The sequence below is a fragment of the Sapajus apella genome, unplaced genomic scaffold (assembly GCF_009761245.1).
Source record: "Sapajus apella isolate SASKATOON/1434 unplaced genomic scaffold, GSC_monkey_1.0 scaffold1, whole genome shotgun sequence".
Taxonomy (NCBI): Eukaryota; Metazoa; Chordata; class Mammalia; order Primates; family Cebidae; genus Sapajus; species Sapajus apella.
Genome location: NW_022436941.1, coordinates 22538988 through 22611076, shown reverse-complemented (window position 1 = coordinate 22611076; position 72089 = coordinate 22538988). Strand labels below are relative to the sequence as shown.

The window sequence follows — 72089 nt, the reverse complement described above, 5'->3', positions numbered from 1 at the left end:
AGTACTTGGTTGCTTCATATTGCTGAATTATATATTCTTGTAGGGATAGGGCATATTTTATTTTTCCATTGATCAGCTGTGTATTTGGATTGTTTCCACCTTTGTGCTATTATAAATAATGTTAGTCTAAGCATTCATGTATAAGCATTTGTGTGGGCAAATATTTTTATTTCTCTTGGATATATGTCTGGGAGTAGAATTGCTGGGTCATATGGTAACTCTATGCCTAACCTTTTGTTGAACTGACAGACTGTTTCCGAAGGTAACTTTACAATTTAACATTCTCACCAGTAGTTTCTGAAGGTTTTAATTTCTCAACATTCTCACCAAAACATGTTATCAACTTTTTTTTTTATTTTAGTCATCCTAATTGGTATGAAGCTGATGTGAAGTGCCATCTCACTGTGGATTTGATTTGTGTTTCTCTCATGGCTAGTTATATTGAGAATATATTCATGTGCCTACTGCCATTTGTGTATCTTCTTCAGAAAAAGTCTATTCAGATATTTTGTCCATTTATAATTATTTCTTTTTCTTATTGAGTTATATGAGTTCATTGTATATTTTGGATACTAGACTCGTATCAGATGGGTGACTTGAAAAACATTTTTCCCAATTTGAGGGCTGTCATTTCATTTTCTTAATGGTGACCTTTGAAGCATCAGAATTTTCCATTTAGATTATGTTCAATTTACCAATTATTTTCTTTGGTGGCATGGGCTTTTAGTGTCATATCTAAGAAACCATTACCTAATACAAGGTCATAAATATTTTTGCCCATGTTTTTTCTAAAATCTCTAGAGTTTTAAATCTTAAATTTAGGTCTTTGATTCATTTTGAATTAATTTTTTGTATATAGTATGAGGTAGGAGTCCAATTTCATTCTTTTGCATGTGAATATACCATTGTTCCAGCATCATTTGTTGAAAATATTGTTCTTCTCTATTAAATTGCTTGGTACACTGTAAAGAATTTACTGACCACAAGTATGAGGCCTTATTTTGGGACTCTTAATTATATTCCATTGATTTATATAGTCATCCTTATGTTAGAAGTGCACTGTCGATTGCTGTAGCTTTAAAATAAGTAACTAACCTTTATGAATTTACTAAATCTACTTGTTTGTTCTAGTAGCTTTTATATATTTTAAAGAATATTTTATATATTTTAAAAAATATTTTATATTTATGATTATATCATCTTCAAATAAGCAGTGTTTTACTTCCTTCTTTCCAAACTAGATGACTTTTATTTATTTTTCTTGCTTGGCTAGAATCTGTGGTACGATGTGAAGCGAAAGTGATGAGATCAGTAAGATATTTGATAAATTCCATATGGTTTGGCAACCACTCCATATACTAAGCAAGGCCGTGAATAGATCAAAGTAAGCAAAAAATTTTCATGAAGATACAGATAGATGTCAAGAAATTAAGTTGACAGTCAACTTCTCTGCATGCTTAAGAAGCATAATTCTAAAAAATCAGTCTTTAATATGTTTTTCTTTTATTGCTGTAACATATGAGGAGGTATACTCCAAAATTTTGGAATGTAGTTTCCCATAGAATCATGAACAAATGATTTTGTTCCTATAACAACACAAAAGCTCTCTGTAACTCATGGTGATGGTACAGTGCAGCATTGAAGACTGGCCTCTGGATTTAAGCCACTTGACATTCAATTTAATCTATTCCTCTTGAAAATGGTACAATATTGAACAAGTTATTTAAATTCTTATTTTATCAGTTTCCTCATTTCTGCAGTTGGGATAGTCATATATTACCTGCCTTAGAGTATTATTTTGAATGTTTAACGAGACAGTGCACATAAAGTACTTAGCACATTGCTTGGTGTTCAATACATTATAATTACCATTTTACTTTGACTCAGGTACCCCTGAAACAAAGCATTAATTATTTAGTGTGTTCATAGAATTACTGTGTTCACTAATTTAGTGAAACCTAACCAGAAAATGTTTTCATTGCTCCAAACTTTTGTATGAGTAGTCCTAAAATGACAGCATGTTAATCATTTACTACTGAAATCCCTACAATAAAAACGAAGTATTAACAAGGAGCTCTTACTGCATTATGATACATAGAAAATTCTCCATTTGTCATACCCTATCATGTGTACATCCTTGAAATCGTGCTTTATCAATTTGGTGTAATTCATAAATATATTCCATGTATGTACTTTAAACCAAGGGAAAAATAATGTCTTCATTCTAAAAAGAGTTCCTTAAAGACCTGGGACCTCATGTGTGGCTTAGTTGTAAGAGCTTTATTCTCTCTCACTTTTTTGTTTTATTTATATTTCAGTTTCCAGCAGCTACAAAACTGTATTCAAAATACTCAGAGTGTTAAATATTCTACAAAGACCAGCTGTTTACCCAACTGCAGTTTTTGAAGTTAAGCTACTTGGATTGCAGGGGAGCAAAGGAAACAAAAGTAAGGGGGTGGGAGATATTGGATGAGTACACATGAAGGTGAAAGGATTTGTTTCTCTTTTAAGAAAACTGCTAAATAGTTCAAAATACTGTGATATACAAATCTAACAATGTGTTCATATGTTATTTGTCTAAGGGTAATGGACAAAATAATATTGTCAATAACTCTATTAGTTCAGCTATACTTTTCCAAATACACTACAATTATGAGTTAACAAACATCTTTCCTGTTTAAATAACATATTTTTTCATAAAAATGTCACAAGGAAATTTTTTTAATGAAGAAGCAATAAACATCAAATAAAAACAAATAAAATTAAAAATGTCATAGGGACTAAGCTGAAATTTTTATATAGGAAAATTCAAACACGAATGGACTTGGGATATGACTGAGTCATGTATCATATAACTGAGATAAATATTAAATTTCAGCCATCAGTTTTCTAATACAAATTTCATTTCAACCTTAATTATATCTACTCTCTTGGTACCGTGATTATAAAAATTCAAGGAGAAAAATATTTAAGAATAACGTGTCATTCATGAAAGAGTTTCAGTCCCTTTGGAATGTATCATGGTTCAATATGACTAGCAGGATGATTCCTATTCATCACTTTGCCTGGTGAAATACCCTAGGCTTCTCCCCTCTCATCTCCACATTATTAAGAAAACTGTGAAGCCATATGTTTTCTCTTTTTGCCTACTCTTACTAGAGTAACTATTAATAGTGATATGCTAAAACATAATTTCTATGTTTTTAAAATATAGCACATGTTAGGAAATACATTAATAAAGATAGTTTTTGTCCAAAGTTAAAGAAATGTAATTTTTGGTTCATTAAATTTGTGTGTGTGTATGTGTGTGTGTGTGTGTGTGTGTTTATCGAGAAGTAGAAAGAAAGAGGACAGAGCTCTGAGTTAGTACACAAACATTATTGTCACACAATTAAATGTTCCACTGTCATTACCAAACAATAAATTCAAATGTGTAAAGTAACAGAGAGTAGCTGTCTGTCACAAACTCAGTGAGGAAGGCTTTATTTAGAGAGAACACTGTGATCCAGCTGTGGCCATGCCATTCTTATTCACATTTCCTAAAACCAGCAGCTTCATTCCATCACCTGAAGGACCCAAGTTTATGCACAGTTGTGATCATGGACATTCTTGCAGCCCTTGGGGAGTAGAAATTATTGAAGTTCATGCACAGCCTGCATCACCTAGATGCCTGGCAACCTCTCATATTTCTCCTATCTATTCTGCCCAGCTTCCCTACTCCAAGGGTTCCTGCCCGTTTTTTTTTTTTTTTTTTTTGTACGCAGCCCCACATCATCAAGTCAAGAAGCCCTGCTAATGCTGCTAACCCAAGTAGTTGAGTCAGAAAGTCTCATTCATCCTGGATCCTCACATAGTGAATCACCTCATATAGTGAATCACCTAAAAGACAAGCGATCATCTTTCTTCATTCTTGCATGAAAGACTGGCTTTCAGTATTGTCTGAACTGGCTCCTCCACCAACTAATGATAAGGAAGGAAGAGTGAATAAAGCAGGTTACCTCCTGCCCCTGTCATGAGTATGAGAAAGAACAAAGGAACTACAAGAAATTCAGATACCGAGAACTTCCATACTGTCATATAGATCATCAGAATCTAACTTGTGCAAAATTGGTCACTGAAAATAGAACAAACAGAAGTTGCGCAGAGCAACTCTTTGTGGTCAGAAAGCATATTTTCTGAAGTTTTCTTTTTATCACAATGAAGTATGAATCTGTGTTCAAAGCTATCTGCCATTATTTTGTTTTTACTTTGGCATTTGTAAATCTAGTATTCCCTATAATGTAAATGGCCTGAATTCCTGTAGTAATTCTCAAAATAAATAAGAAACACATTGTTATAGATCATCAGTTACATACTTTTTATCAGAATAGGAATTGATTTGAAAAGACACTGCAAAAATTGCATAGAACACTATATTTATGAATGTATGTAATTTATATATGATGGGAAGGCATTAATTAATAATAAAATTACTACCTCTTCAATAAGTGTTACCTCTTGTTTCCCACTTAACTATAATACTTATCTTATGCTTGTATGCCAACATTTTTGTGTATCCCAAGATATTTTGTTTTACAAATAATTTCAAAGTCTAAACTTTCTCTACTGACTTAATTAATTATCTATAACCCTCATACGATTAACCAATATTTTCAGGTGTGGCAAGTGTTGCATAACTCTTCAATGGTTCAGAACAACTTCTTACCAAAAGCTCTCAAAACAATTTTCATTTATAAATTTCTTTCAAGAATATTGACTTACTACAGGTTCTCTTCCACTTGAAAAACCTCCTGGGAAGCCCGGTTTGCCTTTCCAATTTTTTGCATTTTTTTCTAGGCTTCTTGTTTCACCTCATGATCAAAAACATAATTTCTAAACATAGATAATGTTATTTCTTCACTGTAAGACTTCTTAAATAATAGATAATTAATTTCAGTCCTTTCTCAATGAAGCATAAAGACTTTCTAAAACAGCATTTATCTCTTGCTAAAGTTAACCACACAATTTGAACAGAAAAGCCTTTTGTTTTTCAACTCACAAGAAAATGTTTGATGCAAAGAAAGATTTGCTGGTTTTTGAAAGAATATGATTAATAATAGATTCTATCATAGGACTGCATCAAAGATTCAGGTGGAGAAGACAGGAATGAAATTGGTAGAAGAAATGATGCTTAGATGATGCAAATTAGGCTAAAGAATCATATAAAAGGATTAGCAATCAGCGAGTCAGTTTTTAATTAAAAATAAAAATTCATGAGATCCTGTGCAAGCATTAAAGTACAGAAAGCTAATATTTGTTCATAAAACCATCTCAATGAAAGTTGAAAGCAGAATATTAAACTATTAGACTACTTATGAGATAGAGCAAAGAAGTTCATTCAATTCCTTAATAAATGGAAATGGAAAAATATACTCTGAAAGGAAAAAATGTGCAGTAAACGCCTTATTAAAGATACATTGAGCACCGAAATACAAGATTAACAAATATACTTTGTGGGATGATTTTCATTAGAATAATAGACTTTTTGTTTATAGATTTTATCCTTGTATGGATATGATTTTTTTCTTCTTACATTTCCCTAATCATTAAGCCCAGCTGGACTTTCTCCATAACTTTAAAATATGTCTCCTTTTCATTCCACAGGCAGTATCCTAATGCAGACTCTATCATTTCCTATCTGAATTCTAATTGTGGTCTCCTAGCTGATCTTTCTACTTTTAATTTTTTCTCCATGTAATTCTTTTTATCTCCCACTTCCAGAGTAAAACCTCTTTGGTAATGCACTTGCCCTTTTCTAAAATCCTTTAGTGAATCTTTGAATCCTACTAAATAAGTTATGAAAATTTAGCTTAGTACTAAAGGCCTTTAGCAAACTGATCACAGCAAAGCTTGTCTCCACTTTTCTCTAATTCCCTGTACTATAGCAGAGTTGAGCCACCTGTCAGGACCTGCACACATCTCATGTTTTCAGACTTCTTGGTTTTGCCACTGTAATTTCCTTACCATGAAATGCTATATATATATATTTTTTTTCTTAAAACAGTCTCACTCTATTGCCCAGGCTGGAGTGCAGTGGTGCCATCTGGCCTCAATACGACTTGTACCCCTTGGGTTCAAGGGTTTCTCCTGCCTCAGCCTCTGGAGTAGCTTCGATTACGGGTGCCCATCACCACACCCAGCTAATTTTTGTATTTTTAGTAGAGATGAATTTTAGCCATGTTGGCTAGGCTGGTCTCAAATTCCTGGCCTCAAGTGATCCACCTGCCTTGGTCTCCCAAAGTGCTGGGATAACAGACGTGAGACACTGCTTCCAGCCTTTGCAATGCTATTTTTATCTCCTGTGTCTCAATCTGAATTCTACTCATATTTTACAGCCTCCTCAGCTGAAATGTCGTCTCCTCCATTTTTTCATATTTCTGCAATTGAAAAATATCTTTGCCTGTAAACTACAAGCTTCATTTTGGCATCAGTAAAAAATCATAAATTATACTTGACCAAGTGCCTGCATTTGCCCAGTCCTGGCACTTTACCTATTTGTTTCATCTACTGTTTCTAGATGTCCAAAGCACCAAGTCTAGGAATGTCACATACCAGTGACACACTGAAACATTGTTGAACGAACGAGTTATGTACAAAAAACTCAGTGATATCTTCGTGACAAGTCATGTTTGCATGTGTATAACCATAGTTGTTGAGCTTACAGACTAATTATCAACAAGTATTATTTATGGCCTCCACATGTTAATGAGAAATATACCAAACATGCATATCAAATGATTAGCATAGTGCCTAGTACACATTAAGTGTTCAAAAATGTCAGTTGTTATTAGTATAAATAGTACTTGCATTAGTAGCATTTGTAAAATAGGTTGTGTGTCAGAGCTTATGTTTTGCATTTCTTAATCGGTTTTGCATGTTTTCACTCGATGGATTTAAAATGTATTTACATGAAAAAGAAAAAAGAAAAATATGAGGAAATTAGTAGAATGGATTAATGCTAGGATGCTGATAAGACACAGAAATTAGAAGTCCATCTTCTTAATGTAAAAGGGAGTTCATTTTTCATCATCTTTCCTAATATAATGGTGTAATTTCTGGCAACCTGTGAGCTACTTGATGGTTTAAACAGAAAATTCAGCAATGCTCTGCATTCTCTCTTCAATACTTCCCTTTTCTAACTTTCAACGCCTTTGAACTTGTTTCTATATTTATAGACTGGTATTTTCTGATCTGGCAACTGTACTTGATGAGTATAGTTTAAAAATTCCTTTTGTACCAAAATAGAGATGAGCTCTTTGGAAAGCCTTTCTTCTTATTCATATTTTATAAAACAAAATTTTCCTGATCTAAAGTATAGTTTCTCTCTGGATAGGCTGGTGGTTCCCTGAGCTCAAAAATCCAATGATTGAAAATTGTATAACTTCCATAAAGAAAAACTTCTTTCTCTGAAAGTTAACTGCTATAAACTATAGAATCAACAGCTGGGGAAGACCAAGATTTCGGCACTCCAGGAACAGTATAGCATTAGAAGGCAGCAGGGCGATAGATGATGATGAACCAGCTTTACTTATATTGGAGCCTGGTTGAAAGAAATTAAGTAGCAGTTATCTGGCCTAATGATGGGAAGCATGTGACCTTCCCTCTTTGAACAGCCCCTTCATATGGATTATGTCCTTCATGGAACATTGTAAAATGTTACATTTCTTTAGTTAGTTCCTATGTTTTGCAGTATTCTGATCAGCTCACACTAAAAAGAGGAAACAGATTATCCTACAAAAATTTGGATAGAAGGATGAGGCCACTTTAGATGTATATAAGGACTCAGCAATAAACAAGACCTTGGGCCAGGGTGTCTCTAACACAGGGAATTTACATCTAAATTGTCTACTTGAAACAGTGATTAATGGGGAGCTGATAATATTTACCCAGTTTAGCTTTATTTGTTCTCAAATGTTTATCTTCAGGTTCTACTTAATCTGATATCTTTGAACAATGAGGTTATCTCATAGAATGAGTGGGCAACTGGGTAAGGAATATTTCAGTCAAGGAATACAGAAAAAATAAATAACAACCTGTGTGCCAAGGCTCTACCAAGCAACATGATTTTAAAGAAAATGTCATACATGTTCCATTTTGGGAACGTTTTTTATTTAGTGCCACTTCTGTAGTACATTAGAGAATTAGAAAGCATATCTGTTATAGACTGAATGTTTGTATACCCACAAAATATATATGTTGAAGTCTCAATTTCCAATGTGATGGTATTAGGAGGGGAGAACTTTGGAATGTAAATATGTCATAGAGTGAAATCCTCAAGAATGGGATTAGTGTCCTTGTAAGGAGATAAATCAAAGTTTTTTATCTCTGCCATATGACAACACAGTCCAAAATGTACAAGGAACTCACTACGACTTCACAGTAAAATAGCAAATAACCCAATTTAAAAAATAGGCAAAGGACCTGAATAGACATTTCTCCAAAGAAGACATAAAAATGGCCATAGATACACAAAAAGTACTCACCATCACTATCATCAGGGAAATAAAAATTGAAACCAAAATGAAATACCACTTTATACCTATTAATATGGATATTATCAAAAAGTCAAAAATAGTGAATGCTGTTGAGGGTGTATAGAAAAATTAACTCTTGTAGACAGCTTGTGGGAATGTAAATTAGTACAGCCATTATAAAATATAGTATGGTGGTTCCTCAAAAAATTGAAAATAGAACTACCATATGATCTAGCAACCCCTCTTCTGGGTGTATGCCCAAAGAAGAAAGATCAGCAGCTCATAGAGATATCTGCACTCCCATGTTCATTGCACCCTTATTCACAATAACCAAGTTTTAAATGCAACCTAAGTATGTCCACAGACACACAATTATATATATATATATATACATACATATATATATATGTATAGTCTTAAGAAAGAAATCCTATTATTTGTGACAACATAGATAAACCTGGAGGACATTATACTAAGTAAAATTAAACCAGACACAGAAAAAAAAATGCATGATCTTTTTTACATGTGGAAACTGAGAAAAGAAACTGAGAAAATAAAAATATATAGAAACAGACCGTAGAATCATAGTTAACAGAGGCGGGTGGGAGGGATAGTGAAGAGGATTTGATATATGTCAAAGGGTACAAAGTTTTAGTTATGTAGGATGAATAAGTCTAATAATTTAAAATATAGCATGAGGACTATAGTTAATAATATTGTATTGCATATTGAAAAATTGTTAAGAGAATAGATTTTTGAGGTCTTAACTACACACCAAAATAAAAGCTAACACTGTAAAATGAAGGATACGTTCATTGATTTGAGTATATGAATCATTTCACTATGTGTATTTCAAAACATTACCGTATACCTTAAATATACACAATAAAAATATCAAGAAAGAAAAGAAAAATAAATTGGCGATCATTTACTCCAAAAGTATTCTCTCAAACAAGATTGGCAATTGTCCTTGCTGCCTCAATGCTCAGAGAGCTGCAGATACTGCCAAGTTGTGTCTAAATTTGAAAGCTTTCAACAGATTATTCTAATTATCTTTCTTCTAATGCCAACCAAAAATAGTTGCAATTTTATATGAAGTATTTCTGATACAAGATTTACATGATAAAAAGCAATAGCTTTCCTTTATACCGGCAATATATAACTTATATGGATCCCATTCTTAAATAAATATAACTGATTTCTTAAAAAGTATCCTAGGATAAAGCTAACAAGTACATGAAAATAATAGAAAAGAAAAATTATAAAACTTTATCAGAGGACATAAATTATCTAGAGTTACTACATTTCTGTATAGAAAGACAAAATATGTTAAATGCACATTCTTTATAAAATAATGCATGGTATTGATGTGACCCCAAAGAAAATTTTAAGAAAATTAATTGAATAGGTTAAGCTAATTTTTTGAAGATTATTTGGGGGAAAACTGTGATAGAAAAGCCAAAAATCTTTTGAAAAAGACAATTTCAGGGCACTTGAAATGCAAAATATCTACCTATATACACAAAGTTTGAGAAATTTTAAGAGTTATTTTGATATTAAAATGTATAGATATTAATGAAAAACAATGTAAAGTCAATTATCAGACCCATGAATTTACAAAATTAATTTTATAAAACATGTAACATTTCAAGGAAGTGAAGAGTTTCAATAAAGGATTTTGGAAAAATTTGAAAGAAACAAAGTTGCATGCCTATCAAACTTCATGCCCCAAAATAAGTCGAAGTGAATTATGGTCTCAAAACAATAATATAAATTTTAAACTCCAATTTAAATGTATTTAACATTAGGAGGGCATATTTATAATCTTAGTTGGAAAGTCCTTTCTATATAAGACCAAAAGAAATTAAGTCCCACTATAAAAACAAAAAAGAACCCATCAAGGAAAAGATTGATAGTTTTATCTATGTAAAAACTTTTAAGTTATTTCAAACTAAAATATACATCATAAGCAAAATAAAGAGAAAATTCTTGAAATAGAGGTTTGACACAGATTAAGGAGGGAATTGAATGCCAGACTAAGGCAGTGAATTTTCATCTGTGAGCAACTGAGAACCATAAAAGGTTTTTGACAAGGAGAGTAAAATGATCAAAGATGCCTTTTAACAAAGGAATTTGTTCAGCCACATAAAGAATGAATTAGAACTGCAGCATCGGGCCATGTGGGGAGAAGAGTGCTGTGCACACAGCTGTTCAGTTTGGAGTCAAGATCAATTATAAAGCAGTTGCAATGGTCCAGGAAAAAGAGAGCAAAGCCATTTTGGTACCTATGGGAAAGATGATACTCAGATTTAAGAATCTGGGAATCATAGAAGAGGTAGAGAACTAATATTTATTGAATGCCTATATGCACTAGAGATTATAATTTACCCATAAACATGCAAAAATATGTTGCCATATCTGATCTCTCCAATATCAATCCCATGCTTTTATTCCTCTGTATATTCCAAGTTGCCTCAAATGTAACCAAGTTGCCTCATATATTGCTTACGTATGGCCACCCTTGTTCCAGTCAAGGATAATCAGAGCCAATGCATAAGACAGACGTATCTGTGAGTGACATATGCGTAGGAAAGGGTTAATTCAGTAGGCTGAGTTGCTCAAATGCTACACATTCCAAAGAAAGGCCTGTCTTCCTGACTGGCCCTTAGCCAAAGCTTTGGAGACGACCTCTAAGCAGTTGATATATTTTGTTGGGCAAAAGTGTTTTTTGTATGCCTGAGGCATTAGGCCATCCAGTGCCAATGTGATCAAATAGTTTATGCTAAAAATGTGATGTATTATAGTAAATGCCTGTTTTTACTCAGCTCTGGAGTCTGAATAGCTATGGTCAGTAGCATCAGTGCTTCACACCCATGTGACTGTTTCCCACTAAAAATTCTAGATATCATGCCTTGAGTCAGCTTTCCTGGTTGGCAAAACTTTGCACATATATCATACATTATTGCTGGGAGAATGAAGCAAGTACCAAAAAACTCCACTGCGAGTTGACATGTGGAATACTGCACATGGTCGTACCTGGACTTTACCCTATGTGCCTCTTGCCTCTTCTCTGTGCTGAATTTACTCTGTAATTTTTTTGTGTAATAAGCTATAACTGTGACTGTATCAACTTTGTTGAGTCCTATGAGTCCTTTTAGCCAATCATCCAGACTAAGAGTAATCTTGGAGATCACTGACAAAGGGCAGTTGCCCTATGAAGGGCTACTCTCTGATGGAAAATAGTTTTATTTTCTAGTATGGCTGGTGAAGGAAGCCAACAAGGAATCTGAGAGAGACAGAAGAAACTAGTGTTCACTGTCTTGGAAAACAAGGTAGGATGGTTAGCTACCTAGGAGGGTGGGGAGAGATCTATCTATCATCTATCTATTTATCAATCAATCAATCTATCAATCTATCTATCATCTATCGAGACTGATAGATAGTCTATCTATTTATCGAGCAAGAAGAGGATATTCAAGGTGAATAAAGAATGAAATTAGGTCCTTGCAAGAGGGTATTTTAAAAGCAGTGATAATTAGGAAGAAAACAGTTTCAGTAGAATGAGGGAAAACAAATTGTAAAAGATTTTAAGAGTCAGTAATGTGTGAGACCTTAAGTGTAGACTATTGGTACAACTTAGGGGGAACAAAGGACAGAGTCCAGAGTTTGAGCACAGGAATGAGTTTTGTTGTTTTGTTTTTAATAGCATGTTAACAAGATGTGTGAGTTCAATCATATAATATAGCTTCAGTTTCAGCTCTGCCACTTATTGTGTAGGTAGCTTACACTTGTCATAAAATTTATCTGAACCCAAGTTATCTCATTTATAATGAAATGGGCTAAATCTATTAATATTTGCTCGCCCAAGGGGTTATTGTGAGATCAGATAAGTTGCTTGTGAAAGTGTTTTGAAAGTCTAAAAGACTAAACATTTATACTGCATTGTTTTACCTCCACTTGATGTGGAAACGGTTAGTTTAATTAGGGAAAATAATAAAAGGAGTCTGCATACTCTTATTCTTCTGGTCTTAGTTCAGAGATATTTAATAAGTACATGTACTAATATACAAGTAATATATCATTATGGTGTATACCTCTCTATACCATTGCTTGTAAACTCTTAGTTACTAAAGGAACATCAATGTGTTGATCTTTTTCATCTTATAATACTATATTAATAAACAGAAAATGATTTCAAGTTAGGTTGGAAATTAACCCCAAATATCACCTTCCTATGTTTGAGAAGCTACCGTATAACCATCTAGTAAGGACAATATACCATACAAGATTGTCTTTTTTTTGTTTGTTTTTCAGAGATGGCGTTTTGCCATATTGTCTAGGCTGGTATCGAACTCCTGGACTCAAGCTATCTGCCCACCTCAGCCTCCTAAAGTGCTGGGATTATAGGCATCAATCACCATGCCAGACCAAGATTAATTCTAGAGATCATTACTATATAAAAAACTGAACAGATTGCAATTTTATTTGTCTTCACTAGTATCATGGGTTTTAAGATAGAAAGAGGTAATTGTGAGTTGTGACCAATGTAATCATTGTTCTTCAACATGCTAGCAAGTCTCTAAAAGCAGCAAACTATAGACAAATGCTGTGTGTTCAATAGTGGGCAGTCGGTTTATGCTAGAACTCCGAAAACATTAAGAACCTGCCTTTTCTTTTTGAGAGCTTTCTTAGGATCATTGGGCTGAGTGAGATTCAGTCAACATTAACTGAGTAATTTTGAGTTTCTTTGAAATGAGATGATGAATATACACTTGAAAATTTAAAAAATGTATTTTTCATAAAATGTAAACCATTACTTTAAAAATAATTGTGTTGTATACAGTTTAAAAATATATAACAATCAATTTAAATATTATTTTTCATTGAAAATAGCTAAATTAGCTTATAGTTGAATTTTAACTTTTTGTTTCAAAGATTTTTCTCATAGCTGTATGATAGATGTCATCTCTGCAGTGCCCTGGTCCCATAAACATGAAATCAGTAACCTCCTGAACTATGGAGGAGAATGCTTGAGTCACCAGAACAGAGATTACTGGAATCAAAATCCACCATCTGCAGTCAAGGAAAAAACAATCTTACCAGCCAAAAGTTGGTTATAAAACAAATCAATCAATTTCAAACTGGCTCCATTTGTGGAAAGCTTTTCTTTAGTTTGTAATATACCAATGAAAATGCTATCCTACTGAAGTATCTTAAGTCTACCATGCAGTTTCTAATAAGGAAGATGGTGAGAGTGAATCTGCTAAAATGTACACAGACCAAAAAAACTAATAAACAGAGTTATACACAGATAGCACTACAATAAAACACCATGTTGTCAATCATATGGCCGTGCTTCCTTCTCTACACATTCTGATACAGTCTTAAAGCTGAGTGGCCCTTAAAAGGACAAGTGTTAAAGAGACATGGTTGTAGAGACAGGAAAGTAGAGCTGTCAACGTTTGTGGTTTGAAGAACTAGTTATAAGTCAAGAACAAATGCAAGGTCAAAACACATTTCTATTGACTGGTTTTCATAGTTTCAGCAAATGTTCTCTCTCTCAGAAAATAAACATTGAACACATTTAAATATCACTTCCTAGATCTTAAAAGATAAAGCATGCAAACATATTCAACAACACCTAGCTTTTTAAAACATATGAACTGTTGCTTATTTAACATTAATGACTGATTACTCAAAAACTGGTGCATAGATCAAATTTTGCTAGTGCTTAAGCGTCTGGTTCACAGATTTGGCCATTAGAATCAAACAGTGGTTCATTTCAGAAACAGATTTATTCATTAGAAAAAGACAAAAGATAGCCTGGCAGTCAGAGATAATTTTGGATATTAACATTTTTTAAATTTTCAAGTGTATATTCATCATCTCATTTCAAAGAAACTCAAAATTACTCAGTTAATGTTGACTGAATCTCACTCAGCCCAATGATCCTAAGAAAGCTCTCAAAAAGAAAAGGCAGGTTCTTAATGTTTTCGGAGTTCTAGCATAAACCGACTGCCCACTGTTGAACACACAGCATTTGTCTATAGTTTGCTGCTTTTAGAGAATTGGTAGCATGTTGAAGAACAATGATTACATTGGTCACAACTCACAATTATCTCTTTCTATCTTAAAACCCATGATACTAGTTTGAATCTATCTCTTCCTTTTTCCTTCACTTTCTCCTTTATTTCCTTCTTTCTCTCTCTCTCTTTTCTTCCTTCCTTAAATGGAAATGCATCAAATGAGAATATTTATGTTAGAAATCAAAGGAAAATCGACATTAAAATTGCTAACTGATACTTGGTAATATCACTTGTGTTGTTAAATAACTATTGAGCAATTGTATTATTCTATTTTACATGTAATATTGGGCCAAATAGGTTTGGTAGATCTGTCAACTAAATACATATTTGGATTATCATTTACAGGCATGTGTTTATTTAAGCATTTTCAGTAGTCCCCATGATTCCAGTCAACTAATAAATATTAGAACACTGTATAAAACATGCTTTCAAAAATGTAGGGCCCTTCTTATTTACTCCTGATAAGATACTCACTAAATCTCTAAATATTGCCTCTCAGTTTATGAATATCTCTATGTTCCTGTCAAAACAAAACCTAAATTACTGTGTGTATAAGGAGGAGAATAACAACGAGAGTACACAGAAATGATTGCATTTCGGAGTCTGCATTTTCTTTCCTCACTCCCTTCCCCACTACCCCCTACAGAGCTAATATGCTGAGAAGTACATTGTTTGCTCTTTATTTGCCACTTACGTCTGACTAGCTTTCTTTACCTCAGAACCAGTGCTTTCTAGAAAATACGAGAACTGGGTACCCATCATTTTGTCTAAGTACTGTGAAAAGAATTATTGAATAGGTCCAGATAAAATGGCCAAACTATCACAGTACGCCTCAGACAAAGCTGTGCCCAAACATCACTGATTCCAGGAAATCATTCCTTGTTTTTCTATCTTAACTGCATTGCCATTGATGCCTAAAGTGATGGAATAATAAAAAGCAAACAATCACAACTGCTACAATGAACTATTTTAGCAAACGTGGAGATCACTAAATATCTTCCAATAATTATCTGCTCTGACCTCCATAGTAATACAGTTGTTTCCGCGAAGCCACTGCCTAGACAGAGATGACAGTTCCCAGCTGCTCTGGCAGCTTGGTATAAAGATATGAACAGTTTCCACACTGGAATGGAAGCAAAAATGGCCTGCACCACTTCCAAGATGGAACCTCAATAAAAAGATGTTGTACCTCCCTCAACATGCCCTTTACTACCAGAAAGTTAATGAGAAGAGTGACCCTGGAAGAAAATCTGCTGAAGATGGCAGAACCACTTTCAGTCTAGTCCCTCAATGACTAAGGAGAGCGGTGCCACCTGTCACAACACAATGAATTATTGCACGAAAGGGAGATGAACTTTCAGTCACTGAATATTCAGGCCCTTTCTTGTTATAACAACTAGAATTGTGTTTTCTAAAGGAGCAAAAGTAAATTGTTAAAAGCAATTTTAACACCAAATGCTTGCATGGATGTGGAGCAAAAGGATCTCTCATCATTGCTGGTGGGAATGTAAAATGATATGGCCATTTTGAAAGACAAATTATTACAAAGATTAACACATTCTTACCACATGATCCAGCAAGTTCACTTATTGATATTTACAAAAGTGAACTGAAAGCTTATTTCCACACAAAAACTTGAACACAGATGATTACAGCATTTTTATTCATAATTGTCAAATTTGGAAACAACCAAATTTGCTCTCAAAATAGGACGCAAATTTGGTAGGTGAATAAATAAACTGTAGTAAATCCAATCACCTACTAAAAAACATCCTGGTTGTTCCCAGTATGTACTATAATACATCCATTCAATGAAATAGTATTCATCAATAAAAAGAAAGGAGCTATCATTTAGCTGAGAAAAAAAGTCAAGAAAGCAATCCCATTTACAGTAGCTATAAAATAAAAATAAAAATAAAAAAATATAGAAATAAATTTAGTCAAGGAAGTGAAAAACTACAAGGAAATCTACAAAACTCTGATGAAAGAAATTGAAGAGGACACAAACAAATAAAAAGACATTCCATGATCATGAATCAGAATAATTAATAGTTAAAATTACCATACTGCCCAAAGTAATTATGGATTTGATACAATAGCTACATGCAGAATGAAACTGGACTCCTGTATTTCACCATATATAAAAATCTAATCAAATAGATTAAGAACTTTAAAAATAACCTGAAAATATAAAATTACCAGAAGAAAACATTTCAGGGCATTGATTAGGCAAATCTAGGCAAAGATTTTATAGATAAGACCTGGAAAGAACAGGCAACAAAACAAAAAATAGACAAATAGGACTATACTAAACACAAAAGCTCCTTCAGAGCAAAGGAAACAATGGAGTAAACAGACAACCTGCTGAATGGGAGAAAATATTTACAAAGTGTTCATCTGACAAGGAACTAATGTCCAGAAGATATGAAGAACTGAAACTACTCAATAGTAAAACAAAGCAAAAACAATCTCATCAAAAAGTGGGCAAAGGACATGCATAGACAATTTTCAAAAGAAGACATAAAGGAGCCAAAAATATATTTGAAATGCTCAACAACACTAATCATAAGGGAAATGCATTCCAAACCATAATGAAATATTATTTACCCCAGTTAGAATTACTATTGTGAAAAATAAATAAATAACATTCTGGTGAAGGTATGAAGAAAAGGAAACTGTTATGTGCTCTTGGTGGGAATGCAAATTAGTACAACCACTATGGAAAACAGCAGGGAGATTTCTCAAACAACTAAAACAACAACTACCATATGATCCAGCAGTTGCACCTTGAATATTTATCCAAAGGAGAATAATATATCAGTATAGCAAAGGGATACCTGAACTCTCATGTTTATTGCAATACTATTCACAATAGCCAAGACATGCAATCAACCTAAGTTTCCATTAACAGATAAATGGCTAAAAAATGTATACACGATGGAATATGATTCAGCCATAAAAAAGAATAAAATTACTGTCGATAGTGGTTCATGCCTGTAATCCCAGCACTTTACAAGACTGAGGCAGGAGGATCACTTGAGTTTGGGAGTTTGAGTGCAGCCTGGGCAACATGGTAAGGCCTCATCTCTACTAATTTTTTTTTTTTAAATTAGCTGGGCATGGTAGCACCATCCCTGCAGTTCCAGTTACTCATGAGGCTGAGGCAGGAGGAGCCCAGGAGTTCAAGCCCATGAGTTCCAGGATGCAGTGAGCTGTGATTGTGTCATTGCACTCCAGCCTGGGCAAAAGTTAGACCTTGTCTAAAAAATATAAAAGGATAAAATCATATAAGTTGCAGCAATATGGATGGAACTGGAGGGAAGTATGTTAAGTGAAACAAGTTAGGCCCAGAAAAACCATATTGCATGTTCTCATCCATATGTGAGAGCTAAAAAGGTTGATCTTACAAAGGTAGTGACTAGAATGATAGACAACAGAGGCTGAGAACAGCATTTGGTAAGGAAGGGGCATAAAAAGAGATTGGTTAGTGGGTAAAAACATACAGTTAGAGAGAAGGAATGAGTTCTAAAGTTCAAAAGCAGATTAGGGTTACTATAACTAACAATGTATAGTATATCTTAAAATAGAAGAGAGGATGTGAAATGATCCCAACACATAGAAATGATACATATTTAAGGTGATAGAAACCCCAAATACCCTAATTTGATTGTTATATGGTAAGTGCATATAACAAAACATAACCTATATGTACCATAAATATGTACAAATATTTATCTCAATAAAAATAAAAATAATGATTCAGAGAAACCCCCTTTACACACACACAATGAAGAAAATGAGCTATCATGCCACAAGAAGACATGGAAGAACTAAACATGCATATTGCTAAGTGAAAAAAGCCAATAAGGAAAGGACACATTACTATCGGATTCCAACTATATGGCATTTTTAAAGAGCCAAAACTCTAGAGACTACTAAAAGGTCAGTGGTTCTAGGGTTTCCAGGTGAGAGAGGAAGGAATGAATAGATAAAGAACAGTGGATATTTAGACGTAAAACTATTATAGTAGCAGATACGTGTCATTATACATTTGTAAAAATCCATAAACTTATACCACAAAAAGTGGACCCTAATAAAAAACCATGGACTTTAGTTGATAAAATTCCAACAGTGATTGTTCAGGAGTTGTAACAAATGGATCTTACTAATAGATGTAAGTAACAGGAAAGTGCGTGTGTGATAGAAGAGTTGGGGTATGCAGGATTTTCTGTACTTTCTGCTAAATTTTCCTATAAATCTATAACTACTTTAAGTCTATTAATTTATTTTAAAATTTATGTTTGCTTTTATCTATAACCACAGACAACACACATAGACTTGCACAGACGGCTGGCTGAGGTGAGAGGCATAACAATGTTACTTAAATTGACAGAAAGACGTGATGAAAATAGAACAAGGCAAACATGAAAAGAGAATTGAAGAATTAGTGAGACAGCAGTGAGAGAACACAATGCCTTTAGGTTTAGATAGAAAGGAAGATTTAGATCCTTGAGGAATCGCCACACTGTCTTCCACAATGGTTAAACTAATTTGCACTCCCACCAACACTGTAAAAGTGTTTCTATTTCTCCACATCATTTCCAACATCTCTTGTCTCCAGATTTTTTAATGATCACCATTCTAACTGGCGTGAGATGGTATCTCAATGTGGTTTTGATTTGCATTTTTCTGATGACCAGTGATGATGAGCATTTTTTCATATGTTTGTTGGCCTCATAAATGTCTTCTTTTGAAAAGTGTCTGTTCATATCCTTTGCCCACTTTTGAATGGGGTTGTTGTTTTCTTGTAAATCTGCTTTAGTTCTTTGTAGATCCTGGATATTAGCCCTTTGTCAGATGGGTAGATTGCAAAAAATTTTTCCCATTCAGTTGGTTGCCAGTTCACTCTATTGATTGTTTCTTTTGCTCTGCAGAAACTCTTAAGTTTAATTAGATGCCATTTGTCTATTTTGGCTTTCGTTGCAATTGCTTTTGGTATATTAGTCATGAAGTCCTCGCCTATGCCTATGTCCTACCTAGGTTTTCTTCTAGGGTTTTTATGGTGTTATGTTTAAATCTTTAATCTATCTGGAGTTAATTTTAGTATATGGTGTAAGGAAGGGGTCCTGTTTCAGCTTCCTGCACATGGCTAGCCAGTTTTCCCAACACCATTTATTAAACAGGGAATCTTTCCCCATTGCTTGTTTTTGTTCAGGTTTGTCAAAGATCAGATGGTTGTAGATGTGTGGCATTACTTCCAAGGCCTCTGTTCTATTCCATTGGTCTATAACTCTGTTTTGCTATAAGTAACATGCTGTTTACAATACCAAAGTCCTGAAACCAACCCAAATGCCCATTGATGATAGACTGGATAAAGACAATGTGGCACATATACACCATGGAATACTTTGTAGCCATAAAAAAGGATGAGTTCAGGTCCTTTGTAGGGATACGGATAAATCTGGAAACTATCATTCTCAGCATACTGACACAAGAACAGAAAACCAAACATCATATGTTCTCACTCATGGGTGGTTATTGAACAACGAGAACACATGGGCACAGGGAGGGGAATATCACACACTGCGGTCTGTTTGGGGGTGCAGGATAGGGGAGGGACAGTGTGGGATGGAGAGGTTGGGGAGGGATAACATTGGGAGAAATTCCTGATGTAGGTGACTGGGGGATGGAGGCAGCAAACCACCATGGCATATGTGTACTTATTCAACAATCCTGCAAGATCTACACATGTACCCCAGAACTTAAAGTACAATAATTTTTTTTTAAAAAAAGAGAATATTTAGAACCGGACATCATGGCTGGAATCTCATTTTAGCTATTATTATCTGCTCATGAAAGAGTAGCAAACTCCTAGCTACCACCAGGAGTGATACCACTAGGTCTCCCAGGATATCTGTGTTTTCTATGATTTCTTCAAGTTTAATCAGTCAAGCCCTGTACCAACAGCCTAAACCACATGCAAACATAATTCAAACATAAAAAAGCAATAGAAATTAGAACCATCACTTTCACAGTCATCACTTTCACAACCATGGTTTTTCATAGTTTCAAATTGTATAGCAAAAATCATCTGAGCAATATGTATAAGCTACTAGTGAGTTTCTGAATAACACTGAAATGCTTAGGAAAGACGAGGAGTGCATATTTCCTTGACTTAACCAGCCTAAAAATGAAGTAGACTTTGTTAGCACTTGAACCAAATTTTTTGATGCATACATAGTTTGTTAGCTTCATGGTTTGTCTCCGTCTTACGCAACATTCAAGGATTGGTTATAAATGACTGGTGTGCTTTACTTTTTTTTTTTTTTTTTAGATTAGTAGTTTTCTGCTAAGTTTTCAAACGTTATAGATGGTATAGTTGTTTTTTAAATAATTTTTTAAAAAATATTTCTTTCATCTTTTTAAGAGATCAGAGTGCATAGAATGGGTAGGTTGTTTTTTGTGATGTGGGTCAGCAAAACTACTGTCTGAGAAGATAGCACAATTTCTATTAAAAAATTTTAGCACATTTGGGTTGGTTCCAGGTCTTTGCTATTGTAAACAGTGCTGCAATGAACATTCGTGTACACATGTCCTTATAGTAGAATGATTTGTAATCCTTTGGATATATACCCAGTAATGGGATTGCTGGGTCAAATGGAATTTCTATTTCTAGGTCCTTGAGGAATCGCCACACTGTCTTCCACAATAAGGACTTAAAAGAAATCACACATATGATAAATTCTCAATATCATATAAAGCTACAATTATTTAGATGCAATCTTAGTATTTCCAAGGAACTTAAGATAATGTAAAGAGAAAGGGGGGAGGGAGGGAAGGAAAGAAGAAAAGGAGGGAGGGAGGGAGGGAAAGAATGAAGTATATAGAAGTATATACCACCACAAGGGGAATAAATAATACCTACTTTTAAATCAGAAATAAGATAAATGAAGCTCAGTTTGTTCTAAATGGTTAAAATCACAAAGACAAATTTTAATATTGTTGACTCACAGGAATAAGTATCATTGCTTCCAAAGTGGGTTGATAATAATATTCATAGATTATATTAGCCCAGTCACCATAAATGTGCACTGGACTACTTCAATTATGCTGGCACTCTTTGAGTGCCTGACCAGCAAACCCAAAGATAAGTCCAAAAAAGATATGAGATCAAAATGGTGGCCAATAAACTGGTGTCTAGTGGAACCAGAAGTATAATTTAATAGAACAACTAGAACAAACAGCATCTGAAATTTCAGCAAAACACCTCATTTGGTGTATAAATTCCTCCAGAACAAATGCTAAACAGAAGAAACCAACTTGGTGTCATTCTGCAGTGGATCAAGAAAGGATCATTTAAGCCAACTTTAAGATAGTAACTATATTGTCAATGGTGTGTATATTAGTTTGCCTTCTGTATCTGCTTATAACAACTATTACACACCTGAATGAATTATTAGCTATAGACCCCTCTAGATTAATTTCTAGCACTGTCTCTAAGAAATATATGGATTTAAAGTCTAGAACTGGAAAAATGGTTTTGTTTTGTCTTTTGAGTATGGAGGCATCACTATCATCATTAATGATTTTATTGAGTAAATTAACAATATTTACAGAGATAAATGTTACTAAGGAATTCCCATTCAGAGGATTAATGGTAATTAATATATGCTATAGAGTTAAAGTGAACTACAAAGATATATCATACCCATTAATCAGGTTCACCTTCTTAATTTATTCAACCACTTTGGATGTCCAATCATTAACAGAGTTATGGCCAATGAATGAGGATTTAGCAAGTAGGTGAGATCCCCAAAAATGTCTCAAAGAGCAAGTTGAAGTTTATTTTCTCACTAAATAGAAAAATTTTATCTTTACTCAGGAAGAAATACAAACCTATTTCTGTTTTGAAAAATGAAACATATTACTGATATACATACAACCATAGGTCCTGAGTTTATTTTAAGGTAATAAATATAAGTTCATGATTTTTGCAGAATTTTCAAAAGAATAAGTTTTGTATCTGCATTTATGCACATATGCAAATATTTTATGTAATGTAAATCAATGAGTATTTAGTATTTTCTGGTCTTGCTTATTAATAATAATGATGTCTACCCATGATTTGAAAGAACACCTTGAAGAATCATAACAAGGTCATAATTTCTAGTCCAGTGCACAGATATCCTAAGAAAGCACAATCAACATACATTTCTGTATAAATTGTGTGAAATGTGTATCTGCAGCACTACAGAAGTGGCAGAGACACAGGCTACTGACTCCTTGCTTCACTGCCTTTAATGCAAGTCATCTACCAAAGTAATAAGGTTGATGACAGAAAGCTTAATATTAATTTTATGTGGCTCACTCAAACCTTTTTCTCATAAAAAAAAGTGTTTTTGATGTTTTACTTAAGCTAACACCACCTCGTCAGAGATACCACTCTTTGAGTTTATATACATGAAACTAGACTACTGGAGTAGAAAAAACTTTGCACTATCCAATATTAACCTTAGCCTAGGGCAAAACAATAAACCCTCTACGTGGTAAAGCCAAACTGCTTTTGTGAAATGTAGCAATTGATTTCCTTTTCAACAATAAATTTTTATTATATTCCATAGTCAAGGGTTTTCAGTTAATTTAAAGATTATCTGCTATATGTATTCCTAAAAGAAAACTGATTCACTTCTAAAGCTAAGTGATTTTGAAACTATTTCTATAAATATATCTTTCAGTTTACTGCCATCAGGAAAATAAAGTCCCTTTCCATTTTCATTGCTGATCATAGCCAAAACATATGATAATGATGAAAGCTACTTTAATAGCAATGTAAATATATTAATTGTAATAGAAAACCATGGATATCAAATTAACTACATTGGAAAATATATTTTTTTTCTTCTCATAGTTGTGTTTGTGTCCTTGATTCTTCCATTGTTTCCAACTGCCTTTTGTTCATGTCAAACTTAAATTTTCCTCTTTTTTCTATTCAGAAGTTTATTGTGTGTGAGGAGCAATGTGATCTGTGACATGCTTAAAGAAATTCTATTTTCCACTCTTAATATACCAGTTTCACATCTTGTCTGTTACAGCCTAAGACTGGGCAAGACCCTTAATGAATTGTTTCCTCTCTATAAGGCAATATCTGCTATGCTGACACTTCAGAAAATAGCTTCTGGTACATTTGTGTGTCTTTAACCCTGAACTCAGAAAATAAACTTTTAATCTGAAAATGACCTACTTCCCTGGGGATGAATGGTCCCTTATAAGAAACTGAGCAGTTCTCTAGGCCTATGCTTGAACCTCTGCAACTCTTGTGCCTTCTCTTACCTGTCACTCATTTGCTTAAAAAAATTGAGAATAAAATTAGTTTTTAGAAAATCTTACTAGTAATTTAATATTGTAAAAGTGTTACTATTCTTGCCCTCTAATACCATTCAACATAGTGCCATTTCCCAAGTTACTGCAGTTCATTAGCTGAATAAAAGCCGCTCTGCTGGTATAAATTTTTTCAAATAAGTTCACCTTTTTCAAGGAGCAAATGAAAAGGGCAAAGCATGACAATTTCTCATTTTATAATGGGAAATTTATTCAAGACTTTTTTCCTCATTTATCACTGAAGACACATTACAATTAAATGCCTTCATTTGCACATAACTAGCCTACAAACCTTTTTTTAAATTCCCCAGGTATTTATGGTGTGTTTCTCTCTAGCTATTTTATGTTTCGTTTTTACCCTCTTTACCTATTAAGCAACCTGAATCAGAACCTGAATTAAGTTTGTCAGTAATGACAAAAGGGCTGGTAAAAAAATGGTTTTCATTAAGTCCTGCACAAGTAAGCAAAATAAAAATGAGAGAATAAAAGTTATTGAAAGAAAACTATGTATTTCTCCTCCCTGATAATCTAGATGCTAAGTAATCGAGTAATCTTTTTTTATGACAATGTTGACAAAATCAGAAATTGAAAATTATGAGAAAGAGACCTATTTCTAAATGTAACATTTCTGTCTGTGGTAGAAAACAACTTGTTCATTTTCCTTAAAACTTAAAATCTGATCATCTAAACAGTTCAGAAGGCTAGGTACACATGCTCCATAACAATGAATGCTTTCTCCTTTCATTTATACAGAAGTAGTGGGGTTTATTCCTAGAATTAAAGGAAAATTGTCATGATATTTTCATTATGTTAATAATTGCTATCTTTGTAGTTTTCCCTTAGAGACCTAGAACAGAAATCTATTTCTTTTTATATTTATTTCACTTAATAGCCTAAACCTTTCAATTTTACCGTTCATTTTCCCAAGATGAATTATGTGTACCAATGATTCTGCAATATAAAGATAGAGTCTGGGATCTGAGGCTGTAAAATCTAGTTCAGGGCTCTTTGACCTTGAATGAGACTAATAATGTTTTGTGTTTCCATCTTCTGAAATGTTCTATACAAAAATAGATGTTATTATATATTTATCTATAAAGTTAAAGAGTTGAAGTAAATAATTTGTGAGGTTATTTCAATCTCAAATTCTATGAACATTTGCTCAACTATAAATAGTACTGTTTCCATTATTTTAACTAATTCCAAGCATGTGCATCTACAAGACCAACTACCTTATACAAATCACTAAATAGACGATATATTCCATATCACAGGGAATAGTCTGGATATTAATATTCAATGAGAGTGCAGAATCTGATTTGAATTTCTTCTTGATTATCAGAAGATGAAGGTTATTTTCATAGGTCATTAGAAAGGTAATTTTCCCTAGATTTTCAATAAGGGCACAAATTTTACCTATGGGTTGACCTATAGGTCAACTCTCAAAAGGTAATGAGTACAAAAATTCATTTTCAAAGAGAAAATCTTTAAACTCTTAATTGCACAAAGTTAAGTTTTTCTTCCTGGTTTTTTTTTTTTTTTTTTTTCTGCATTTCTAAGTTAAGCCTGGTACCATTTGATCAGTGTTTGCAAAGTTTTTCAAACTGTAAAAGCCTTTTTCTTTTTCTTTTTTTTTAAAGTAAGAAACTCAAGTTGTGTAAAAGAATGGCAATCAAATGTGTGTGAGACAGACCACATATATCCAGACACATCTGCAGTCCAGAATCTTTTCCAAAGTTAATGTATATATAATTGGGTCAGTGATATTTAAAAGAGGATCTTCAGAGGGAAAAACATCTTTTGTAGTGACTTGACTATTTTCTCCCTCTCTATGAAAGATAGAAAGGAGATGCACTTCTCATCATGTCACATTAAGGTTAGCTATAAATGCCTCAGGGGAACTATTTAGAGATCTTGGTCTTCATTCTCTGAAATTTTGAGGGGTATATGAACTAATGCCTGAGTTTCATCTGAAAAAAATAAAAACGTTTTAAAAATTTGCATCTGACTCTCAAGAAAATCTAAAGAGCAATTCATGATTTGAACAATGCCTTTCTTTAGTGTTAGAGCTCAGAGTATGTAAATTGCAATGGGACTCATTTGCTGTTGCATTGGTATCGAGTAGTAGTCCAAAAGGAGGTGTGTGAGTTTTCTGTGGGGAAAAAATGAAAATTATAGGAAGAGTAAGATAGCAAAAGACCTCAGTAGAAACACCTAGATGCCTATTATCAAATACCAAGATCTAAGAAATTAACCAAAAGATAACACCAGAAATAGAGTCAAATATAGGACCAGCCTCTTACTCAGGGTCCCTACAAGGAACCTATGAAGAACATATGAAAACACCTCAGGAGAGTCAGCTTTAATAGTCATCAGAGACAATTCAGGAACTTCAACTTTAACCACCTTTATAACCACATTTAGCAGTTTTATTAATATTTTAATTTTCATAGTCTAAAAAGTGAATTGAAACTATGTATGCAACTTTAAGTGGTGTTAGGGCTGACATCTATTATCTAGGAGAGGGCAGAAAAGTCATGAGATCAGCTAGAGTTACCATCTAGGAGCCAAGAAAGGAGATTATTCCACTGAACAAAAGAACAAAAAGGAATATATACAGGAAAAAAAAAAAAACACCATAAACCAGTTCTGATTTATTTGGTCTCCCCAAATGTTGTTAAGAACATACTTAAGAAGTATTTGAATGAAATTAACAAGAAATGAAGATTTGTCGTATAGTGTTTAATTGCATGTATATATTTTTAAGTTTTCCCCAAGAAAGCATCAGTTGTATAGATTGTCAGTAATTATATTCAAATTAGAGAAATTAAACCAATGACATAATAAACAGACTTTGTGCCTGACTTCACATTTAGTAGTGGTAAGTCATTTATTTTAATTTACGTAACAAAGAAGTATGAGGTGTATTTGTACAAAATGTGTTTTATATAAACCAAATTATTGTCATTACTTTTTTCCTCTTTAAATTCAAACTTAATCTGATTTCTGTTTTTCTGAAAAAGAGTTGTAAATAGAACAAAGAAAAGAAAAAAAAATTCGAAAGAAGGAAAACCACAAAAAAGCTCAACCAGATGGTTTTGTAATTTGTCTAATGATGATTTCACTGAAAATATTAGTTATTTATGGCTTTGAATAAACAAGATCTAATTAAGAAAAGACTAAGTTTCAGCAGCCTACAGTGACAGAACTGGAGGTCAAAGTTATACTAATTACTTATACATGAACTTAGGCTCTTTAGATGTTATCTGGTTTGTAAGCTTAAGGGAAATGAAGTGAAGACTACCACCTGGTAAAATGTTAGCATCTGCATAAATGTTACCAAAAGCAGCCATCAACATTGAGTTAGCCCCATTTACTAGATAAACTTCCACAAGGAATATACACTCAAATGCACAAAGGTACGTATGAATACATACACACATGGATATATGTACTAGAAGAGAGACTCTCCTGAAACAACATCTATATTTATTCAGGGAAGGCGCTGCTCCAGTATTTCAGTATTTCAGGTTCAGCAGGAGCACTTTATTTCTTCATTTAATGTTTCCCTATGTTTAATTCCATATTTATTTGAAGGAAGATATATCTATTTGGTTTCAATTCACTTGCCATTAATTAATCCAATGTTATTTTAAATATTTTTCTAGGTATTTAAAGTTACAAGTAAGTTTTCTCTGTCTTTATTACTTTTTTTAATAATCGAAAATTACACTTTAGTATAAAGAAGCAAACTTGAATCTCAAAAGATTTGCTTTTAGGTTCAGACTAACCGATAAGGCAGTTCAAACAGAACATCTATTTTCTAGAACATTATTACAGTACAAGAATTTATTCTCTGTTAGGTTAACTAAGGATAATGTATACTTCCAAAATGTTGGAACAGATACTGAGACTATAGATTTAATGGCTTACCAAAGATGTTATAATCTAGTTGGTAACATGCATTGTAAATTGGTAAAATATTTGGGTACTTTGCACACTGATGAGCTTATAGCCCCTGTGGAGGCATTGCAATCTGTTGTGCAACACTGAGTTGGTATTTGCAAGAGAGTTTTTTTCTCTCCTTTAAAAAATGTCAATTTTATAAACCCAAGAAGCCCTGAATCCAAACACTAAGTCCATAAAAATAATGATTCTGTTTACAACTTTTAGCCATGAATTTCTAAATAAAATTCAAATGCATCTGCTTTCTAAGGGATATGAAGGTGTTTCCATTATTTTATGCTTATTAAGTTGCAATAGCAATCATCAAATGCTACAGGGAAGTAGCATAACTGACTATGACAAGTTATTAAGTCATTATTTCATTATTTTTGCTACAAAATATGTTTAAAGACAAACATTCCTGCCATAGATTTAACCCCTCTTTGAGATTGTGTGAACTCTGAGGTCACAGACTGGTACCCTGTATGCAAAATTCATTCCCAGAGATAATTTTGGTGGCCTCCGTGGTAAGATAAAATAGTTGATGTGTTACTGACATTTAGAAATTGCGATTTTTTCAAAAGTTAGATTTTCAAACTTTTTGAAGAATTGAAAGATCTGGCAATATGTGGGTTGGCATTGCCTTAGGACAATAAGCAGAAACTGAGAGCGACTCCTCCTTTAAAAGGTCATTCACTCTCCACCAGATTACAGTCACCACCATTCCCTATTTTCTTTCAACTTTAAAGGTAAATTACAAAGCTTCTGCTTTTTGTTTTGCAACTTAGAAACCTCTTTTTTCACTCATTTCTATTACTACCTTCTCCCTATGAAGGGTATTTAAGACTTTGCCTTATCTATTCAGTCTCTTCCATAAAATCTATCCAATCTTCTATGACCATTTATTGTTTTCACTGCTCATTCATAAAATCTTTACATTGGCTGACCTGCACTATCATACATGTTATAATCTCTTCCCCAATGGACTGTAAGCATTAGGAGAAGTGAAATCATACTTTATAAGGTATTTGCATAACTTTCAAAGGTTGTTGAAAATGTACTTGATTCCTAATAAATGTTTTGATGATTGCATTATTGGAGGTACTGTTAATAGAGAAACTTGAATTCTGCTTCAGTCACTGTCTACCAATTTTCTCACAGGCTTGAGGTGATATGAATATCAATACTATACAGAAATATGGGGACTTCAGAAAAGGAACAAGTAGAGTAATGCTCATTTAAGAACATAAAATATATTTAAACTACACATGCATTACAATCTTTTAAATAATGAGATTATTTCAAATGTCTAAAATAAAATTGATGTTCTATGGCCTTAGATATTTACATGGAAAACTTCGTCAATTGTATTTCCACATCCTGTCATGTTCAAAGTTAATCGTACTAGACTTGCCCTCCACTCTAAACAGTGGTAGAAACAGACAGTGTATATGAAGCAAATGTCTTAAGGCACTAAACAACAGGCAATACAGGACTATACTTCTTGAGAAAAATACAAACGACACGAAGTAGATTTCCACAGAGATTCTGAGTCTCTGCAAGAAAGCCACTTCCTGTTATGTAACAAAGAGGCAGAGCCCAGGCAGTCCATTGATCCACTGACCTAAGGAAACAAATCAGAGATTATGACTGTGATTGGGGTGGTTGCTCAACCTACCAAGAGGCCATGGAAGTGAGATAATAAACTCATCACAAATCCGACTGAGCACTAAGGTATACATGATCATGAGAGAGACTCAAGAGAACCCAGCAAAAATGAAAGCCAGGGAAGTCTTGATAAATTACATCAACTCACACATAACCTGGTGGCAGAAAGGAAAATCATTATGGATTTAAACTGTCTGAGCACAAATAACCTCTGGGAATCAGTGAACGACACAGATGCAGGGGATATTTATATACAAGGAGGCAGGAAAATAAAATTGAGCAGAGATATCAGTGGCTACACATCATTATGGGAAGACAGATTCTTTGATTTAAATCAAAGTAAGTTAATAAAAGCAAAACTGGCTGGGCATGGTGGCTCATGCCTGTAATCCCTGCAGTTTGGAAGGCTGAGGTGGGCAGATCACCTGAGGTCAGGAGTTCGAGACCAGCTTGGCCAACATGGTGAAACCTTATTTCTACTAAAAATTAAAATAAAATTAGCCTGGTGTGGTCGCACACGCCTGTAGTCCCAGCTACTTGGGAGGATGAAGCAGAACGGCTTGAACATGGGAGGTGGAGGTTGCGGTTAGCTGAGATCATGCCACTGCACTCCAGCCTGGGCGACAGAGTGACACTGTCTCAACAAACAAACAAAAAAAAGGAACAAAACTTTCAGAGAAAAGAGAATCTAGATTTTCTAAATTATACTATCAACAATGACAAGTTTTCAACCAAATAGTAATAAATGTGACTGATATACAAACTCAATAATCGAAGTAGTGTAGTTGATAGGAACTGATTTTATACTCAGTTCAGTACAACCAGTTAGGGTGAACCCAGATGCTGAATTTCGAAATGAAATTCAGAGCAGATATTCCAAATATGTTAAAAGAACACACTATTAGGCCAGACATGGTGACTCACATCTGCAATCCCAGCACTTTGAGAAGGCAAAGCAGGAAGAGCTATTGAGGCTAGAGTTTGAAAACAGTTGGGCAAGGTATCAAGACCCTATCTTTAATGAAAACTTTATTTTTAATTAGTTGGGCATGGTGGCAAATGCCTGTGGTCCTAGTTACTCAGAAGGCTGAGGCAGGAGGATTGTTTGAGCCCAAGAGTTTGAGGTTATTGATCTGTGATGATGAGACTGCAATCCTGACTAGGTAATAAACTAAAGACTCAGTATCTAAAAAATAAAAGCAAAAAAGAACATGTGATCATTAAGCCAACGAATAAGGCATCTAACGGAAAAATTGAAACAGTTAACAAAGAAGAAATTTAAAGAGATTAAAAGGATAATAACAAGTGAAAATTTCACTAGATGGGCTCAATAGCAGATTCGAGATGGCAGATGTAAGAAACAATAACTCAAGTAGAAATAAGCAGAATTATTCCATCCCAAAATAATGAAAAAATCTTGAAAGTGGCAAGAGAAAACATGACAAAAAAAATCTTGAAAGTGGCAAGAAAAAGCATGACATATCACATATGTAGTAACAATGTAATTAATAATGTGAATATGCTTAACATGATTAGTCATTAGGGAAATGAAAATTAAAACCACAATACCGGTAAACCCCACTAGAGAAACTCAAATTAAAAAGAATAACAATATCAAGTGCTGGCAAGAATGTGGAAAACCTGTAATCCATTAAATGATATTTGGAATGGAAAATGGAAAATGGTGCACTCGCTTTTGAACACATTTCAGAATTTTTGTTTAAATAAACACCTAATGTATGACTAGCTATTCCCCTCCTAGATATCCCTAGGTATTGTCATTACCCAAGAGAAATAAAAACATTGTTCACACAAAGTCTCATATATGAGTATTTATAGCAGAGATATTCATAATAGCTAAAATTTAGAACCAATCAAAGCATCCATCAAAAGGTGAATGGATAAACATGCTGTGGCACATTTAACAATGAAATACTACTATTCATCAGTAAGAAATAGTAAACTATGGATCCTCCCAATAACATGGAAGAATTTCAAAAACATATTTAGTGAAAGAAGCTAAAGATTAAAAACCCTACATATTATAAGATTCTATTTATATGAAATTTCTAGAAAGACAAATGTGTAGTAACAGAAAATAAATTAGTTGCCTGAGTTCAGGAATGAGGCAGGATATTAATTACAAAGGGATATGAAGGAAGTTTTCATGTTAATGGAAGTATTCTAAGTCTGGATTGAAGTGAATGCTGTACAACTAAACTTACTAACATTTTTTGAACTGTACATTTTTAATGAGTGATTTGTATGGCATATAAATTATTCCTCAACAAAACTGTTAAATTCATCTCTAAGATACAAAAATTTTTTAAATTTAAGATAAGAGCTTCAAAGTTCCTTAAACCTATACTGACATCCATAAAGGGAGAAAAAGCAAAAAATACATTCTTAATTTGAGATATTAATACCTCTTGTTCATATTGACAGATTTGGTATACAAAATGATCAGTGGGAATATACAAGATTTGATAGGAATGTTGATTACATGGTCAATATATTTGTCAAATTTGAATTGTACATTCTGGATCTGTTCATTTCCCTACGTGGTAAAATCTGAACCATTTAATAATGAAATGGAAGTAAATAAAAAGAACTGGACAAAGGTGATCATTAGATAGGTGTATCAGTGACAGAGGGTAACAGGTCACAAGGTAGAAAAAAAGCAAATCAAACCCAGATAACGACTGTCAACTTTCTGAGGTAATCTTATTTGTCATACTTTCTTGCCCTTCATAAAATCCTTATATAGTTGAAAGCACTTATGGCACGTAACAAAATTTTTATGATTAAATATCCTTATTTGAAAAAGATTGCTGGATGATTGATTTGATTTCAAAAATAAACCCAAGCTTTGAGATTACAAAACTACCATAAACCATTTTACTAACTGAACCCGGTATATTCAATTGGTAGGTTGGTAAACTGGAAAACATTTTTGAAGCACAAAACTAAAAAATCTCAAAGAGAAAACAGTTAAGAACCCAAATAAAAACTGTAAAACTGATACCGATACAAAAATAATTGCCCATTATTGAAAATACATCAAAATACATTAATCTCAAGAATACTCAAAATTATAATTGCATGACACTGAGATAGTTATTTTGCATTTGTTATTATCTACAGGTTTTTTTTAAATTGTATTTAAACAGAGGGGCATTGTGTTTGTCAGGGTTTTAGAAGCGGAGTTGTTGAAGGAAATTTAATAAAAGGACCGTTTACAAAAGGAATGGGCAGAGTTCAGCAACAGCAACAAAGAAAAAGATTTCTATAATGGAAACAGTAGGAGCCATTGCCACATCAAAGTTGGTAGGAGCAAAAGAAGTAAGAAGTAGCCAAAACCCCTAAGGAGAAGGTAGACCAGCAAGACAAAGATCACCTTACAGGTGTTGTGGGCTTTATTCCATAGCCCTTGCAATCCAGGAGGGAGAAACAAAAGAGAATAAATATCCTCACCTCACTTTCTTCCTTCCACTGATTTCCAGTGGGTATTTTCCTTTGATTGAACTCCACTAGAAGCCAGAGGGGAATGGAGGTTCATACACGACAGACTTCCAGGGCACAAAATGGCATGAAACAAAGTAGGAGGTGGATGCCGAGGGACAAACATCAAATAAATGGCACAGGTGCTCTCCTGCAGGGGGAGTTGTTGTAATTTTTAGAAACTTTCATCAGATACTTTGGCAATGCACATTAAGAACCTCAAAAATATCATTCTCTTTGTCTTAGTATTTATATTCCTTGGGAATTCATCCTAAGGAAACAGAAGAGTGTAACTATTTATCTACAATTATGCTAATTGAATAATTATTTATTGTAAAATATTTGAAATATTTTAGCATTAAATATGAATGAAAATATCATTAAATATGTAAGCTCTGTAAAAAATATCTAATGACTTGAGAAACCACTTACAAAAATTGTTAAATTTATAAAGCAGGAAATATAATTATCTGGATAGTATAACAGCACCATGTTGGTAAGAGTTTGACTGTTGACTTTTACATCTTCAGCATCTAGAATAGTGTCTAGTAAGAGTATTTGCTATGCACAAATATATATTCATATGAAAAAACTAAAGAAAATAGACAAAAACGTTCACAGGATCGCTCTCTGGATGGTAGAATTGAGGGTGATGTTACTGTACTATATACTTTTATCTTTTTATATTAAAAAAAGACATCATTAAAAATATTTTCTAATTTTGAAGTGCCTTTATAGGGACCCAATAAAAGCCTATAGGATTCTGACAGATCTGAGCTGTTTCATTCCATTGAGGTCAATCACTGTCAGTGGGAAACCCCTAGGGAAGTCTAGAGATTAAGAATAAAATCTCAGGAAATATAATTTTAAAATTCACTCATACTTCTACCAGCACTGGGAGCAACTGTAAGACTTGCACTCTTCTGATCATTGTAATTCAACATATTCCCTGGGGCTGTTCTGGGCCATCTTCTGTGGCGATAGAAATCTTAGCCTTGAGTCTATTTTCCATAAAAAATCTAGCACAGTTCACAATGATGGAAGTGAGCTACCTTTTAGAATAGTTAAGGATTGTTAATGGAAACATTATAAATACTTTCAAGGATAAAGGTTAGGAACTCTAAAAGTTCATAAAAACCAAGTGCAAATTCTTCATTTTGCCAGATTTGGACAATGAAACTTAAAAGCATTCAGCAACTTGCCCTAGTTTCATGGTACAGATAACAAAAGCTGTCTTCTGGGTCCTGAATGTTTGTTTTAGCATTTTTGGTACATAAAAATTAGTTTCAATAAAACAGTTCAAATCCCATACCATGCTGATCTGATTGAAACAAAAGAGTTATATAATAGTGAAAGAACTGACCTGAATTGGCCATTTGGAATTAATTTGCTCTATGCATGTGTGCTAATTCAAATTAATGTGTATATATTTTTAGATTGCCAATTTCAAACTGTGCATGGGAGTTTGGTGTCTCCTCTGTAATACCTGATGGATCAAGGGGGAGCTGTATTAACCTAGGTCCAACCAGGAGAAAGAAACCACATAGTGATTCAAATAAGGGAATTTTAATATAATAAATCATTAAAGTATGATTAACTGTAACATATAGAGAACCCTAAAAGGGCACGGTATGTCTGAGAGAGTATCTAAAGAAGGGCAAACTTAGAAAGGAGGTGTTCTTTCCAAGGGTGAGGTTCAGATTGCATTGGAGAAGGCACGGCTGTAGCCTACTGATTGTCATTGAGGTTCACTGAGGTGTCCAAATCAGACCTGGACCACAGTAATTAGGCAAGCAGGAAACAACCCTGTAAAACACAGGTGAGCCATAGCTGGTGGAGAATACACTACTGGGTAATGGTGCAGCTGCTAGAACTAACAAGAAAAGTTCTGTCTTTCTCCAGTGCCCCTCCAATGCCCTCTACTGAGAAAGCTTAACATTGTGCTCACTGTAAAGAAGAATAGTTTAAAGGAATTCCATCCACTTTTGCAGAGCAGGTATTAAAAAATAACTTTAGACCTAAGAAGGAATAAATTGATAATTGGAAAAGGAGGCCTACAAGACCAGGCTCTGGGTCCCCAGGTCCAAAAGGGAAATTCTGCTCTTCCATGTTTAGTAAAGAGTGGTTCCCAGCAAAATTTATTTGAAAGCCCAAAACACTGAAAGACATTGCAGAGGGAGTCAAGATGGACAAACAGACACAACTCTGGTGCACAAGACCCAGCGACAGAGATGCAGAAATACAGAGATCTCCTAGATCCAACTGAGGTACCAGGTGCATTTCAACCGGTCTGGTCCTATGGTGAGCAAAGTCCAGGAAGGGCTGACGGAGGCAGTCGGGGGGGGGTGGTGCTGCTTCACCCAGAAAGTGCATCTGACTGGTGAGTCAGAGGCTCCCTTTCTGGCATTCCGGTCCAGATACAGCACTTCCCCCAAAGCCTCAGCAATACACAGAACATGGGATCTTTGCCAGTCAAGCACTTGGATTACAAGCACAGAGTTAAATAATAATCCAGGATGATGTCCCAGATTGGCGCACAGATCTAACCAAACCCATAAGCCCATAAGCCAGCTGGGAGAGCCTGTGGACAAGCTATCACCCCTTCCCTCTGCCCAGAGAAAGAGGGAGCTGAAGGCAGGAGGACAGACGGATCAGCAGGGCGGGCCCCTCCTCCATGACCAGAGAGAGGGAGCTAAAAATAGAGACAGGCAGTGGGGCTGGCCAGGTCCCTAACCTCCCCCACAAGCCCTAGAGGGCTGAAGCACTAACTCTAGTGGGTTGTGCAGCCAGTGTCACAGTCTGAGCTGAATGCTGAATGATCCAGCCCTGTGGAGGAAGGTCATAGCCCACCATTAAAGGGGTGGGACTAGGCCTCAGGTTTTAACAAAAAACACAGGAAGCCTACATAGCAAAGGGATGCCGCTCTTGATTACCCAGCAGCACCTGCTGGTCAGTGGAAGAGGCGGGCCTAATCTCCCAGTGTGAACAAAAAAGACACAGGAAGCTTACCTAGCAACCTGAAGGAGTCCATAGAAACCAAGTAGCACCTCCACAGGCAGACAAGCACCTCATCAAGCAGCTCCCTGTGTTCACAGTCAGGAAAATCCAGAAAGATGGGGAAAAAAAACAGTGCAAAAAAGATAAAACCATCAAAGACGAGAATACCTCTTCTCCTTCAAGGGATCACAACTCCTCAACAACACGGGAACACAACGTGACTGAGAAACAGTGCGATGAATTAACAGAAACAGGCTTCAGAAGGTAGATAATAACAAACTTTTCTGAGCTAAAGGAACATATTCTAACACAATGCAAAGAAACGAAAAACTGTGAAAAAAAGGTTAGACAAAATGCTAACTAGAATAACCAGCTTACAGAAGAACATAAACAACTTGATGGAGTTGGAAAACACAGCACAAGAACTGCAACAAGCAAACACAAGTTTTAATAGCCGAATCAATCAAGCAGAAGGAAGGAAGGAAGGATATCAGAGACTGAAGACCAACTCAATGAAATAAAAAGAGAAGGAAAGACAAGAGAAAAAAGAGTGACAAGAAATGAACAAAGCCTCCAAGAAATATGGGACCATGTGAAAAGACCTAATCTACATTTGATTGGTGTACCTGAATATGACGGGGGGAATGAATGCAAGCTGGAAAACACACTCCAGGATATTATCCAGGAGAACATCCCAAGCCTAACAAGGCAGTCCAGCATTTAAATCTAAGAAATACAGAGAACTCCACAAAGATATTCCTAAACAAGAGCAACCCCAAGGCACAAAATCATCAGAACCAGGGTTGAAATGAAGGAAAAAATACTAAGAGCAGCCAGAGAGAAAGGTCAGGTCACCAACAGAGGGAAGCCAGTCAGTCTCACAGCAGATCTCTTGGCAGAAACCCTACAAGCCAGAAGAGAGTGGAGGCCAATATTCAACATCCTTAAAAAAAAGAAATTTCAACCCAGAATCTCATATCCAGCCAAATTAAGCTTCATAAGTGAAGAAGAAATAAAATCTTTATGGACAAGCAATTACTGAGAGATTTCATCATCACCAGACCTGCCCTACAAGAGCTTCTGAAAGAAACACTAAGCATGGAAAGGAACAAATACCAGCCACTGCAAAAGGACACCAAATGGCAAGGACCAAAAATGCAATGAATAAAATGAGACAGCTAATGGGCAAGAAAACCAGCCGTAACAAAATGACAGGATCAAATTCACACATAACAATATTAACATTGAATGTAAATGGTCTAAATGCCCCAGTCAAAAGACACAGATTGGCAAACTGGAAAAAAAGCCAAAACCCATTGGTGTGTTGTATTCAGGAAACCCATCTCACATACAAAGACACACATAGACTCAAAATAAAGGGATGGAAGAAGATTTACCAAGCAAATGGAGAACAAAGAAAAGCAGAGGTTGCAATCCTAGTCTCTGATAAAACAGACATCAAACCAACAGAGATAAAAAGAGACTAAGAAGGGCATTATATAATGGTAAAAGGATTATTCCAACAAGAAGAGCTAACAATCTAAATATATACACACCCAACACAGTAGCAACCAGATACATAAAGCAAGTTCTTAATGACCTAAAATGAGATTTAAACTCCCACACAATAATAGTGGGAGACTTCAACACTCCACTGTCAATATTAGACAGATCAACGAGACAGAACATTAACAAGGACATCCAGGACTTGAATGCAGAGCTGGACCAAGTGGATCTAATAGATATAAACAGAACACTCCACCCCAAATCCACAGAATATACATTTTTCTCTGCACCACATCACACTTACTCAAAAATTGACCATATCACTGGAAACAAAACACTCCTCAGCAAATGCAAAAGAACGGAAATCATAACAGTCTATCAGACCGCAGTGCAATTAGATTAGAACTCAGGATTAAGAAACACACTGAAATCTACATAACCACTTGGAAACTGAACAACTTGCTTCTGAGTGTCAACTGGATAAACAATGAAATGAAGGCAAAAATAAAGATTTTTTTTGCATATATTAATTCATTTAATCATATCAATTCTTAAACAAAATATTTCCTCCAAGAGACAATAGTTCACAGTAACTGCAAAGCTTACTCACAATTTTTAAAAATATCGGTCATGCTTAGCATTCAAAGAAGATATTATAGAATAACTGTAAAAACTTTTACCAGGAACATCAGCTTCTGACTTGAAAAATTACAAATACTGAAGCATTTTGGTATCAGACACAGTAGTTTTGACATTGTCTGTTCATTTGATGAGTTTCTGGAAGTTTGGAAAATTGTACCTCTATAATTGGATAATGCGCTTATTCTAAACTAAACATTTTCAAATGTAGAAAACAAACTATCAGAATGAAGACACAACCTACCAGAATCTCTAGGACACCTTTAAAGCAGTATCAAGAGGGAAATTTATAGCAATAAATTACCTCATGAGAAACAAGGAAAAATCTAAGATTGACACCCTATCATCAAAATTGAAACAGCTAGAGGAGGAATATTAAAAAAAACTCAAAAGCTAGCAGAAGACAAGAAATAACTAAGATCAGAGCAGAACTGAAGGTGGTAGAAACACAAAGCACCCTTCAAAAAATCAATAAATCCAGGAGCTGGTTTTTTGAAAAGATCAACAAAATAGACAGACTGCTAGCCAGACTAATAAAAAAGAAAAGAAAGAAGAATCAAATAGTTTCAATAAACAAAGATAAAGGGGATATCACCACTGATCATACAGAAATACAAACTATCATCAGAGATTACTACAAACGGCTCTATGCACATAAACCAGTAAACCAGTAAGAAATGGATAAATTCCTGGACACTTTGACTACACCAAGACTAAACCAAGAGGAAGCTGAAACCCTGAATAGACCAATAACAAGGGCTGAAGTAGAGGCAGCAATCAATAGCCTCCCGACCAAAAAGTCCAGGTCTAGATGGGTTCACAGCTGAATTCTACCAGATGTACAAAGAAGAGCTAGTCCCATTCCTTCTGAAGCTATATAAAACAATACAAAAAGAGGGAATCCTCCCTAACTCATTTCATGAGACCAACATTATTATCCTGATACCAAAACCAGGCAGAGGCTCAACTAAAAAAGAAAACTTCAGGCCAATATCCATGATGAACATTAATGCAAAAATCTTCCATAAAATACTGGCAAATCGAATGCAACAGCACATCAAAAAGCTTATTCATCATGATCAAGTAGGCTTTATCCCGGAGATGCAAGGTTGGTTCAACATAAGCAAGTCCGTAAATGTAATCCATCACATAAATGGAACCAAAGACAAAATTCACATGATTATCTCAATAGATGCAGAAAAGGACTTCGACAAAATTCAACAGCACTTCATGCTAAAAACTCTCAATAAACTAGGTATCAACGGAACATATCATAAAATGATAAAAGCCATATATGACAAACCTACAGCCAATATCATACTAAACAGGCAAATGGTGGAAGAATTCCCTTTGAAATCAGGCAGTAGACAAGGATGCCCTCTATTACCAGTCCTATTCAATATGGTTTTGGAAGTTCTAGACATAGAAATCAGGCAAGAAAAAGAAATAAAGGGTATTCAATTAGGAAAGGAGTAAGTCAAACTGTCTCTATTTGCAGATGACATGATTGTATATTTGGAAGACCCCATTGTCTCAGCCCAAAATCTTCTCAAACTGATAAGCAACTTCAGCAAAGTTCTCACGATACAAAATCAATGTGCAGAAATCCAGTATTCGTGTATACCAATAACAGACAAACAGAGAACCAAATCAAGAATGGACTGCCATTCACAATTGCTACAAAGAGAATAAAATACCCAGGAATACAACTAACAAAGGATGTAAAGGACCTCTTCAAGGAGAACTACAAACCACTGCTCAATGAAATAAGAGACGACACAAACAGATGGAGAAACATTCCATGCTCATGGTTAGGAAGAATCAATATCTTTAAATTGGCCATACTGCCCAAAGTAATTTATAGATTCAATGTTATCCCTATCATGCTACCAATGACCTTCTTCACAGAACTGAAAAAAAAAAAAAAAACACTTTAAACTCCATATGGAATCACAGGAGAGCCCACATAGCCAAGACAATCCTAAGCAAAAAGAACAAAGCCAGAGGCATCACACTTCCCAACTTCAAACTATACTACAAGGCTACAGTAATCAAAACAGCATGGTACCAGTACCAAAACAGAGACATAGACCAATGGAACAGAACAGAGGCCTCAGAAGCAACACCACATATCTACAACCAACTGGTCTTTGACAAACCTGACAAAAATAAGCAATGGGGAAAAGACTCCATGTTCAATAAATGGTGTTGGGGAAACTAGCTAGCAGTGTGCAGAAAGCAGAAACTGGACTCCTTCCTGTCACCTTACACTAAAATTAACTCCAGGTGGATTAAAGATTTAAACATAAAACCTAACACCATAAAAACACTAGAAGAAAACGTAGGCAAAACCATCCAGGATATAGATATAGGCAGGGACTCCATGACAAACACCAAAAGTAATGGCAACAAAAGCCAAGATAGATAAATGGGATCTAATTAAAATTCAGAGCTTCTGTACAGGAAAAAAAATATATATATATATATGTGTGTGTGTGTGTGTGTGTGTGTGTGTGTGTGTGTGTGTGTGTATATATATATGTATATATATATCTCATTAGACTGAACTGGCAACCAACAGAATGGAAAAAATATTTGCAGTCTACCCATCTGACAAAGGGCTAATATCCAGAATCTACAAAAAACTAAAGCAGATTTACAAGAAAAACACAAGCAAACCCATTCAAATGTGGGTGATGGATATGAACAGACACTTTTCAAAGGAAGACATATATGAGGCCAACAAACATTTGAAAAAATTCTCATCATCATCGGTCATTAGAGAAATGCAAATCAAAACCACAGTGAGACAACATCTCATTCCAGTTAGAATGATGATCATCAAAAAATCTGGAGACAACAGACGCAGGAGAGGATGTGGAGAAATAGAAACACTCTTACACAGTTGGTGGGAGTGTAAATTAGTTCAACCATTGTGGAAGATAGTGTGGCGATTTCTCAAGGATCTACAAATAGAAATTCCATTTGACCCAGCAATCCCATTACTGGGTATATTCCCAAAGAACTATAAATTGTTTTACTATAAAGACACATGTACACGTATGTTCATTGAAGCCCTGTTTACAATAGCAAAGACCTGGAACCAACCCAAATGCCCATCAATGATAGACTGGACAAAGAAAATGTGGCACATATACACCATGGAATACTACACAGCCAAAAAAAACCGATGAGTTCATGTCCTTTGTAGGGACACGGATGTATCTGGAAACCAACATTCTCAGCAAACTGACACAAGAACAGAAAACCAAATACCGCATGTTCTCACTCATAGGCGGGTGTTGAACAAGGAGAACACACGGACTCAGGGAGAGGAGCATCACACACTGGGGACAGTTGCGGAAGGGGCTAGGGGAGGGACAGTGGGGGGTGCGAAGGGTGGGGAGGGATAACATGGGGAGAAATAATGCTGGATATAGTATGCACCTATGCAACAATGCTGCATAACCTGCACATGTACCCCAGAACCTAAATTTAAAAAAAAAAAGAGACATTACAGAAGAAAAGATACGGCAACATAAATTTTTTTTATTTCAGACATAAATGGAAATCATTAAAAAATAAAAATATTAGTGACATTGGAAAATTTTTACTATATAATTGTACAGATGAGAGAAGGAAAGCAGGTTACAGACAGGGCTCTAGAAAACAAGAAGTCGTTCTAATAAATAATTTGTGCTGAAGGTTTTGAAAAATTAAAAATATCAATTGTAGTATGATAAATGAGTGGAGTATTTCAATGAATCTTACAAGTCTACAGAAATCAAGCAAATAGGAAAGAAGAAACTATTTTTTAATTATACTTTAATTTCTGGGGTACATGTGTAGAACACGCAGGTTTGCTACATTGGTATATATATGCCATGGTGGTTTGCTGCATTCATCACTCTGTCATCTACATTAGGTATTTCTCCTAATGCTATCCCTCCCCTAGCACCTCACCCCCTAACAGGCCATGGTGTGTGATGTTCCCCTCTCTGTGTCCATGTGTTCTCATTGTTCAACACCCACTTATGAGTGAGAACATGCAGTGTTTGGTTTTCTGTTCTTGTGTCAGTTTGCTGAGAATGATGGTTTCCAGATTCATCCATGTCACCACAAAGGACATGAACTCATCCTTTTTATGGCTGCATAGCATTCCATGGTGTATATATACCACATTTTCTTTATCTAGTCTACCATTGATGGGCATTTGGGTTGGTTCCGAGTCTTTGCTATTGTGAACAGTGCCACAATAAACATATGTGTACATGTGTCTTTATAACAGAATGATTTATAATCCTTTGGGTATATGCTCAGTAATGGGATTGCTGAGTCAAATGGTATTTCTAGTTCTAGATCCTTGAGGACTCACCACACTGTCTTCAACAATGGTTGAACTAATTACACTCCCACCAACAGTATAAAAACATTCCCATGTCTCCACATCCTCTCCAGCATCTGTTATCTGCTGACTTTTTAATGATCGCCATTTTAGCTGGCGTGAGATGATATCTCAATGTGGTTTTAATTTGCATTTATCTTATGACCAGTGATGATGAGCTTTTTTTCATACATTTGCTGGCTGCATAAATGTCTCCTTTTGAGAAGTTTTTGTTCATATCCTTCACCCACTTTTCGATGAGGCTACTTTTTTCCTGTAAATTTGTTTAAGTAATTTTTAATGTTATACAAGAAGGAAATTAACCACAGTTGGTCCTTTGTTCAGTAAAGATACTTATTGGGATGGTTAATATTAGATGTCAACTTGATTAAATCGAAGGATGCTTAGACAGTTGGTAAATTATTGTTCCTGCGTGTGTCTGTGAAGGTGTTACCAGAAGGGACTGACATTTGAGTCAGTGGACTGGATGAGGAAGACTCTCCCTCAATGTGAGTGGGCACCATCCAATGGGATGCCAGTGTTGCTAGGGCAAAAGTCGTCAGAGGAGGTGGAATAACCTTGCTTGCCGAGTCTTCTGGGACATCAAGACTCCAGGTTCTTCTGCCTTTGAACTCTTGGACTTACACCAGTGGTTTGCTGGGGACTCCTGTGCCTTTGGCCACAGACTGCAGTCTGCACTTTGGCTTCCTTACTTTTGAGGCTTCTAGACTCAGACTGAGCCACTACTGGCTTCTTTCTTTCTCATCTTGGAGACGGTCTATTGTGGGACTTCACCTTGGGATTGTGTGAGCGAATTCTCCTTAATAAACTCCCTTACATATATATTGTATCCTATTCTGTCCCTCTGGAGAACCCTAATACATTTATATAATAAAGATAAATATTGATTGGACAAAGATTGTGCTGCCATTATATCAAATTATTAATGTAAGAGGAAATGAGAGTGACATTAGGAGATAAATCTTACCAAAATAGCCAGACCAAAGATTTATTACATAATGCCAAAATAGAGAAATTGATAGTTGCATATGGTTCTCTTTGTTTTAGAAATATGGACGTAAACACCAAACACACACACACACACAAAAAAACAGCCAAAGGTTGCAAATGGCGCTGGAAACTGGAGCTAGAGTTAAAATTGTCTGACTAAAGGAAAATGCTGGATTTCATTAAAAATGTTTTACCTTAGTTTGATTTTTAAATTAGGCATAGATTTGAATTTGATAGAAACAAACACAAGTCTTATACATAGAATGATTTCTACAATGCAAAATTTATAGCAAAAACATTGTAAGAAAATAAAACAGAAAAAGTGACTGCTTCTGGGGGCATATTTGTCCATGCCATTTAACAATTTCTTTGCACATTCATTTCTTCCAAATTTCTTAAAATTAGTAACATCTCAAACAATAAATAATCAACAAAGGAAACAAAACTACTTCACGTAGCTGGGAGGCTACATGAAGTCATATGATACATGAGTAGAGAAAGCATGAAAGATAAACTAAGGGAAAATGAGTGTGGAAGGATCACACCATCAGATAAGCAATATTAAGTGACCATTGTGAAGCTAGTACTGAAAGAATAAACAAAACAAAAAAAAAAAATGAATACAACATTTGTCATCCCTTTCAGGCACTTTAAGTAAAATAAAAATAAATGGAGGAGATACATTAGAGAGTTTTATTTTTATGAAAAATAATAAAATTTAAAGCTCAGTTGATAGGAAGGTTAGAGGTTTAATAACTCAAATTCAGTCAAAAATGAAAGAGTATTTTCTTCTCTGAAAAGTTCTGCTCTTCTATGTTTAATAAAGGGTGGTTCCCATGGTTCCCTGCTCCTATTGTCAACAATAGTTCATTGTAAATAGCTCTCATATAAAATTATGAAAATTGTCATAAACTCAATGAAATATTATTCAATTTGCAAAATGCAACATTGGACAGAATTTTTTCTTAAAAGTCCATCTTGTGGATTCTTAGGAAATCTGCTTATCAAAATACTAGTTGTAATGACGACTTTTTTATTCTTCTGTAATATTTACTGCATGCTTAAAATGGTTTTCAAATTTTAAGTCAAAAAAGGGCACTTCTCATCCGAATACCAGTTGTAATGATGATTTTTTATTTTTCTATAGTATTAACTGCTGGCTTGAATTGGTTTTCAAATATTAAGTCAAAAAAGGGCACTTCTTTCTCATGTCTGCTTTTTTTTTTTTTTCTTTTTGAAACGGAGTCCTGCTGTGTCACCAGGGTGGAGTGCAGTGGTGTGATTTGGGCTCACTGCAACTCTGTCTCCTGAGCTCAAGCGATTCTCCTGTCTCAGCCTCCCGAGTAGCTGGGACTACAGGTGCTCGCCACCATGCCCAGCTAATTTTTGCATTTTTAGTAGAGACGGGGATTCACCATGTTGGCCAGGGTGGTCTTGATCTCTTGACCTCGTGATCCGCCAACCTCCGCCTCCCAAAATGCTGGGTTTACAATCTTGAGCCACTGTGGCTGGCCTGTCTGCCTTTTATTCAGATGTGATTAACCAACATGTTAATGAAGCTTAAAAATCAGAGCCATTTCTTGCATGGGCCCCTTCTAGCAATATGCTGTGCATGTTTTTGTGGGATTTGCAAGAAAAAAGGGTTTCAAATGCATAGCATGAGAAGCTAGACTGTGAAACAATTATCCAACTCTAACCTGTCATAAATAAACTTGTAATACAACTTTTACCCATATTTGACAGCAATAGCATGACATTTATTAGACATTACAATAGTAAGTTGTGAAGCTAAAAGAATATTTTAAATGATCAGTAATGTAAAAATAAATTTCAATCAAAAGACTCAATTGCTCTCTAGATTCTTTAAAATATAATAAATCATTGATATCTAAAGGGGTAATCAAAGTTTGAAGTAGGAAAGAAATAGCAAGAAGTCTGTCAGAAAATTATTTAATTAAAATAAAATCATTGCCTTCTGGGTTTGTAATTTCACTTTAATTAAAATAGTTGTCTTCTGGGTTTTTTAATTTTACCAGTAGTTGACAGCTTTTTATAATTTGTAATTTATTGAAATTTATTTTTTCATCATAAATAAATGTTAACTTTTATACATAATTTTTATTTGTAAATTTTATTTCTTTTTTCTCATAAAACTGAGGCCACCCTGGATTTTTAATTGTTATTTTAAAACATTTACTATGCTAAGTATCATAGATTTTCTTTTCTTTTTAAGTAAAACAAACTTTACATAGTTAATCTCTGTAGATCACCTTAATAGATTAGTGGGCCCATTTTTCCTGCTTTTAGCTTCATGTACAATGAACTCAGATGATCACACAATATGAGGAAAAAAATTCAAGAAATCAACAAAAACTGAAATAAGTCAAAGAAAGTAAATGAGTTTGTAATAAAATATTCTATACAAAATATCTGGATAAAAGCTGCCCACTGTTTCAATCCATTCCTCTACTTCTACCCACATTAACTTTCAAAAGGCTATTGGCCTCATTTAGAGACGAAAAGTGTTCTGTCCCTATATAAGAACTGCTAAACAGACCTACACAGCACAAAACTAAATCCAAGAAAAAAGAAAAAGAAAAGAATATACATAAAAGATAAATGAGTAACATACAACATAGGAAGTATCTTAGAAAACAGAGAATATTGGAAAAAATCAATTTCTATTATCTCCATTGAAATTATAGTCACCTTATTTGGAAATATGACAGTAAGACAAGAAATGAGACAAGTGCTAAAAATTTTGATTCAGAGAAGAAATTTAAACTGGCTGGCAGTATTCAGGAAAGAAATGGGGGAAAAATAAACATACTACACAGAGTAGCCTATATTTTATAGCTTAAACAGTAAAATAAAAGCAACCAAAAATACAGACACATTGTGAATGATCTTGAGGAAATTAGAAATGGAAGGAAAGAATAAGAGACAAAAAGACAAAGAAATAAAGAGAGACAGAGGCAGTGATAGGAAAACAAAGAATATCCAACAAATACTTATTTCTTGTCTCTAAAGCACAAAAATAAAGATCTGAACCAGGAAAAAAATGACAGAATACTTAAGAAAAAAGTATATCCTCAGAAAGATGCTAAAGTAAGATGAATAAAGAATCATAAAAAGTAACATAAACAATAGGTGAAAATCAAATTGGCCTCAGCATTCTCAAGACCTTCTAAGACCAGAGACAAAAAAAACAAACAAACAAACAAAAAAAAACACTTCTTCACTCAGTGTTGTGATCTGAATGTGTCATTTGGAATTGTGGACATCATCTTGGGACCAAGAGTGGAGCCAAGAAGATAAATCAACATATGAAAAACCTTATTTTTTTTTTTTTTTTTTTTTTGAGACAGAGTCTCACTGGCTTTAAGCAATTCTCCTGCTTCAGCCTCCAGAGTAATTGGGATTGCAGGTGCCTTCCCTTAGCCTGGCTAATTTTTGTCTTTTAAATAGTGACAGAGTTTCCCCATGTTGGCCAGGTTGGTTTTGAATTCCTGACCTCAAGTGATCCACCCTCCTTGGCCTCCCAAAATTCTGGGATTACTTACAGGTGTGAGCCACCATACGTGGCTTACCTGATGATGTTCTAAGCCAACTCTGGATGCCTCCATCACTTTGGATGACAATATTTTCTTATTGCTTAAGCCATTGTGATTTCAGTCCTTGGTTACTTGTTGTTGAAAGCTTCACCAAAGACAAAAACCACAATATTATCTTAATAGATACAGAGAAGTCCTTCAACAAAATTCAACAGCAATTTATGCTAAAAACTCTCAATAAACTATGTATTGATGGAACATATCTCAAAACAATAAAAGCTATTTATGACAAACCCACAGCCAATATCATACTGAATGGTAAAAAAATTTGAAGCGTTCCCTTTAAAAACTGGCATTAGACAAGTGTAAGGCCAGCTGCCTCGCAGAGGGTTAAACGGACTCATCCATCTCTCTCCACGTCTGATAACTACATCATCACCCAAGCTCATTATCTGGCCTTGACACACGGCTTCTCCGCACCCGCCTCTGCATACCAGACCCAAGCTCACATTCAGCACTAAATTATGCATTTAACCCCCAGCCCGCTGTTGATAAGCCTGTAGGAAAATTTTTTAAAGAAGCCCCATCAGACCTTGCCTGGTAGCAGTCTGCTCTGTATGCCCCTGGAAGGCCCACTTACCTAAGGTCCCTCCCACCTACCCATGACCACTAGCTCCAGGCATTTCCTGCTTCTTAATAGCCAATATGATTGCCTTCACTTTGTTTCCCCAACAGCCAATCAAGGCCCACTTACCCAAAGTCCCACCCACCTACCAATGGCAACTAGTTTCAGGTAATTCCTGCTTCCCGACAGCCAATAAAATTGCCTTTGCTTTGTTTCCCCAATAGCCAATCAATTGCCTTCTCTCCCCATAAAACCCCATAACCTAAACAGCCGGGCGTGACTTCTCTGGCCCCACCCTGGACCACAGAACCTCGCCCAGGAGCTGAGTAAATTAGCTTCTCATTTTCTTATACTTGCCTCAGTTTGCTCATTTTACCTTGGCAATAAACCTTACAACAAGGATGACGTCTCTCACCACTCCTATTTGATATAGTATTAGAAGTTCTAGCCAGAGCAATTTGGCAAGAAAAAGAAATAAAGGGCATTCAATTAGGAAAAGAAGTAGTCAAATTGTCCCTATTTGCAGACAACATGATCATATATTTAGAGGACCCCATTGTTTCAGACCAAAATCTCCTTAAGCTAATAAGCAACTTTGGCAAAGTCTCAGGATACAAAATCAGTGTGCAGAAATCACAAGCATTCCTATACACCAATAACAAACAGAGGGTCAAATCATGAGTGAACTCCCATTTACAATTGCTACAAAGAGAATAAAATACCTAGGAATACAACTAACAAAGGATGTAAAAGATCTCTTCAAGGAGAAATACACATGACTGATCAAGGAAATAAGAGAGGACACAAACAGATGAGAAAACATTCCATGCTGATGGTTAGGAAGAATCAATATCATGAAAATGGCCATATTACCTAAAGTAATTTATAGTTTCAATGCTATCCCCATCCAACTACCATTGACTTTCTTTACAGAACTGGAAAAAACACTTTAAACTTCACATGGAACCAAAAGAGAGCCCGCACAGCCAAGACAATCTTAAGCAAAAAGAACAAGGCTGGAGGCATCACACTACCTGACTTCAAATTATACTACAAGCCTACAGTAATCAAAACAGCATAGTACTGGTACCAAAACAGAGATGTAGATCAGTGGTACAGAACAGAGGCCTTAGAAGCAATGCTACACATCTACAACCATCTGATCTTTGACAAACCAGACAAAAACAAGCAATGGGGAAAGGATTCCTTGTTTAATATATGGTGCTAGGAAAACTGGCTAGCCATATGCAGGAAGCTGAAACTGGACCCCTTCCTTACACCTTATACAAAAATTAACTACAGATGGATTAAAGATTTAAACATAAGAACTAACACCATATAAACCCTAGAAGAAAACCTAGGCAACACCATTCAGGACATAGGCACAGGTTAGGACTTCATGACTAAAACACCAAAAGCAATGGCAACAAAATCCAAAATAGACAAACTGGATCTAACTAAACTAAAGAGATTCTGCACAGCAAAAGAAACAATTATTAGAGTAAACCGGCAACCAACAGAATGGGAAAAATATTTTGCAATCTACTCGTCTCATAAATGGCTAATATCCAGAATCTACAAAGAACTAAAGCAGATTTACAAGAAAAACACAAACCCATTCAAAAGGGGGCAAAGGATATGAAGAGACACTTTTCAAAAGAAGACAAATATGCGGCCAAAAGACATGAAAAAATGCTCATCATCATTGGTCATTAGAGAAATGCAAATCAAAACCACATTGAGATACCAACTCACGCCAGTTAGAATGGTGATCATTAAAAAATCTGGAGACAACAGATGCCAGAGAGGATGTGGAGAAAGAAGGAACACTTTTACTCTGTTGGTGGAAGTGTAAATTATTTCAACCATTGTGGAAGACAGTGTGGCGATTCCTCAAGGATCTGTAAATAGAAATTCCATTTGACCCAGCAATCCCATTAGTGGGTATATATCCAAAGGATTATAAATCTTTCTATCATAAAGATACATGCCCAGGTATGTTCATTGCAGCACTGTTTACGATAGCAAAGATCTGGAACCAATCCAAATGCCCATTGATGATAGACTGGACAAAAAAATGTGGCACATATACACCATGGAATACTATGCAGCCATAAAAAGTGATAAGTTCATGTCCTTTGTAGAGACATAGATGAATATAGAAACCATCATTCTCAGCAAACTGACATAAGAACAGAAAACCAAACACCACGTTTTCACTCATAGGTGGGTGACGAACAATGAGAACACTTGGGCACAGGGAAGGGAACAACACTCACAGGGCCAGGTTGGGGGGTTGGAGGGGAGGGACAGTCGGGGGGTAGGGAGGATGGGGAGGGATAACACAGGGAGAAATGTGAGTGGGGATTGGGGGGTGGGGGATGGAGACAGTAAACCACCATGGCATGTATGTACCTATGCAATAATCCTGCAGGATGCAGGACATACACATGTACCCCAGAGCCCAAACACAATTGGGAAAAAAAAAAAAAAAAAAGAAAGCTTCCCACCTGAAGCAAAGACAATGTAAATGTTGTAAAACTTCACCACATAAAAGTAGTAATATAAGCAACACAAATCAGAATGTAAAGGTAAAGATCAAGAAGGTTGGATAAAGTTTACTAATTTCCTTATCTTTTATAGCTGAAACTCAAAAAACACAGTCTAAAATTGAAACAGCACAACTGTACCCTCATAATCATTTTTCCCTACCATGATAGAAATCATTAAAGAACTGGTATTTCTTACAGTGAAGAAATTGAATATTTTTGGCAAACTGTTACCACATTTTTCATTTCATTTTAGATGCCTGTTATAATAAAATAAAATTAATAATTTTAGAGGAAAATCATATATAGTATGAGCCCATTTTTTGAGTTATTTGAAATTTGTTTATTAAAATTTAACTTTAAGATACAAAATTTTAAAGCCGAAATTTTCTTCTTTTACATTTCCAGCATATTATTAAAGGGGAATAAGGCAAAAGTACACAAAAATCATAGATGTACAAGGTAATTTTCTCAAATTGTATATACCTCTCAAGTCAAGAAATAGAATACTAGCAGGGCCTCCGAAATATCAATAACCTGGAAAACCAGACCATGTCTCTCAGCATAAGTTAATTTTGCCTGTTTTTTGAAACTTACATAAATGGAAACAACAGTATTATTTTGTGTCTGTTTTTTTCATACAACCTTATGTTTGAGAGAGCCATCCAAATGTGCCAGGCATACTTACAGATTTTTAATTTTTTTTTGCATTACTATGGCATAATTTTGGCATTTATTTTACCATTGATGGACACTGACCCAGTTTTCAGGTTGGGGAACTAATGTGTAGGGCTGTTCTGAACACTCTTAAATATATCCACTGATTTATGGATCTGTGCTTGTTTCTGTTAAGTGTACAGATAGCAGGAATGTGTTGCAAAAGTAAAACCTATGCAAATAGATAGTTTTAATGTATACTGATAGTTTTGCAAACTGGTTGTACCAATTTACACTTCCCAAAGCCATGCTTATGAATATTGGTTATGCTACAGTTAGCAAAATTTATATCTACCTGATGAATGAGAGAGTTGTTCATATTTTCCTGTTTCTTGGCAGTCTGTATATATCACAATATTTAAGTCGTTCAGAAATATGTCCTCTTTTGTCTGAAGTAACTTGTTTTTTCCAACTAGAGCAAGAAAGTGATTATTTTAATGTCTAAATCATGTATTGTGTCAACCCTTCTTTTAAAAATAGCTATAAAAAGTCCAAAGGTTTAAGATTTTTGCTTGGAATAACACCCATACAACTTAATAAGGACTGTAATTTATTGCATGAAATTATCTCCTTTCAATTGTGCTGCACCCACACTATCTTTATTGCTATTTTCAGGTTATAGCAGGTTTTTGTTCTTACAGCTATTGCTATTACTTTCCTTTTTTCTTTCCACAGAATCTTTCTCCTCATTTATTTTAATCCTCTGATTACTGACTATCTCAGAAATCACAACTCTCTTTAATTGTCATGTAACAAGACATGTAAAAGCAAGCCTAATTTTTCTTAGGCTTCAAAGTTCAAGTTACAATTTTCAGGGTTCTATTTATCCATTTTAAAAAGTTGTAAATTATGTAACTTTTAATAACATTTGATCACCTTAAACATTAAGTAAATGCCCCCATAAATTCTACCTTTGTTTAATGTGTTTAATTTCCTTTTAAAATTATTTATATTTTTAATTGATTAATAAAAATTGTATATATTTATGGTATACAGCATGTTGTTTTGAAATATGTATACACTGGGGAATAATTATATCAAGCTACTTAACACATCCATTATCTTGTACAGTCACCACTTTTTGGTTGTAAGAACATTTAAAATCTACTCTCTTAGGAATTTTCAAGCACATAGTATTATTAACTATGATCACTATGTTGTACAACAAATCTTCAAAACTATTCCTCCTAATTGAAACTTTGCATACTTTGACTAATATCTCCTCAAACCCCTGCTACCACCAGCCTCAACTCCTGCTAACTTCATTTGGCTTTGCTTTTACATGTTTGACGTTTTTAAAATCTACATATAATTGTATTACAGTGTTTGCCTTTCCGTGCCTAGTTTATTTAACACCATAATGTACTCCAGGTTAATCCACGTTTACATAAAAGACAAAATTTTGTTTTTTAAATCTGAATAGTGTTCCATTGTGTGTGTGTGTGTGTGTGTGTGTATATATATACATATATATATATGTATATATATACACACATATATATGTATATATATACACACCACATTTTTTTATTCCATTCATTTGTTCACAGATATATAGGTTATTTTAATATTGAGGCTACTTTGTATCATCATGCAGTGAATATGGGAGTGCAGATATCTCTTCATAATCCTGTTTTCAATTCCTGTGGATATGTACCCAAAAGTGGGATTGATGGATGACACAGTAGCTCTATTTTTAATTTTTGGAAGAATTTGCATACTGTTTCCTTATTGGCTCAATTAATTCACATTCCCATACACAGTGTGCAGTGGTTCACTTTTCTCTGCATATTCCTCAACACTATCTCTGGTCTTTTTGATAATGGCCATTCTAAATGGTGTGAGATGGTATCTCACTGTGGTTTCAATTTGCATTTCTCTGATGATTAGTAATGCTGAACATTTTTTCATATAATTGGCCATTTGTATGTCTTCTTTCAAGAAATGTCTATTCTAGTCCTTGGCCCATTTTTAATTGGGTTACCCATTTTCTTGCTATTGAGTTGCTTGAGTTCCTTATATATTTTTTATGATAATCTCTTATCAGATGTATGGCTTACAAATATTTTATCCTTTTTGATAGGCTTAAAAATTATTTCTATTTGTCTTTCTATCCTTGAGTCTTTATAGAGAAATATCTTACTTTGAGGGCATCAAATACAAATGATAGTTATTCTTTAGTAGTGAAAATTAGTGATAGACTCTATTTTTTTTTTTGAGTAATTTTACAAAAGCAATACTTTTTTTTAAATTTCAAATTGTATTTTCCACACAGGGGATACATGTGCATGCAGGTTTGTTACATGGGCATATTGCACTCAGGTAGTAAGCATGGTAGCCAAGTAGCTTTTGAAGCCCATTCCCTCATCACTACCCCATCCCGAGGAGTCCACAGTATCTGTATTCTCATGTTTATGTTCATATATGCTCAATGTTTAGCTCCTACTTTTAAGTGATGACATGAAGTATTTGGTTTTCTCTTCTTGAATGAATTAATTTAAAATTACGTCCTCTAGTTGCATCCATGTTGCAACCAAGGACATGATTTCATTATTTTTATGGCTGTTTAATATTTCATGTTTTATATGTGCCACATTTTCTTTATCCAATCCACTATTGATTGGCACCTAAGTTGATTCTGTGTATTTTCTATTGTGAATAGCACAACAATGAACATATAAGTTCAAGTGTATTTTTAGTATAAAGATCTATTTTCCTTTGGGTATGTACTCAGTAATGGGATTGTTGGGTCAAATGGTAGCTCTGTTTCAAGTTTTTTGAAGAAATCTCCAAACTATTTTCCATAGCGGCTGAAATAATTTACCTTCCCACAGTTTCCTTTTCTCCACAGCCTTATGAGCATCTGTTGTTTTTTGACTTTTTGATAATAGCTCTTCTGACTGGTGTGAAATGGTATCTCATTGTGGTTTTTATTTGCATTTTTCTAATGATTAGTGATGATGAGTGGTTTTTTTTCATGCTTGCTGTCCACTTGAATGTCTTCTTTTAAGAAGTATCTGCTCATGACTTTTGTCCATTTTTAATGGGGTGATTTGTTTTTTGCTTGTTGATTAAAGTTGCTTATAGACTAGATATCAGACTAGATATCTATGTATTTGTCAGATACGCAGTTTGTGAAAATTTTCTCCCATTCTGTAGGCTGTTTACTCTGTGGATGCTTTCTTTTGCTGTGAAGAAGCTCTTTAGTTTAATGAGGTCCCACTTGTCAATTTTTGTTTTTGTTTTAATTGTTTTTAGGTACTTATATTTGCCAAGGGTGATGTTAAGAAGGGTATTTCTTGGGTTTTCTTCTAGAATTTTTAAAGTTTGAGGTCTTGCATTTAAATCTTTAATCCATCTTCAGTTAATTTTTGTATATGTTGAAAGGAAAGGTATGAGTCCTGTTTCATTCTTCAGAATATGCCTATCTAGTAATCCCAGCACCATATATTGAATAGGGAGTGATTTCCAAAATCCTTGCTTTTGTTGGCCTTGTAGAAGATAAGTTGGTTGTAGATGTGCAGCTTTACTTCTGAATTTTCTACTCTATTCCATTGGTCTATGTGTCTGTTTGGTTTTTGTTTGTTGATTTAAGTTACGTATAGATTCCACTTCGAGGTTTGATGGTGTGATGCCTTAAACTTTGCTGTTTTTTTTTTTTTGTTGTTGTTGTTGTTGTTGTTCCATATGAATTTTAGAATAGTTTTTTTTTTCCCTAATTCTGTGCAGAATGACATTGGCAGTTTAAATATAGCACTGAATATGTAGAGTCTTTTGGGCAATATGGCTATTTTAACAATATTTATTCTTCCAACCTATGAACATGGAACGTTTCTCTATTTATTTGTCGTCTCTAATTTCTTTCAGTACTGTTTTGTAGCTGCCCTCTCAGACAGCTTTCACCTCCTTGCTTAGCTGTATTCCTAGGTAATTCACTTGTTTGTGTGTGGCTATTGCAAATGGGATTATCTTGATTTGACTCTCAGGCAGGATGTTATTGGTGTATAAAAATGTTCTGCTGATTTTTGTACACTGATTTTGTATCCTGAATCATTGCTAAACTCATTTATCAGTTCTAGTAACCTTTTGGTGGTGTGTCTTCAGAGCTTTCTAAGTATAGAGTCATGCTGTCAGGGAATAGAGATATTTCAACTTCTTTTCCTTTTTGGATGCCATTTATTTATTTATTTATTTTTATTTTTATTTATTTTTTTGAGATGGAGTCTTGCTCTGTCACCCAGGCTGGAGTACAATGGCACAATCTCAGCTCACTGCAGGCTCTGCCTCTTGGGCTCAAGTGATTCTCCTGCCTCAGCCTCCCAAGCAGCTGGGATTACAGGCTCCTGTCACCAAGCCCAGCTGATTTTTGTATTTTCAGTTGATATAAGTTCCACCATGTTGGCCAGGCAGGTCTTGAACTCCCTGACCACCTAGGTCTCCCAAAGTGCTGGGACTATAGGCGTGAGCCACTGTACCCCGCCTATTTATTTCTTTTGCCTGATTGCTCTTACTAGGACTTCAAGTATTATGTTGAATAGGAGTGGTGAGAATGGGCATCTTGCCTTGTTCCAGCTCTCAATAGGAGTATCTCCAGCTATTGCTCATTCAGTATGATGTGGCAGTGAGTTTCTTATAGATGGCTCTTATTGCATTAAGGTATGTTACTTTTTTACCCAGTGTGTTGAGAGTTTTTGTTATGAAGGGATGTTGAATTTTATTGAAAGTCTTTTCTGCATTTATTGAGATAATCATGTTTTTTGCTTTTAATTCTGTTTGTGTGGTGAATCACACTTATTGGTTTTTCTATGTTGAAGCAACTTTGTCCTAGAAACAAAGGCTATTTGATCATGGTGCATTAACTTTCTGATGTGCTATTTGATTCGGTTTGCAAGTATTTTGTTGATTTTTTGCATCTGTGTTCATCAGACATATCAGTCTGAAGTTCTTTGTCATGTTTCTGCCTGATTTTGGTATTAGGCCAATTCTGGCTTTATAGAATGAATTAGGAAGAAGTTCCTCTGCCTCAATTTGTTTTAGAAATAATTTCAGTAAAATTGGTGCCTGTTTGTCTTTGTACATCTGGTAAAATTTGGCTGTGAATCCATTCAGGGCTTTTTCTGGTTGGTATTTTTGTTTTTTTGTTGTTGTTTTGTTTTTGCTGATTCAATTTCAGAGCATAATAACATTCTCTTCAGTGTTACCATCTCTGATTCAATCTTGAGTGATTGTATGTTTCTAGAAATGTATCCATTTCCTCTAGATTTTTTAATTTGTGTGCATAGAGTTGTTCACAGTATTCTCTGGTGAACTTTTGTCTTTCTGGGGATCACTTGCAATATTTATGTTACTTCTGATTTACCTATTTGGATCTTTTAATCTTTCTTTCTTTGTTAATCTAAGTAGCAGTCTAGCAATGTCATTTATGTTTTTTTGAGAAACAAATCTTGGTTTAATTAATCTTTTATCTGGATTTCTACATCTCAGATTCATTATGTTTTTCTCGAATTTTAGTTTTTCTTTTGTTCTGGTAGACTGTTAAATTGAGATCTTTCTAGCTTCTTGATGAAGGCATTTAGAGCTATAAACTCTCCTTTTAACCTTGCTTTAGCTTCATCCCAGAGACTTTGGTAAGTTGTGTGCCTGTTTTCGTTGATTTCAGATACTTTTTTTATTTGTGTCTTAATTTCATTGTTTACCCAAGAGTTTTACTTAGGAGCAAGTTGTTTAATTTCCATGTACTTATGAAGTTTTGAGAGATTGTTTGGATGCTGATTTCTTTTTTTTTTTTTTTTTTTTGGCATTGTGGTCCAAGAATGTCTATTTCAGTTTTCTTTGAATTTATTGAGACTTCCTTTGTGACCAAATATGTAGTCGATCTTAGAATATGTTCTGTGTGCAGATGAGAATAATATAAATGTATATTCTGTGGTTGTTAGGTGGAGTGTTCTGCCTATGTCTTAGGTCTAATTGGTCAAGTGTGGAGTTTAAGTTCAGAGTGTCTTTGTTGGTCTTAAACCTTGAAGATCTGTCTAACACTGTCAGTGGGGTGTTCGAGTCTGCACTTATGGTTGTCTAAGTGTTTTTACAGGTCAGGAAGAACTTGTTATATAAATCTGAGTGCTCCTGTGTGGGGTACATATATATTTAGCATAGTTAACTATTCTTGTTGGATTATACTCTTTATAATTATGTAGTGCCTTTCATTGTCCTTCTTAATTTTTATTTGTTTAATATCTGTTTTATATGATATAAACATAGCAACTCCTGCTTTTTTTTTTTTCTTTTTTCCATTTGCATGGTAGGTCTTTCTCCATTCTTTTACTTTGACCCCATGAGTGTCATTATATGTGAGATGTGTCTCTTGAAGACAACAGATGGTGGGATCTTGTCTTTTTATCCAGCTTACCAATATGTATCTTTTAAGTGGGTAGTTTAGCACAATTACATTCAAGGATAGTATTGATAGGTATAATTTTGATTCTGTCATATTGTTAGCTGGTTGTTATGTAGACTTGAAAGCGTAGTTGCTTTATAGTGCCTGTGGGCTGTGTGCTTAAGTGTGTTTTTATTGTAGCAGGTGTCATTCTTTCTATTGCATGTTTAGTGCTCTCTTAAGGTCCTCCTACAAGGCTGGACTAATTGAATTGCATTCCCCTTGCATTTGCTTGTTTAAGAAAGATTTTATTTCTTCTTTGTTTATAAAGCTTAGTTTGGTGGGATATGAAATTCTTGTTTGAAATTTTATTTATTTAAGGATACTGAAAATAGGGTCCCCAATCTCTCCTGGCTTGTAAGGTGTCTGCTGCAATGTCTGCTGCTAGTCTAATGGGGTTCCCACTGAGCATGACTTCATCTTTCTCTCTAGCTGCCTTTAAGATTCTTATCTCTGCATTGACTTTATTAAATTTGATGACTATATGTCTTGAAGATTGTTGTCTTAGACCTAGCTGGGGGTCTTTGTATAACTTGGATTTGTATGCCAACTTCTTTAGGGAAATTTAGTGGACTATATTCTCAAATATGTTTTTTAAGTTGCTTATTCTCTCTCCTCTTTCAGGAATGCCAATGAATTATAAATGTTGTGTCTCTAGATGATACTGTATTTCTCAGAGGTTTTGCACATTTTTAAAAACTTTTAAAATTATTTTTCTCAGGCTGAGTTGATTTGAAGAACTAGTCTTTGAGCTCTGAGATTCTATCCTCAGCTTGGTCTCTTCTGCTATTAATAATTCCTAGTGTATTATAAAATTATTGTAATGAGTTTTTCAGCTCTAGAAGTTCAGTATGGTTCATTCTTAAAACAGCTACTTTGTCTTTTAGATACTGGATTGTTTTACTGAATTTCTTGTTATGTGTGGAATAAAATTATTAATTATAAAAATTAATAAATTGAGCATCTATTTTGAACACTTATTTTGTACTATTTAAACCACAGAAACACATTCAGGCCATAATATTTGATTTCATGTTTCCTAGTTACATAAAATAACAGTTACAAAAATATACACTTACCTAATTTTATACCTACTATTGAAAAAAGAATATAAATGGGAAATATTGATATTGTAACTTAACCTATATCAAAATTTAGGAATATAAAGTTTTAGCTTCATAAGAATTTGGACTTATTTTTCAAGGCAAGTATAAATTTGATATTTGATTGCCTTATAAAAGAGTAGATAAACATCAGATATCTGTTTTTAATATTTTTGAAAGGAAGTAAATCATATATAGATAAAAAGCAAGGAAATATTCCTAAAACAGTGCCAGAAAAAAATTCCCACACAAAGCAACGTTTCATGTCAATTTTGCCTTTGGTAATACTTATATGTAAAACACTCTTTGCAGCTGTTCACCTGGTTAATATGTATCCCTCAATTACCACCTCAGGCACCATCTCTTCTAAAATAGGCTCTTGAAATTCCTGGGTTGGTCCAGGTGGTTGTACTCCTATACCATTCTGTTTATATCCATGTAAGAAAAACTACCTCACTATATTAGAAATTATCTATTAGGCTAGGGTTCTCAAAGTGTGATTCCCATGCTAACAGTGCCAGCGTTATCTGTGAACTTATTAGAATATACATTCTCAGGCTCCTCCCAAGACATACTAAATTACATTTTTTTCGGGTGGGGCATAGCAATTTGTGTTTTAACAAGGCTTCCAGGTAATTTTAATACATGCTAAGTTGAGATCACCAGTCTAATGCTTTGTCAATAGAAGGTAACCTCTGTGAGGACAGGAACTTGTATTGCTCATTTTTGTATTCCTGAATTCTAGCATCATGCTTGGTACATAATACATTTTTCCTGAAGGCTCAGTCTAACAAAGATGGAGCCCACAAATAACAAAAATAATAGCCAAACTTGATAGTATTCTGATATTTTAGGCATTGTACTAAGCACCCCAAATAAGCACCATAATACTAAGCACAGTAAAAAATATGCATGTATACTAAGCACCATAAATAATACACTTATTTACATAATACAGTATTTCAATGGGACAGGTACTCTTTGGTGTCTCCATTATTGCCTGTTAAAAAATGAAGCACAGAAAGATTAGGAAACTTTGTAAGAGTTCAAAATTAGCAAATATTGGAGGCAACATAAAATTTCAGTCTATCTACATTAAGGGCCTGGCCCTTAACCATAAAACTACAAGGACTCACAATTTGTAGAAATACTCAGAAAAATTTTTCCTCTTCAAGTATTTGTATTTATCTACTCCCTTTGTCTTTTATATTGGTAAATTTACAACATCTCAACCCTAGAAAAATAGTTTATATGCAGACTGTCACTGATAACAAAGGGACCTGTTAAACTCATGTACCTTTAAGCTACCTTAAACAATTACATAGGCATGTATTTACTCAGTCACTTTAGAGGATCTGAAAATTTTCCTAATAAATACTTAGTTCCACTTTCTGAATTACTACAAAACTCTTTTTTTTTTTTTTTTTTAAAGATGGGGTTTCACCATGATGGCCAGGCTGGTCTTGAACTCCTGACCTCAGGTGATCCACCCACCTCAGCCTCCCAAAGTGCTAGGATTACAGGCGTGAGCCACCGCGCCCGGCAAAACTCTTTTTTAGTTTTATGCTCACACCAGCATCCTACAGATACTGAGAATTTGTTGAACTATTTTGAATTGGTTATTAATCACGGTGGGATGAATTAAAACTCAAATTAATAATGCAAAAAGAATATGTTTTTCTCAGCAGATCGTTTAACAGTTACTGCTCAGATAAAGTAAACAGAAGTGTTTTATAAATTAGATTAATTGAAAGTTAAGCTCTTATACATTTATAATAATATTTAAGATAGACTATAAATTACCAAAGTTTAAGATGGTAACTTTTATGTCAGTTCACCTTCATGTGCATATGATAGTTATATTCCGCTACAGTAAACTCAGAGCAAAATATACTCAGGTTGCATAAGAACTAAGCTGACAATCATTTCTACTGAATTTTACTTGGGGTCATTACTGATGCTTGGGCTCTCCACAGACTGAAATTTTCATGTGTAAAATTATGTCAATTTATTTTCATTTTGAAAAAAAAATGCCATTACCCTTAGTTTCTTAAAATGATACAATCTCAACAGATTATTCAATATCTATTGTTAGAATATTTTGGAGCACGACAAAGATATAGTTCAGTAATTCAAATTACTACAAGGCTAATTATCATTTTTATCTTCATTATGTGAGCTGACTATAGCACTTCCTAATTCCATCATTCCTTTTGGTGTTCTGGCAAAACCGCCAGCCTGCAGGTGCTTTGACTGTGGCTCCTGGAATTCTGCCTGATCTCCATCTTTGCAAGCTGACGTTGCAGCCAGAAAACAGATTAGATTATGCTGATACTGAGCTGTGGAAACACTGCTCAGTCCAGTAATCTTATAACAATTCAAAATATCCATCAAGAATAGCCTGGCAGCATCGTAATTGAGGGTCAGTTTGAAGCAAGTTTAATTTCATCACATTATGAGGTGTTGGCCATGTAAAGAAATTACTCAAGTGAGAAAAAGGGTGGAAAAAGGATTTAAAGATATACAAATTGTCAAAAATATAAGGAAGAAGAACAAAAGTGGTCAAAATGTACATAAAGATTGTTTTTCTTCCTTTAGCTAGTATGTCTTAGCTGAAAGCTTTAAGAGATTAAAGCCCTCTGAAGAATTGTTATCATGTTTCCCTATCATTAATTGTCAAATGAAAGATTGTAGAAACATGAAAAAAAATGAATCTCCAATAGATTTCTATGGCAACATATGGCGATATTCTATGCATGAAAAGAAGTCATTCTATTCTGATTTCCTGACAGGCTTACTCTGTGGTTCATGGATCATCTGTCAGAGGCTATGGAGACAGAACACAGGATATGTGCTGAATCACTCAAAGAATGAATATATCAGTCTATCAGTCAGCATCTATTAATTATGTGTTTGCATTTCCTACTGGCTTGTCATTACTCTGAAGGGAAATTAGCTCTTAGAAATAACTCTTTGGATATTGCCTGTGGTCCATAGACAGACAACAGGTACTGCTAGAAGAGGCAGAGCAGCTGAAAGTAAAGATGAACTAATCATATCTTAATGTGGTTACTTTGGATGTAAATAGTCATTGCACTAAAATATATGAAAGTGAGAAAAGTTTGAAATTCCAAATAATTTATCATTGATTTATGTGTGGTGGTTTTCCTCTTAAAAGTGTGTGTCAGATATTGTGTTATGTAAAATTCTAAGATTCACCATCTCCTTGTGTACACATTCTCTGTATTCTTCCCTTGAGTGTGGGCAGGACTTTAAATAAAATAGGATAGCGTTTCCATAATTGGTTCCTAATTGGAAGGTTTCCAGTTGATTAAAAGATTATCCTAGGTATACCTAGTTTAATCAGTTGAGTCCTTTAAAGAAAATGAAGTGCGACCTTCTACCAGCCTTAAAGACACAGTCTCTATGAATTCTACAGCTGCATTGAAGTGAATTCTGCCAACAACCATGAGAACTTCCAAGAGACTTCCCAGTCCCAGGTGTGACTCCAGCTCTGTCAGGCAACTTGATTGCAACCTTTCAAGAACTTGGGCAGAACACCAATTAATCTTGCCAAAATTCCTGACCTAAGAAACTGTGAGGTAATATATCTGTGTTGTTTCAAGCCATTGTTTGTTTTAATCCGTTACACAGGGGTAATTTTTGATGCTCAAAGTTAAGCTCTTTAAAGACGTTTTCTTATATTTTAAAAATAGGTAAATATATGAAATGTTTTTCCCTTAGTCAGTAGTATTCTTCAGTCATGTTTCTCAAGAACTAACTGAACGGAATATTATTTTTAATTTTCACTATGTTCCATGTGTCAAAATCCAAATTTGTGATTTTTTACACAAATTTCAAATCCTCTGGCTCAGTTTTTATTTTTTCATCATTAGGTAAAGTTCTTCCTGCAATTCAAGGATAAACTGAAGAAAATTATATAAGGTTTTTCCATTCAGTCAATTTCAGTCAATTTTTTTTTTCTTTCTAACTGCAGAAATAAACCACCATTTTTTTTTAAAATTACATCTGTTATAATTTATAGTTTACATAATTACAAATCTATATAAAAATAATTTGAAAATGTAGGTTTAATTTTTAAAGAGAGTTAAAAATAAAATTAAGAATTTTAAATAAAATTTCAGATATAAATTGACCTATAGATAGAAACGTGGAATAAATGACTTAAGAGCTACATTGTTTATTATATCAGATTAATCCAGCAGGAAGGAGAGGCTCAATAAATTTCAATCCAGAAAATGAAAATCTGATGAGAAGAATATATATATTTAGAGCCTTTCTTTTAAAAATGTAAGAGTACTAATGGATAGATCTCATTAAATGTTTCTTACCACACAAAGCACTGTTAATTTGAACTCAACTAACTTAAAAATATAAATAATTAGTAATTGTTGAGTCTTCAAAATGTGACAAGCATTCTACTGGTAATGGAGATATGCTATTGTTTTTAATCTTCAAATTATAAAATTATGAGAACCATATGATCATCTCTTTATCACTCATACATAAAAGGATAGTAACAAGTAAAACAGGATTCTACTGACTTGATTCCAAATCATTGATCTCTATTGTTTTTGGACAATTCTATGAATTATCACAGTATCTAGGTGAAGATTAAATTGGGCCATATTAGTGAATACCAGAATGTACCATCCTGGGAAGGGAAGGTTCAGCAGCTGGAGAAAAGCAAGCTAGGAGTTCGAAGCTCCATGGGTTTCTCTGAGTTTACCTTTCCTGTCTTGACAATGATTCTTCCATTATGTACCTTAAACTGTGATATAGGATGGCAGATACTTATCCTCAATTCTACATCCTTATTTCCTGTGTATTTGATAATCAAAGCCAAATACTGGATATTATATTTTCATAGATTTTAATTAACATATGATGGCATAAATATATGAATGCACAAAAATTATAAATTCCTATAAGATTTTAATATTTATCCAATAATTTAGCAATTTTTCACCTTGTTTTCCTTTGATAGTTCATAATAAAGGTTAAATAGATTATTAGGTATTTCTCATTGAAGATGGCTTGTTACCTGAAGTTCACCGTGTATACCAGAGCTAGTTAAGTGGTAATATTGCTTCATAATGTCTATCACCACTTCCTACCTTCTCTCAGTGCTATATTCAGAAGTGCCCAAAATGACTACCATAGTATCGGATTTTACTATTTGAAAGAGAAAACTAATTATTCTAGATGTGTAGTCTGCTAAATAATAATAGCTATTTTCAAATATTTTAAATAAAATCATGAGAAAAAGGAATTAGGATGTTATTATGTGATTCCAAGAAACAGAATTAAGATAATGTATGAAGCTAGATAGAAATGTCAACAAAAGTATCTAATATTGTAGTTAATTAGGCAGAATTCCCCAACAATGAAGATATTCAAAGCACAGATAGATAAGCCTTTCTCAAAAGAGCTCTGCAGAGCTAATCAGCAGTTAACCTTGAACCTAAACACCTTTATTTCTCCCAGCACCTCACATAGTGTCTCAGGTATAGTGATTACCAAATAAACATTTGCTGACTGAATGAATATAAATAGGAAAATTTAATGTATACAAAATGTCAGTTTCCATTTATATTATAAGCATAGTAAGCACATGATATACTTTTGTACTATGGTATTCCACAAATCTGTACTGAGAAATAGCACATATATGAAATTCACAATACTTTGATCAGCAGACAGATCAAGGAGACATCTCTTCATGAAATGGAGATATACAGATAAGTCTTTATTTCTTGATGGTTATACCCTCTCTAGGACGTGTCTAGGCAGTTATTTAATAAAAGGAATGGAGAGTTTCTGATTTGGTTTGAAACTCCTTCTTTTAGAATCTCAGCAAAAGACTGATACATAATTAACTAAAGCTGGATTAGCTTTCCCTCATATTTCTATATGACTCTCTTATTTCACTCTATCAAGCCTGCAATGTGGTACAGGGTAGAGGAAATAATAAAGAAGCAGGTCTACTCCTAATGGAGGAGAAATAGCATTCAGAAATTTTTCAAGATATATTTTATGAAGTGCCATAAAATTCATAAGACCTCCTTTGACATCAGAGGGTTATGAGTTACGAATTACCTCCACTGTGGAGAAAGTATAAGATATACTTGTGTAGAGCAATAATTTAAGTCTATACTTGCTCATGCTTTTTAGAACCATTTACTCCAACATCTCTAGTTTCCCTCTCCTTGCCACAGTTTCAGACACCCACACTGCTGCAGAGTTTATCCTGTAGAGCTCACTTCCTCTTGAAGGCTATCTCCAAAACTGTTTTGTACTGCTCTGAAAACATTCACCTGAAAACACCAATTCCATAATTTCAACATGTTTTAAAGTAAGGGTTATGCAATATGCAATCCATGGTTTTCTTTTTAACAAATATAGAATAGTTTATGTACTACGTTTAAACATACAAAACCATTAAATATTTTTTAAAAACTTGAGCTGCTTCTGTGTGATGTTAATGACAAGTGTGGTCACCATTTCCTGACTACAGAAAACAGAAAAAAAAAACAAAGAAAAATAATTCTTTTTAACTTGATCAACCATCAGAAGAGATGGTACACAAAATGTAACCACAGAGAACAATTATAAGAATTAAGAGTTCTGAATTTCATGTGCCATCTGCCTAGTCTGAGAGCAAAAATCTTAGGCACAACATATAAAGTCAGTATATTAATTAACTCTCAACTATTGGACAAATATTGAGTCATCCAGGACTTAAAAAAAAAACAACATATTTCTAGGCCCTGTCCAGGTATCATTGAAGTATACCCTCTGGGAATGTGTCTAAAAATATGTATCTTTGAAAAGCTATTGATTTTATTCTTGTCTGGGTTCAGAAACCAAATCAGGTGGATATTGGAGCTTATTGCTCAGATTCTCCCTTCAGCAAGAGCCAGCTGTTTCACACTGGCCTCTCGCTGGGTGCAGCCCACATCTAATGATTAGTTGATGTAATAGAACAAGGACCTCCATTTGGGGTAACTCTGAAGGAGTAAAAACTGTAAAACTACCTATGGGGCTGAATGTTTCTTTCATTCCTTCACAGGCACTGTTCCCAGGAGCATTCCCCAGTAACGTTCCTACAAGCAACTCCATATTATTAATAAAATCAATTTCTCAGGAACCCAACCTAAAATAGCTGGGTATCAACTGGTCCTTGAATGCAAACTCTAAAATGGGCAGTAGATAATGGTGGAGCAATGTGAGAAAGGTGTAGGGATGGGGGAGGAACGAGAAGTCCCACAGCATTATAAGTTAGAGAGTAAACAAGGTAGTCGTTCAAGTGGAAAGTGGCACAAAGGGGTAAAACAAATTTTCAACAGAGTAAGGAGGGCATCAGAGAAGAGAGTGACCTGCACAGAATGTCTGAAGTGGGTGAAGAGGAATTCTACCAGACAGAGTAGGTCAGCCTTGCATGGACTATTAGAATTAGGGAAGGGTTAAAAAAAAAAAAATCCCTCCAGGACTACAATGTCCTGTGCAAGCTCAACATTGGGTTTGAAGCCCAAACAGAGTGAGAAGAATATTTGTATAATGAATGGTGAACAGTAGCTCCGAGTAAAGAATCAATCAATTTGAGTTAGGTAGAATGCCTGTGTGAGTACTGTAGGCCATTGTTGAAATGAGGCAAAAGATTGGTTATAGATGGATAAATGGATAGATAAATGTATGTAAATACCACTATGTATACATATATTTTATATATACATACTATAGCTTTGTGCCATGAGGGTACCTGATAGCAGTGACACTCCAATAGCAACACATATACCTAACACCCATATTTTGGCTTCTAAATTTTTTTCTCAACCAGAGAATAAAAGGAACCAGAACTACTTAGAGAAATGACTGATTCTTGGGTTGGGGCAGAGAAAGTATAAGATGAGCCTGGAACATCTTTCTGAGACAAAATAAGAACATGCTAAAAAAATGTAGGTCATATTAAAAGAACATAGAAGTTGGCTTGAACAGACTCCACTGGACCAATTTGAATCAATTTGATTCTCCACATGAACAGCTGATGATAGCAAATTCCAGGTGCCTCTGAAGAACAGTGGTGAGAAGAAGCCCTCACTGGGTGGTGCTAACAATATTAATGAACTTGGACTACTGAGCAGTGGTGGTAAAGAGCTTGTCTGGGTGGCCAATGTCCTGGGAAGAAAAGATTGGTGTATTAGAGAAAAAGATTTGGAAAAGAAAATGTGAATGCAGCCATGGAAGAGAGCGAAAGGATGAAGATTACTGCATCATATGTTAATACTCATTAGAGAACAGCCACAACAGAAGATTGACTCAACCAACTGATGTCAGTTAGGCTCTGCCATTGCCCACCCCAGTGATGGAAGAGTGAGCTCACGAATATAGTAGCCATGGTGGCAGAGATGGAGGTTATGCATGGGTCCAATAGCAAATACTGCTGATCACTACTAATTTAGCTACTAATGATACTAAATCTCAAACTTTTCAGCAAAAGGAACTGAGAGCCTGATAAAGCACCATTCTTTAAAGAGTTCCACTAGGCAATTGGGGGCAAGTTGACTGCTTTGGACAATCTCTGTCTTAGGAAGGGCATCTATTAATATTGTTGAAGTTGAGATATAAATAGATTTGGTTTGTCTCAATCAGAAACATTATCCAAGCTCTTACTGAGTTTTTGATCTGCCCACATGATATCTACAACATCATCATATATAAATAAAAAGGTCTCCAGGAAGCATCTAATTCACAATGATTAAGGAGAGAATATAACTATTTTTTAAACTCCTGGGGTTTTTCCTGTATCATTCTTTAGAATCCTGTAGAACAAATTGCAAATAATAGCCATGAAGAGGGAAGGAGAGTAAGGAGCCAAAGGGTAAGAGAATGAAGGAGCAGAAGCAGCCTTTTATGTCAGACACCTAATATGTGCCCTATGATGGAGGCTTTATGAGTTTGATCACAGTTATCAACAAGCACACAAAGAAATTACTACTCCAATTTCATACTGGCAGAAGATAAAAACTAGAGGACTTAATCATATAAAAATAGTGGTGTGCTTATTACCTGAACCAAAAATGTATCTCATTCATCCTAGAATATCCTATTTATATGAATAAGGGTCAAAGGAGACAGAACTGAGAAGAGTGGCAAAGCAGGTTAGGCTCTACTCAACCCATTATAAGTGGCTCAAGCATCAGCGTGTAACAGCTAATAAGAGCTAAATATCATCAAACAGTTACTCTGTAACAAGCACTCTCTCTTTTTTTTTTTTTTTGAGACGGAGTTTCGCTCTTGATACCCAGGCTGGAGTGCAATGGCGCGATCTCGGCTCACTGCAACCTCCGCCTCCTGGGTTCAGGCAATTCTCCTGCCTCAGCCTCCTGAGTAGCTGGGACTACAGGCACGCGCCATAAGCACTCTCTTAAGTTACCTATATGGATTCTCTTTAATTTTTAGGAACACTGTCTAAGGTAAGATATTATTAACCTCATTTTACCAGAGAGGCTACTGATGCTTAAAGAAGTTAAATAACTTACAGCTCACACAAATAGTGTAGTACAATGGTTCTCAAACTTTAGTGTGGAGAACTTCTGGAAAACTTGTTGAAATACAGAATACTGGGTCTTATCTCTAGAGTTTCTGATTGAGAAGATCTGCAGTGGAGCCTGAGAACATGCACTTCTAACAAGTTCTCCTGTGATGCTGGTGCTGCCAGTTCAGGCACCACATTCGAGAATCGCTGTTAGAATCAAGGACAATGTTCAGAATCAAACTTAGACATCCTAACTTCAGAGCCAACATATTCTTTGCTAAACTGACATTTTAACATAACTAATCTGGATAAGAATGAGACCCAATGTTAGCATCAATCTGACTTGCTTCACGACAGTAAGCAAGAGGCATTTTGTGTTTTAATTTTCTTAGCCAAACCTGTCAAACCTACGTAAAATTATTTTTTTCCTAATATTAACACAGATTATCTTCAGTGTCATATCCAGGTAAGCATAAATAACAACTTATTTCCAAAGTCATCCAAAGGTCTACATTCTCAGGTGGTTCACACTAAAGACCTTTGAGAGCAAATGTGTGACAGGTGGTGTCACACTAAAGAAGAGAAGCACTAGAAAGTGGAAGAGATGAGGAAAGGGAAAGTTAATAAACACTTCACTTACTGCAATTTCTCCTAAATTTGACCTTAAAATGGGACACCATTGTTTTTCCTCATTCTCTGAGGATTAGAAGACAGATGAATAGATCACCTGCCCTAAGAGGAGCTTGAAGTTACTTGAATCCCATTACCTAGCTCTGTATAAGTTTTGTGTAAGGACAGATAAAATGTACAAACTCTAGAGGAATACAGGGTTTTGAGGAAGACATGGTTTAAAGTTGTATAACAATTAGAAAGCAGCACCAAACAATATGATCAACTACATGTAGCACTGCTACTGTCAGTAGACGCCATAAAGAATCAAATAGAGGAACTTCAAGGTAGAAGCATCAGCACTTAGCTCTAGGCCTCCAAAATGCCAAAATAACAGAATTCAACAAGGAAATAACTGAAGTTATCTTCAGGCAAATACCTCAAAGTAGAAGTAGCTTAATTCTCTAATTCTCTGTAGCACCTTGGACAGAGTATGTTCTACTGGCCTGGCAGTTTTATTCTTACTAACAATTATTAGCCTACAAAGTAGACATAAACAACCGTATTTTTTTTAAGAAGGAGAAGAACTACGTGTTTTTTTTTAACATAATTATTTTTAGAAGATAAAAATGCTTTTAATGTTGTCTTACTAATCTCTTTATCCCCCAGAGAGTGAAATAAGAGTAATTAAATGGAAATTACCTCTACTGCTCTTAAAGCAAGATAACTTTTGACATCTCTTCCAAAATATTCGTGTTCTATATTATCTTTATTTTTCCCAAATAATTTTCTTGCCTTTAAAATGAGGAGACATTTTTCAAACCACACGATTTAGGATTAACTAGTATATGTTCAGGGAAAAGAAACAAAACCCAAACTTAGAAATAAGGAAAAATGTTTTTATTTTTAATTTTTAAATTCATGTTATACCAGAACATTTTCTAATGAGGCTTCCTGAGGGCCATCTCATTCTCTCATAGAATATAATTCTGATTTATTATTTATAGTTGATTATGATTCACATGACTTATAACTCTGTAAACTTAGAGAATAATTTGTAGAAAATTAGCCAGGTGTCACTTTTTTTCTGTTTAATAAAGAAGATAACCCTAAAGGTTATGGTTTTATTTCCCTGTAGTACATTAATGTGTTTCATATCATACTAGGAAATCTTATTTCAGATTTGTTTTTCCACTAACCTTGTAAATCTGAATTTCTCATATCCTCTTTGAATCAGGTTTTCATTCTGTAGGTTATTCTATGACTATAATGAGTTAAGTAAAACTTTGACACAGGCTAACTACTTGTATGAGTACTTTTCAACAATTTGAGAGTCATCATTTGCATGTAAATAGAATGAATCTATGTTCAAGTATTTTATCTACATTTTTTCTTCATCTCATATTTAACTTGGATGAAAGGCAATGGTTTTAATGAAACTCAAATTAAAGACAATGGTTTGAATGAAACTCAAATTAACATGGTAAGGTCGGCAATCATGTGTTGGAAATCAGGCAACAAGACTTACGTTTCTTGCTACCTTATCCAGGGCTCTGAAAATTATACAGTATTGATGAATATTTTCATGTAAAGATTTAAGAAGTCTTAGATAAGCTAAATCAACTAAACTGCTCCCTTGGAACAGATCTATACTCTGTCTTGCAAAGACTGGTCACATCCGTGTACATCTTTATAGTCACTAAGGAAACAAGGTTAATTTATTGCAGAGTTCTGCCAAATCACTGCAAAGTTTGGTAGCAGGAAATATGTCAGAGTCTCTATAAAAAGATGGGAATTTATTCTAGGCCAGAGCTCCAAAGTCCATATGCCTTGTTCTACTTCTGCTTGTGTACATTTGTAGATCAGTTCAATAAACATTCTGATTAGTAACAAAAAACACAGAGGAGTAAGGCACAGCTCACACCCTTGTAGAACATACAGTTTATTCATTTTTTTCAAATTTCATATGTAAATATTCAGTGTCTTTTCAGTATCCATCCTTGAAATAAGCAGTAAATATTTGTTTTTGATTTTCACTTAGAATGTTTTTCAGAAAAATTGGAATGTGTCAAAAGTTGATGCATATATAAAGTCAGCTGTTGATAAATGTTATGAAGAAAAATTAAAGGGAGTAAAAGGCTAAAAATTATGAAGGCTCTTACTTTATGTGTGCTTGGTTTGTGTGTATGTGCCAGATTTCAACATGTGGAGTTTCTATGAGGGATTTTACATTTGGGTAAGGAGCAGAATGAAGTGAGAGGGGAGTGTTATTGATACAGAAAGTGGGCAGGAAAGTGCTAAGATAGGGTAGGTCTCTGGCTAGGGTTCCACCCCTGGGGGTGTTTCCACAGTACTAGGTGAGGAGGGGCACTCCTGCTTTTCTGCCCAAATATTGCATTTCGAAAGACCACCCTGGCCCACCATGCCCCAATCCTGTGCCTATAAAAATCCCTGAGACTCTAGCAGGCCAGCACACGAGTTGCTGGATGTCAAGAGAAACGCATCGGCGGAAGAAGACACAAGCAGCTGGATGGCAAGAGAATGTCTAGGGGAGCATGCCGGCAGAATAGCATACTGACAGATGCCAGCACCCCGGCAAGCCATCAACCAGTGGAACGAGGTGGTGTTTTGGCCTAGCCAGTCAGAGGAAAGCCTGGCCGTCAAGAAGCCTGAATCCAGGGGAAAACCATCTCCCTCCTGGCTCCCCGATCTGCTGAGAGCTAATTCCACTCCATAAAACCTTGCACTCATTCTCCAAGCCCACCTGTGATCCAATTATTCTGCTACGCCAAGGCAAGAACCCTGGGATACAGAAAGCTCTCTGTCCTTGTGATAAGGCAGGAGCCTAATTGAGCTAACACAAGCTGCCTGCAGATAGCTCAACTAAAAAAGCACCTGTAACACACACTCACCGTGGCTTCAGAAGCTGTAAACATTCACCCCTACACACTGCCATGAGGTAGGAGCCCCACAGCCTGCCTATGTGTATGCTCCCCTAGAGGTTTGCACAGCGGGGCACTGAAGCCAGCCAGCCATACCCCCATCACACGCTCTGCAAGGGGAACAAGGGAAGTTTGCCCATTTCATTATTCTTAATTTATACCAGGCCACCACAAATAATGATACGAATATTCATTTTCTGTCTTACAAGTGTTTTAAGAAAATTTCTAAAATATGTAAATTCCTGTAAAGTGAAAAATGAGTGATAATCTAAAATAGAATTTTTATCATAACATAATCTAAAATTGATTAAAAGTTAAAAAGAAAATGAAGTTTTGTCTTTTTTAACTGTGTAAACACACTTAACTACAT

The 72089-nt window shown here is 34.8% G+C and overlaps 1 long non-coding RNA gene across 1 annotated transcript; it reads right to left on the bottom strand.

The window, feature by feature from the left end:
- Positions 1–17411: 17411 nt before the first annotated feature.
- Positions 17412–41406, bottom strand: LOC116547307. The gene is made up of 3 exons (XR_004267038.1): positions 41370–41406; positions 41048–41049; positions 17412–17518 (listed from the first exon to the last, which is right to left on the bottom strand). It is a non-coding gene; the product is annotated as an uncharacterized LOC116547307 (long non-coding RNA).
- Between the last annotated feature and the right edge of the window lie 30683 nt (positions 41407–72089).